The 72,089-nt window shown below is 46.4% G+C and overlaps 1 pseudogene; it reads left to right on the top strand.

Annotated features, from left to right (window-relative positions):
- Window positions 1-24,752: 24,752 nt before the first annotated feature.
- On the top strand, window positions 24,753-28,192 carry LOC147980607 (uncharacterized; annotated as a pseudogene).
- The last annotated feature ends 43,897 nt before the right edge of the window (window positions 28,193-72,089 follow it).

Below are 72,089 nucleotides of genomic sequence, written 5' to 3'. Positions count from 1 at the left end.
GGCTAAGCGAGCAGGCCTGTACGGCCCATATTCATAAACAAGGCATTCAAGACCCTCGCGAGGGGCCAAGCCTCGCGAGGCAGGCGACGCAAGACCTCCTCAAGAGCGGCCTCGCCAGGCAGGCTCACGAGGAGCGGAGATATCAAGGCGGGGCAAACATCGCGAGGCTCTCGTGACGTGAGCCATTTCGATCAGGATCAGGCGGGCACTAGGCGGGCGCCAGCGCGCGCAACGCCCTTGTTTCCTCTTTGGTGCCAAGGGGGCAAGCACAGGCGCGGAGTACCGAGGCATCAAGCAAAGGTTTCCATATCAGTGTAACGAGACCAAGACCATGAGGACAGCAAGAAGGAGGTCACCGGGGAGCCCAAGACGGCGTCACCACCAGACTCTTTTGCAGATGAAGACTACTTTTTTCAGGATAAGCTGTACTAGCTGTCCCCTTTCAAATTGGCCGTTGTTGGCTCCCTTCCCGCTCAATATTTGGGGAGAGGACCAGGGCTTGTATAAATAGAACTAGCCACTACCATAGAGGGGATAGAGTTCAGAACTGGCAAGCTAGCCTGAGCTGATCAAACCCTCACCCACAGAAGTTCGCCAAGCACAAGAACACCTCAACCTTAGGAGGTTGTTCTTCTCCTTGTACTATTCATCATCAGCCCAAGAGGCAATCCACCACCACACACTAGGGTAGGATATTACACCACAACAGTGGCCCGAGCCAGTATAAATCTTGTGTCCCTTGTGCCGTGAGTTCGCCGAGTTCGTTCGCGAGATCTTAGCGAGCTAGGCCGTGAATCGGTAGGAGGGAAAGAACTTTGCGCGCACCCAGAGTTTGAACCTTAAGGGTTTTGCCGGAACCCGAGATCCGACAGCTACTTCGATAATTTGGTATGTGGGTGGACCGGTGCTTAGGTGCTGTTCTTACTTGAGCAAACCTCCTACTTATGATTAACCCCCTCCCAAGCATCCGCAACTATGAGTAAGGTATTAAGAATAAATTCTAAACAAAGCATTAAACTTTTGGATCCAATCGGTCCCTTACGGAATAGCGCACAAACTAGGGCTTAAGCTTCTGTCATTCTCGCAACCCATCATCTAATAACTACTCCACAATGCATTCCCTTACACTAGTACAACGACATGCTATATACAAATGCTTTTTAACCCCTTTCCGCGACGACATTTGGAACCATCGCCAAGTGAGTGTGGGCCATAGGGGGGTCCTTCCCACACGACCCAGAAACCATCGGGGATAGGCCCTCCTGGGACACCAAATGAGCTCGTGTGCGATCGGGCGAGGCACCGAAACCCAATCATTTCCGTAGGTATGTACATCCCATACGGTGAATCCTAGAAAAACATTTTTGTAGGTATGTATATCATACACAGTTCTTTGTGTGGAAACATTTGTGCAAGGTGGCCTAACGCAAACAGTTCACTGCCGGAAGCCATGTGTGATTGTTAGTTGATCGAACATGCCTACTTTCTAAAACCGTGTGGGTTGTTTGAGTTCATCGCCCATGGTGCTTTCTGAGTAACCGTCTGCAATAGAAAACCCCAATAAGCAGGGTAATTAGCCTATTATTGATAATCTATGTACTAATCAAATTGATATTTCTTATAAAACACACCAGATATTTCATATCCATATAACAGCAACCAGAATTACATCAGATAGCTTCGGCACTCAGTTACGCCATTACACTACAGCACCAAGTTTCACATGCAGCGTCAAAAACCTTTGGAAAGAATCATCATACACGGTAAATAGACAGATGCATCACATTTGGGAAACTGCAAAAGCGGAAGGCAAATATTGAGCCTTCAGGGATGTTGAATGTCCTTGCAACTTTAGGCCAATGGCTATGGATAATTGCCCGCCCAACCTTCGTCCTCTTTAGCAAGACTTCAATATTGTATCGTGGGTGTTGAATGAATATCTTCCTCGCCTCTTGACCATGCAGGTGGTTTGAGAGGTAATCATCGGTGAAGTGCTTTGAAAAGTACTGAAAACAAAGCTATGCATAAATCTCTGTTATAAATTTTGAAATGGCGCAAGGGTAAAAACAAGGTAAAAGAGTTAGTACCATCCTATAGTTGACTAATGTCTTCTTTATTGTGCAAACAAAGATCTTGCTGTTATTCGTCGCAATTTTCTTCATCCTAACAATCTTTCCGAGTTTCTTAACTTCACTGATATTCATGGACATCTCATTTCCCCATATGAAAAATGGGTCGAACAGTGGGTCTAAGCCTCTGACGGCAGGACCTACATGTGCAAGACCAAATTGTAAGAAACCTAAATATTAGAATGATTCCTGCAACATCACAATAATGTGCTATTAGCCAAAGGACCCTGCTTGAACAAACCTTGATGGTAAACCGCAGTGTCTCCCATTGTTTCCCTACAACACACATAAGGAAGATCTTGACCAGGTTAACTGAGAGTTGCCATACTATCAGTAGAATATGTATTGATTACAACCAAATTTGATTGGTGTCACATGCATAACAATACAAAATTGTACCCACAAGAAATGAAAATCAAATTACAGAACTGAACCAAATAGTTAAATGGACAACAGACCAAATGAACCAAAATAGTTAACTGAGCACGACATTGCAGAATAGAAACATGTACTAGAAGATAAGACAGTTAACAAAACAAAGAATGCTTCAGAACAGTACTACGAAATGTAGCAATTGTTGGACCAAAGTGTTAACTGAACATTACATTTCAGAGGACCAAACTGTTAACTAAACATCAGATTGCATATTAACACTACAGAGGACAAATCACTAGAAGGCACTGGCGGTGGCCTCGAGAAAACAACATGAACTGTATTTTAAAGTAGACAACCGCATGGCGGTGTCGACGATGGCCTTGAAGACGAGGTGCTCCTCCAAGATCTGGCGGTCGACACGCATGGAAGCCATAGCGACCTTGTGCGCGTGTGCAGCCGCATGCTACTGAGCTCCATGTTATACTGCGTGCAAAATGGCTGTTGGTGGCGCTTAATTGGAGGAGGGGGTAGTGATTTCGATGGAAGGTGTCGCGTCGTCTGTCGGGGCATGTGGGACGAGAAAGGAGGAGGATGGTGTGGGTGGGGTGTGGATTACCTAACCATATCGACGAGGCCGCGCAGCAAGAAGAAGGGTCAGCGGCACGGAGGCCGCGCAGCAATAAGAACGGTCGCCGGCGAGGAGGCGGTGCTGCAAGAAGAAGGGTCGCCGGCGAGGAGGCGGCGCTGCAAGAAGAAGGGTAGCTAGCGAGGAGGCGGCGCTGCAAGAAGAAGGGTCGCCGGTGAGGAGGCTGAGCTACTAGTAAGCAGCAGTGAAGGTTTGAACTTGGAAAGTAAGGAAGAACAATGGAAATGTGGCTTTTTGTGGGAGGGTGGGGGCGGGTAGATAGATATTTCCGCGGTGGCAAAAAAATTTCACTCGGTGCCACGAGAAACTGGTGTGCAAGTGTGGTTCAAGCGGGGGCGATGGACTATAGACGATGAAACTTCCTGCGTAAGCCAGACAAGACGGTGCGCCAAGATATTTTATATCGCATCCAACACGATTCTTTCTAGTAAACTGTATGCGGTATACCTAATTTTTTAATTATGTTTTGAAAGAAAAAATGGTGTTACGGAGGGAAAGGATGGTGTTTGAATTGCTAGAACATTTACATACAGTGACCATGCAACTAGTACATGACTGTCGTGTTTAAATTTGGAATTATTCCGAGTTCGTTTGGCATTTTATGCATTAATTGAGTTTCTGGGCATTTAATGTGCATAATTCAAATTCGAACTACAAGCACATGCTCCAATGCACCAAAGTTTGCTGAAAAATCACATGTGTGTCTTTGGGTGAATTTATAGGTCCCATGCAAGAAATGGGAATGAAATTCAAACATGTGGGTGTCGTGGCTCGGCCGAAAAGATTGAGAAACCTGGTTTTTTAATTCCTGTAAATCCAAAACGCGTATGAAAATCATGAAACATGGCATGGTGTCATGACATGGCACCAACATGTTGCGATAATTTTTTTTGGCCGAATTGGGATAAGCTTTGGTGTAAGCTTCTTGCAAACCGGAGCTTCCCTCAAGAAGGCTCATGGTTTCGAGAGGGAACATGTCACCTCTGTGTGTGAAACTACATACATACACTTCCTTCTCCCGCCATAATTTTTTTACACAGGCAGATTAGACCAAATAGAAGTATCGTGCTAAATTTTGGAATTATTCTAGGTTCGTTTGGCCTTTTTATACATTAATTGAGTTTCTGCTCAATTAATGTGCATAATTTAAATTTGAACTACAAGCACATGGTCTAGTCACCAAAGTTGGTTGAAAAATCGCATGTGTGTCCTTGGGTGAATTTCTAGGTCCCATGCAAGAAATGAGAATGAAATTCAAACATCTGGGCGTCGTGGCTCGGCCGGAAGATTGAGAAACCTGGTTTTTTAATTCCTGTAAATCCAAAACGCGCCTGAAAATCATGAAACTTGGCATGGTGTCATGACATGGCACCAACGTGCTGCGGTAATTTTTTTGGCCGAATTGGGACAAGCTTTGGTGTAAGCTTCTTGCAAACCGGAGCTTCTCTCAAGAAGGCTCGTGGTTTCGAGAGGGAATGTGTCACCTCCGTATGCGAAACGACATACGTACACTGCCTTCTCCTGCCTTAATTTCTTTACACATGTAGATTAGACCAAATAGAAGTATCATGCTAAATTTTGGAATTATTCCGGGTTCGTTTAGCCTTTTTTCTACATTAATTGAGTTTCTGCGCATTTAATGTGCATAATTCAAATTTGAACTACAAGCACATGCTCCAGTGCACCAAAGTTGGTTGAAAAATCACATGTGTGTCCTCGGGTGAATTTCTAGGTCCTATACAAAAAATGGGAATGAAATTCAAACATCTGGGCATCGTGGCTCGGCCGGAAAGATTGAGAAACTTGGTTTTTTAATTCCTGTAAATCCAAAACACGACTAAAAATCATGAAACTTGGCATGACGTCATGACATGGCACCAACATGCTGCGGTAATTTTTTTTGGCCGAATTGGGACAACTTTGGTGTAAGTTTCTTGCAAACCGGAGCTTCCCTCAAGAAGGCTCGTGGTTGCGAGAGGGAACTTGTCACCTCCGTGTGTGAAACGACATACGTACACTGCCTTCTCCCGCCTTAATTTTTTAACACAGGTAGATTAGACCAAATAGAAGTATCGTGCTAAATTTTGGAATTATTCTGGGTTCGTTTGGCCTTTTTTATACATTAATTGAGTTTTTGCGCATTTAATGTGCATAATACAAATTTGATCTACAAGCACATGCTCCAGTGCACCAAAGTTGGTTGAAAAATCACATGTGTGTCCTTGAGTGGATTTCTACGTCCCATGCAAGAAATGGAAATGAAATTCAAACATCTGGGCGTCGTGGCTCGGCCGGAAAGATTGAGAAACTTGGTTTTTTAATTCCTGTAAATCCAAAACACGCCTGAAAATCATGAAACTTGGCATGGTGTCATGACATGGCACCAACTGCTGTGGTAATTTTCTGTCCGATTTGCGAAGGCGCACACATTAACAATCAACAAATTCATTTTGGAACAAGTGATGTAACGTTACAAATCGGAAACACAAGTATTATTGAAACCGTGGGCGTTCTACTTACCAACTACGTGTTTCCACGCGTCCCTTTTTTATTGGGTAGGAGGTGCCGTGCGGGGTAGCTATTTGAGTACGGGAGGCATGCGATCAAACCCCTGCGTGTGCTCATCGGGAGGAGAGCCCTTTGACCTCTACCCGCCATGCACCTCCCTCCCAACGTCTCCATTAATGGTGCCCGAGCCCCTGTTTTACGGTGTGCCTATATGTCTCACTGGACTGAGACTTAAGAAAGAAGAATGAAAATCTGAAAAGAAAGTTTTGCACGGTTCTTGATGTAAGATTCGACGGACCTATATAGCATCGAATGTGACTTATAGCAAGCATGATGAATATAAGAACGATGACAGTGGATAATAATTGTCTTACATATTTAGGAACATAATTAAAATCCCCGCAAAAAAGGAACATAATTAAACATGGCATTCTGTGCTCGATGCGCAACATGGCATTCTCGTCCATAAGATTCTCGATGATGATGCCAGTCATCTTCAACAAGGCAGTGGTCTCCTCCTGCTGCTCCGCACTTATGACGATCTTCGCCCTCAGCAGGTCGCGCTCGGCCCGGTGCTTCGCATTGCTCTCATTTAGTTGCCGGATGACACCGGCAAAAGAGGCTTTCATGTCGTCCTGCAACCTCACCAAGCCGGAGATCTGATCCATCTGGCTATGGATGATCACATGCATGCGCCTGTAAGAGTCCTCGCCTGCCCGCGAGACATTTTCCCAGGCTGCCGCGGCGCGGGAGGACATCTCTGCTGCATTCACGGCGCGGTGGGACATCTCTTCTGCTTCCACGGCGCGACCGGACCAGTCTGCCGCATCAATGGCGCGGTGGAACCTGCGTGCCGCTTCGGCAGCGCGGCGGGACCTTTGTGCTACTACGGCCGCACGGCAGGACATGCCGGATGCGTTTGCGATGAGGCGGGACATCTCTCGTGCTTCCGCTTCCATGCTTGCATCTCCCTGGTGGCAATCTCTCAACTCAGAACTCACGCTGGCCATGGCTGACGTAAGGGAACAATGATGAATGACTTGTTTGTTTTTGTGGATGAGGAGTTGAGGAGGAATGTGCAGTCATCTTAGAGTAGTAGTATTTATAACCGAGTACTAATACGCTCCTAAGTGGGAAACCATTTAGGTTTTGATCGGTGTGAACAGGTTTGCAATTTGTAATGTGACGGGACGCATGCTCAAAATTTACTGACGGTTATAAGTGCGGCACTATTTGCAGAAGGCGTAATGTGGGCACGTACGCTTCTTTTAATTAGAATGTGTGTGCCCGTCTAGCGCACACACATTGATCTATCTAACTGTTTTAGTTTGTTGTGGCTAATCGCAAACAGTTCATCCATGTGAAGTGTATGCCATAAATCGCACACACTTTGATCTGGCTGACCCGTTTCTGTTCTATTGCCTAATCGCAAATAGTTAATCCTTTTGAAGCGTATGCCCTCAATCGCACACACCTTTATCTAGCTGCCCATTTCTATTGTTCCTCCTCATCACAAACAGTTCATCCGAGTGAACCGTATGTTGTATATCGCACACGCCTTCATCTGGCTGCCCGTTTCTTTTGTTCTGCCTCATCGCAAATAGTTCATTGAACTGAACCGTATGCCCTCCATCGCACACGCAACTAAAATCTAAACCGTGTTTGATGGCTCCGCCATCGCAAACATTTTGCACCTTTTTTTATGGTTCTTTCACACCACAGTTTGTGATTATTGCATCGCACACAGTTTCGTCGAAGGGTCTCTGATCGTAGTGTCGCGTTAGCAGCATCCTGTACTAGTGTACATTTATTGGAAACAGAGATACACCATAAGATGGATCAAAGTGGGGTAAGAAAACTCCAAATTCTTTCAAGCCATGGCAACTGAGAGATTTAGAAGGAATACTATCTCCAGTTTAATTAATGATGATGGTTTGTCCCTATCCTCCCATAATGACATGGCTGGTCTTCTTTGGTCTTCTTATAAAGATAGAATGGGAGTTTCTTGTGGGATTGACATGTTATTTGATCTGGAGAATTTGATCCAACCTGTCCCTGGCCTTGAGTGTTTGTCTGAACCTTTCTCTGATGAGGTGATAAATGAGGTACTGAAGCATCTGCCTCTTGACAGGGCACCTGGACCAGATGGGTTTATTGATCTGTTTGTAAAGAAGTGCTGGCACATCATTAAAGATGACTTCCTAAAACTAATCATTGATTTCTATGAGGGAAGAATTTCCCTGCAGAGCATAAATGGTTGCCTAGTGACCTTAATTCCCAAAATCCTGTCTCTTGAAGGGCCAAATGATTATAGGCCAATCTCCCTCACAAATACATGCCTCAAATTCCTCGCTAAACTTCTGGCAAATAGATTGCAAAAGGTTATCCTCACATGCATCCATAAAAACCAGTATGATTTTCTAAAATCAAGGTCCATCCAGGATTGCATTGCATGGAGTTTAGAATACATTCATCAGTGTCATCAGTCCAAGAGACCAATCCTCATCCTTAAGCTTGACTATGCTAAAGCTTTTGACACTGTGGAACATGACCTGATCTTGCTTATGTTGAAATATAAGGGATTTGATGCAAAATGCATTGGTTGGATTAAAGAGCTTCTTTCTTCTGGATCTTCTTCCATCCTTCTAAATTGTGTCCCTGGTAAGCAGTTTAATTGCAGAAGAAGTGTAAGGCAAGGTGATCCTCTCTCACGACTCCTCTTTGTTATTGCTGCTGATCTCTTGCAATATGTGGTTAATCAAATGCTCCAGCAAGGTTTACTGTCACTTCCAATACCTTCTAATGATCATGACTTCCCAATAATCCAATATGCAGATGATACCTTGTTGATTGTTCAAGCTGATGAATCCCAACTGCTAACCCTCAAGAATATGATGATTGCCTTCTCCAAATCAACTCGTTTAAAAGTTAACTAGCCAGGTGACCCGCGCATTTGCGTGGCTAGACATGCATTTGTTCATTTATTCGCTGGGGGGTATTTTCTTCATATATTTAAAAAAAATTGTCACTGGATCCCAATTTACACAAAAAGGAAAAATGTGCATGTGAGAAAAACATGATTAAATTTTGGTACAAATATTTCCATCATTTCATAAACTTGTTGGTAAATATTTTGATGTGCGACAACCAAGTACCAAAAATATCAGGGTATATGGCTTTGGTACTAATCTCTTGCTTTCACTTTTCTTTATTTTCTCATCCGACGTCAATTCTCATTCCACTAAACATGTTTTTAGATTTATTTTCTATGACAAACTCCAATTATTAATGACTCGTCCTGGCATTTAGTTATCTGTTCCAACACATACCTAGCCTATTGCACTTGAGTTCTTATTTTTATAATATGATCTATATGATACCATTTATTCGCATCTTAATGCAGCTTTCTATACCTATTCATATTCTCTCAGTGGTAAATTAATATCTTATATACTAGTTAGATGACCTTTCTACTATATCCAGCGTCTGTTGAAGTTACAGGATGTTTTGATAGGTTGGCATCAAATGTCGTGAACCTTTGGCATCAGTATGACCAGCTCGTGGCAAAAACCCTACTACTCTTTTGCACATCTAAAATACTTTGCTGGACCAGAACATTGTGCAAACTATATCTCCACTCCAATGGGTGCTCCTCTTCTACATGCGCGCACAGGAGGAGACCTCATGGTCCTAATAGCAGTAGGGGTAACCTTCTAGCAAGAACTTTAAGGCATGTCGGACAAATACGAACAAAGTGCAAATTTAAAGATTTATAATATTCAAGCATACTAACTGAAGGAGCTCCTTAAAGAAAATGGAAAGAACAACTTGAAAACAGAGTTTCATTTGTGCGGAAGTTCACAGAATGAATAGGAGACAATAATTTCCAACAGAAGAAAGAGGATAGCCTAAAGGAGGATAGGTTGATAGTACTTCTTAATTTAGTTACCCAGTAAATTTATTTCCGGCCTTGACCAGCCTCTTAATCATCTGAAATTATGAGCATGCCATCATATTCCTACCTTCAGCAGCATATTAGCATCAGTTATATCTAGCATTGTCCTACTCTTACCTTCAACAACATTTTCTAAAGAAGTACAGAAGGCAAAAATTAGCAGCTATTATACACTAATTGCATATGGAGAACAGGAAACATTAAAATACCTTATCGAAATAAAGGAAAAGAGTACATTTATAATACTATACGCAAGCTATTTATGGAACGCACTATAGTCTAGAAGCGATGGAAAATTTTTACCTCGGAAATTTAATGGATTGACAAGAAATATTTTCCAAGATATAGCTCCGAACACCATCTTTTCCATGACTATAGCTAGAGGGCCTGGAATGAGAAGGTGGTAAGCAGAGTAAGCAACAATCTTATTTTGGAGAATAGCCACTACATGCAATTGAGCCAATGTCATGGAGTAATTCTCTTGCTATCAAGTGCTTGTGAGATAGCCCTTTATAAACCTGATGTATCATGAAATTTTGAAGGATTAACTGAACGCACACACAGAATACAAACCTGACGCTTTCTGAATATATTTCCTGTCCTTTGGATACAATCAAATAGGAGGAATTGAGGAGCATTTCAAACCAAAACAAAGAATTGATCCTAACTACTAAAGTGCAGCAGCTTTAAAGCCTCTGAATTATTTTGCTCCTACTCCACCAGGAAAGTGCAGGCCTTCAAGAACCAAAACATTTAAGAGTGGAACTAAAAGAACAGCAGTTCATATTATCATTAAATAAATCCATACTTAACATGTGGATCGTGGGCAATGGCGAGATGCCATATTGGTGTTCGCAACATGAATAGAAGACCACTAATTTATAGAAGGAAAAAAGGCGTGAACACCCTTAAGAAAGACCATGATGGCGTACTAAATATTTCGAAACGCGAAGTTATTTTGTCGTTGAAAGAGAAAAAAAGATGAACAATTAGAAGACATGTAATGAAGAAAACATATGGTAGAAGACGAACTACATTATTATATAAACAGAAAGAAACAAGTCTGTGGTATATAATTATTATGATAAACACAGCTCTTCATTTAAATAGAGAAGCCATGCATTACTACATGCAATCACACAGTTAGGCAAGAAAATAGGCTAGTCACACTCATGTTAAATGATCACATGGTAACAATATAGCAGTGATATGTAGAAATTGTGTCTTAATTATACAAAGTAGATTCAGATACTAATGGTGTACTCACAGCATGGCCATCTGAAGTCCACTCAATGATATCCCATTTGGTTTTGATGTTCCTAGTTGGATCAAGAGGGCTGTGCTTCTGGAAAGAGATAGGCAATTATATGTAGTACCTCACATTAATACATGATTTGGTTACATGCATGTCAACACACTTTTTCACATCAACTACCAATTTAAACGAAAATAGCCAAAAAAACTCAGTAGGAAAACTAACACAATGCAGACCAAGATTTACTTGGTATTAGAACAAATCATACAGATTCAACCTTTGCTCAATGAAAACTGAGGAAGAACTCTATAACTATTCTAATCTGCACTGATCATTGCATGATATCAATATTCCCCTTTTACGGAACTAAATTTCGACAACCATGTAAGCTCTAAACATTGTTCTTGATTAAAAGGACAAAAGGATAAACAAATGGAATAAGTCTCACTAGGTAATTTGGAACAACTGATTCAACTTCTATTATTTGACCCTGCTAATAAATGATTTATTGGATAATTTGGACTGCTATAAAAAATTTAAGAGTGGAACTAATTGCTCAGTTTCTATTTTTTTTTACTTGGAACATCCACTGAATAAGGTGAGCTCATTATCTGAAGCAAATAAAAAATGCTTGGGAAAATGCTTAGAAACAGTAGTAGCAAGTTAAAGATCAAGTTGGAAGAGTAAGGTCTAAATGGCATCTCCCTTTTTCTAAAAGGCAAAAGATCTTATTGGCCTCGTGACTGAATAAGATGTGTAGATGAAGAAACCATCACATGAAGCTGCTCAATACAACTTAAATGAATTCACTAACTTGAAGTAACAATGAAGAAAGAAGAAAGAAGAAAGGATTCATAAAATGCAGATTCTCTCTTCTTTGTTCTAAGAATTGAACAAAATATCTTGCAAAATCACAACAAAAAATTAAGTAGTTATGAACAATTAGAAATACATTATACTAAAGGTAGAGTAAAATTTGTCTTTTGGATTGAGCAAATACATAGCTGCAGAAATTTTGCAAAATCAACACATAACAAGAACCTAAGGCTCTCTAGACTCCTTTTCCTTGCTAAATATGCAGGCTTTCCATGCAAAATTTTACAATATATTTGTTCTATGAACAAATGCTTCCTTTCATTCCTTTTTTCGAAGCAGGTAGCATGCCATCAGCAGCCCAGCACCGAACAGCCAGCGCCCAGTCACAACAATCATGCACGCACCAACAAGCCGGCAAAAAACACAACAGGTGCCCGACACACACACATAACTAAGCCACTAAGCAAACACACAAGAAGAACTCGTAGCTAGCAAGCGAGCGCTACAGCCACCAGTTAACATGACGGCCACAGAAATATAACGAAGCTCACTGATTCCCCAACAACATAGCATTCACAATGCAATACGGCACAACCAGGCGAGCTTTGACACAATTACCAAATCACATAGTTCTGGACTTCTAGTAAAGAATGGTCCTAAGAATTGAACAGATGGATTTAAAAAATATACTTCCGCCTATAAGCAAAATCGTGTTAGCAGTGCCTGCATATATTTCATCTGGTATAACAATACATTACTTACACTCAGAGAATTAAAATCCTAGCTTTAGAGCGTAAAGCTAACCAAGCAGAACAGTATGTATGATGCTACCACCAAGCTAGCCACAACAATCATGCACGCAGCAGTAAGCCAGCAAAAAAATACAATGGGTGCATGGACACACACATCACTAAGCCAGCAAGCACACACACAACAAGAAATCGTAGCAATCAAGCACGGAGGCTAGGAGAACAGCTGGGACCGGAACGGAACTACCTTTCTAGAGACGGGATGCCCAGGAGGAAGCGGCTGGAGGCGGAAGCGCCGAATCCAGGCAGCAGCTGCGCAAACACGAGACATGCATTTCATCAGTTGGCAATGGAAGCATCCATCATATTCATACATACCTGTGTTTCTTTATAAGCACTCCACTTCTCCGACTCACACGGTTGACTTCCACCTCAATAACCTGGTTAATCAACAACACATGATCCATCGGGTGATGATAAACCTTGTATATATCTAAAAATTGATGGGACGCAGTGTGGAGTATAAGATCTCTGACCTCTGACGGCCTGATGAGCCAATGGAAGAAGGGGATGGTGAGGGCGGCGTTGAACACCTAGGCCCAACGCCGGAAGGGAGCATCCAAAGGAGCACCTCACGGACGGCCTCCTGCTGCTACGCGTGCAAGCACCTCGCATCCCGCCTTCTCCTCATCCTCGCCGGCCAGCTCTTCTTCCTTCCGGCGAACTTCTGCATCTTGCGCGCGAACATCCCATGAACACGTGCTCCAGCGGCTCGTCCCTATAGTCTGTCTTCTCCACCATTGGCCGAGGCCTAATTTGTGCTAGCAAAAGAAATCGCATCATGAGCAAAAGAACGAACTCGCAACTAACATTTCAAATCGAGATTTATCCATTAGCAATCCCAAAATATATAAATAAAGGGGCTTCTAATTGACCACCTAAGTATTTTGAGTTGTGCCGGAATCCATGAGTAGAGCACCAGCTGCAAGTGTCGTTGACCACCCGCTGAGGCCGCCGTGGGCCGCACGACCGCATGAGCCGCCGTCCGCCGCACCACGAGGAAGAGGTGGAGTGCAGCCTCCGGTGCAACGCGCCCGAACCCTAGCTTCGTCGCAGCTCCCGATCCAAGAGCGGATCGAGCAGCGGCCAGCCTCCAGGTCGCGCCCGTCCTCGCCGGCGCAGGCCGACGCCGGTCATTCTCTCTCCCTCCCTCTGATCTTCCTCTCTCTCTCTCTTGTAGGGTTCGCGCAGGAGGAGGGGACTGGGGTGTGCACTTGCCCTGGCGTCATAGATGGAGAAGCCGTCCGCGCCTTGGAACTGAACCCCCAGACCTGGTCCTGGGGTTCGCAACTCGATGCCGCCACCGGAGCGTCTCCACTACCGCCGCTCCTCTCGCGGTTCGGCCGACGCAGAGATCAGGAAGGAGGAGGAAGCTAGAAGAGAGAGAGAGAGAGAGAGAGAGAGAGAGAGAGAGAGAGAGAGAGAGGAGGAGGAGGAGGAGGAGACGAGTGGGTGGCTAGAGGAACAAGCTCGGCGGGGAAGGGTGGGGTGCGGGGAGTGGAGGAGGGAGGTGTGCCGGCCGCGGCGGCTGCGGGGATTAGGAGAAAGAGGGCCGGTGTTTGACTGACGCGGCGTGGGAAGGGCATGGGACGCACGTCACGCCGCGCAGTGCGGGACGATTTTTATGTCCCGCTGGATGACCCGGTCAATAGGCACGCAGAAGAAAACAAGCCCAGCAACTATTGTGTGGACCATCAGCCAACAAGGCCCACCCGTCATAGTTCGCGGGGCGGGTTCGTACGCGGCAGTCCATCCTCTATCTCCCTCTAGCCAATTGCAGACGAGCTCGCCCACTCCGCACGACGCGGAAGGCGCGTGTGGAGAGGCGCGCGTACACCCAGAAAAGTTTGACCCAGCGAATCGGATCTAGCCTGAGCCCACACGCCATACACTGTTCAGATTTCACCATGCGGTCAAAACGACAAGAGTCAATTTGCAGCGAGATCCAACGGACAGCAGGCAAAAAAAGACTCGGTCAACCCTCATCGAACGGCCAGCGAAAGAACTGATCGGCGCAGCATTCTTCAAGCGAGTTGGTTAGCCTCTGTATTGTTTTAAATTTATTGACCTTTCTCTCTTTCCTCATCTCTTTGCGTCTCCACTATCCACCTCTAATTAGCCTCCTCGAGCATCTTCTCATAAGCAAAAATCATGGACTTATTGACTATTTGTCCTGCTAGCTGACATGATTTTACTCGTCACCGTGAACTTGAAAAATTAGTTTTTGACTGCACGTCCCTTTTGCTCAATTATTAGACCCAGTCACCAATGGGGCGGAGGAATTTGAGATGTAAACTGCGATGAGGGTGAATTTGCATGCCAGTGGGGCGGGAGAGTTGCCAAGTTGGCTACGTAAGCCGTGTAGTTTCTCGTCATCTTTAGCATAATGAGGTTAGCAGATAGAACTTGCATCATTTTGATTTACTTTGCTTTATAATTATATTACTTTTATTTTTGTGTGTGTTTTGTCACAGTTATTTCTTCTGGAAGCTATTGTTTCCTAGTCCGTGAAATGTGTGATGCACTGTTAAATGTTAGACGATACGTATTTCCTCCGATATATTTATTATAATTTTTTCTATGCACAAATGATAGTTGTAAAAGTAATTTTGTTAAAAAGCTGTGTGAAAATTAATATTCATGTTGGCGACCAAACTTGATTGATTTATATAATATATGGAAGTTCATGTAATTTTGTTTACTAAAACTTTTGTAGGCATATTTAATATTTATTAAACAAAAGTATTCCTATTTTAGTAATCTCTTTACCCCACTCCTTTTGTTATGTGCGTACACATCACTTCTTTTTTTACTCCAGGTAGAGAAACATTATTGCCAACATGAAGTATGTATTTTGAATATCCCGCAAAAAATATATTTATTTTTAACAGCTCTCCTTACCCCATTCCTTTTGTTATGTGCGTACACATCGCTTTTTTTTACTCTAGTTAGAGAAACTTTGTTGCCCAACGTGAAGTGTGTATTCTGATTATCACACAAAAAAACAGTATCTATTTTTAACAGCTCTCAACGTCAAACACTAAAGTACCTCAGGATTGATTTTTTAATGTGGACCGGATTGGTTAATTTGCTGAAACCATAAACGACCTCAACACATGTATTACGCTCGGACTCTTTTTTGTGGTGTTTAGATTTTTCATAGTTGCATGCCGTCAAAGTTTATGCCCTAATGGTTGTTCTATGAGCAAATGCTTCCTTTCATTCCTTTTTTTGAAGCAGGTAGCATGCCATCAGCACCCCAGCACTAAACAGCCAGCGCCCAGTCACAACAATCATGCACGCACCAATAAGCCAGCAAAAAACACAACAGATGCCCGACACACACATAACTAAGCCACTAAGCAAACACACAAGAAGAACTCGTAGCTAGCAAGCGAGCGCTACGGCCACCAGTTAACATGATGGTCACAGAAATATAACCAAGCTCGCTGATTCCCCACAAAATAGCATTCACAATGCAATACGGCACAACCAGGCGAGCTTTGACACAATTACCAAATCACATAGTTCTGGACTTCTAGTAAAGAATGGTCCTAAGAATTGAACAGATGGATTTAAGAAATATACTTCCGCCTATAAGCAAAATCATGTTAGCAGTGCCTGCATATATTTCATCTGGTATAACAATACATTACTTACACTCAGAGAATTAAAATCCTAGCTTTAGAGCGTGAAGCTAACCAAGCAGAACAGTATGTATGATGCTACCACCAAGCTAGCCACAACAATCATGCACGCAGCAGTAAGCCAGCAAAAAAATACAATGGGTGCCTGGACACACACATCACTAAGCCAGCAAGCACACACACAACAAGAAATCGTAGCAATCAAGCATGGAGGCTAGGAGAACAGCTGGGACCGGAACGGAACTACCATGCTAGAGACAGGATGCCCAGGAGGAAGCGGCTGGAGGCGGCAGTGGCGAATCCAGGCAGCAGCTGCGCAAACACGAGACATGCATTTCATTAGTTGGCAATGGAAGCATCCATCATATTCATACATACCTGTGTTTCTTTATAAGCACTCCACTTCTCCGACTCACACCGTTGACTTCCACCTCAATAACCTGGTTAATCAACAACACATGATCCATCGGGTGATGATAAACCTTGTATATATCTGAAAATTGATGGGAGGCAGTGTGGAGTATTAGATCTCTGACCTCTGACGGGCTGATGAGCCAATAGAAGAAGGGGATGGTGAGGGCGGCGTTGAACACCTAGGCCCAACGCCGGAAGGGTGACACACACATCACTAAGCTAGCAAGCACACACACAGCAAGAAATCGTAGCAATCAAGCATGGAGGCTAGGAGAACAGCTGGGACCGGAACGGAACTACCTTGCTAGAGAAGGGATGCCTAGGAGGAAGCGGCTGGAGGCGGCAGCGGCGAATCCAGGCAGTAGCTGCGCAAACACGAGACATGCATTTCATCAGTTGGCAATGGAAGCATCCATCATATTCATACATACTTGTGTTTCTTTATAAGCACTCCACTTCTCCGACTCACACCGTTGACTTCCACCTCAATAACCTGGTTAATCAACAACACATGATCCATGGGGTGATGATAAACCTTGTATATATCTGAAAATTGATGGGAGGCAGTGTGGAGTATTAGATCTCTGACCTCTGACGGGCTGATGAGCCAATGGAAGAAGGGGATGGTGAGGGCGGCGTTGAACACCTAGGCCCAACGCCGGAAGGGTGACACACACATCACTAAGCTAGCAAGCACACACACAACAAGAAATCGTAGCAATCAAGCACGGAGGCTAGGAGAACAGCTGGGACCGGAACGGAACTACCTTGCTAGAGACGGGATGCCCAGGAGGAAGCGGCTGGAGGTGGCATCGGCGAATCCAGGCAGCAGTTGCGCAAACACGAGACATGCATTTCATCAGTTGGCAATGGAAGCATCCATCATATTCATACATACCTGTGTTTCTTTATAAGCACCCCACTTCTTCGACTCACACCGTTGACTTCCACCTTAATAACCTGGTTAATCAACAACTCATGATCCATGGGGTGATGATAAACCTTGTATATATCTGAAAATTGATGGGAGGTAGTGTGGAGTATTAGATCTCTGACCTCTGACGGGCTGATGAGCCAATGGAAGAAGGGGATGGTGAGGGCGGCGTTGAACACCTTGGCCCAATGCCGGAAGGGAGCATCCAAAGGAGCACCTCACGGATGGCCTCCTGCTGCTACGCGTGCAAGCACCTCGCATCCCACCTTCTCCTCATCCTCGTCGGCCAGCTCTTCTTCCTTCCGGCGAACTTCTGCATCTTGCGCGCGAACATCCCATGAACACATGCTCCAGCGGCTCGTCCCTGTAGTCTGTCTTCTCCACCATTGGCCGAGGCCTAATTTGTGCTAGCAAAAGAAATCGCATCATGAGCAAAAGAACGAACTAACAACTAACATTTCAAATCGAGATTTATCCATTAGCAATCACAAAATATATAAATAAAGGGGCTTCTAATTGACCACCTGAGTATTTCGAGTTGTGCCAGAATCCATGAGTAGAGCACCGGCTGCAAGTGTCATCGACCACCCGCTGAGGCCGCCATGGGCCGCACGACCGCATGAGCCGCCGTCCGCCGCACCACGAGGAAGAGGTGGAGTCCAGCCTCCGGTGCAGTGTGCCCGAACCCCAGCTTCGTCGCAGCTCCTGGTCCAAGAGCGGATCGAGCAGCGGCCAACCTCCAGGTCGCGCCTGTCCTCGCCGGCGCAGGCCGACGCCGGTCATTCTCTCTCTCTCCCTCTCATCTTCCTCTCTCTCTCGTAGGGTTCGCGCAGGAGGAGGGGACTGGGGTGTGCACTTGCCCCGGCGTCATAGACGGAGAAGCCGTCCGCGCCTTGGAACCGAACCTCCAGACCTGGTCCTGGGGTTCGCAACTCGATGCCGCCACCGGAGCGTCTCCGCCACCACTGCTCCTCTCGCGGTCCGGCCGACGCATAGATCAGGAAGGAGGAGGAAGCTAGAAGAGAGAGAGAGAGAGAGGAGACGAGTGGGTGGCTAGAGGTACAAGCTCGGCGGGGAAGGGTGGGGTGCGGGGGGGAGTGGAGGAGGGAGGTGTGCCGGCCGCGGCGGCTCTGGGGATTAGGAGAAAGAGGACCGGTGTTTGACTGACGCGGCGTGGGAAGGGCATGGGACGCACGTCGCGCCGCGCAGCACGGGACGATTTTTATCTCCCGCTGGATGACCCGGTCAATAGGCACGCGGAAGAAAACAAGGCCAGCAACTGTTGTGTGGACCATCAGCCAACAAGGCCCACCCGTCATAGTTCGCGGGGCGGGTTCATACGCGGCAGTCCATCCTCTATCTCCCTCTAGCCAATTGCAGACAAGCTCGCCCAATCCGCACGACGCGGAAGGCGCGGCGCGTGCGACGCGGCGCATGTGGAGAGGCGCGCGTACACCCAGAAAAGTTTGACCCAGCCAATCGGATCTAGCCTGAGCCCACACGCCATACACTGTTCAGATTTCACCACACGGTCAAAACGACAAGAGTCAATTTCCAACGAGATCCAACGGACGACAGGCAAAAAATGACTCGGTCAATCCTCATCGAACGGCGAGTGAAAGAACTGATGGGCGGAGCATTCTCCAAGCGAGTTGGCTAGCCTATGTATTGTTTTAAATTTATTGACCTTCCTCTCTTTGCGCCTCCACTATCCACCTCTGATTAGCCTCCTTGAGCATCTTCTCGTAAGCAAAAATCATGGACTTATTGACTATTTGTCCTGCTAGCTGACATGATTTTACTCGTCACCGTGAACTTGAAAAATTAGTTTTTGACTGCACGTCCCTTCTGCTCAATTATTAGACCCAGCCGCCAGTGGGGCGGGGGAATTTGAGATGTAAACTGCGACGAGGGTGAATTTACATGCCAGTGGGGCGGGAGAGTTGCCAAGTTGGCTACGTAAGCCGTGTAGTTTTTGGTCATCTTTAGCATAGTGAGGTTAGCAGATAGAACTTGCATCATTTTGATTTACTTTGCTTTATAATTATTTTACTTTTATTTTTGTGTGTGTTTTGTCACAGTTATTTCTTCTGGAAGCTGTTGTTTCCTGGTCCGTGAAGTGTGTGATGCACTGTTAAATGTTAGACGATACGTATTTCCTCCGATATATTTATTATAATTTTTTCTATGCACAAATGATAGTTGTAAAAATAATTTTGTTAAAAAGCTGTGTGAAAATTAATATTCATGTTGGCGACCAAACTTGATTGATTTATATAATATATGGAAGTTCACGTAATTTTGTTTACTAAAACTTTTGTAGGCATATTTAATATTTATTAAACAAAAGTATTCCTATTTTAGTAATCTCTTTACCCCACTCCTTTTGTTATGTGCATACACATCACTTCTTTTTTTACTCCAGGTAGAGAAACATTATTGCCAACATGAAGTATGTATTTTGAATATCCCGCAAAAAATATATTTATTTTTAACAGCTCTCTTTACCCCACTCCTTTTGTTATGTGCGTACACATCGCTTTTTTTTTACTCTAGTTAGAGAAATTTGTTGCCCAACGTGAAGTGCGTATTATGATTATCACACAAAAAAACAGTATATATTTTTAACAGCTCTCAACTTTAAACACTAAAGTACCTCAGGATTGATTTTTTAATGTGGATCGGATTGGTTAATTTGCTGAAACCATAAACGACCTCAACACATGTATTATGCTCGGACTCTTTTTTGTGGTGTTTAGATTTTCCATAGTTGCATGCCGTCAAAGTTTATGCCCTGATTGATTCGGACAGATTTTTAATAGAAAAGGGTTACGTGTTGGATGAAGGGCGCGTAACACAATTTGTATGTATGAAGTGACCTGATTTTGTACGTTCGCTATTTTCTAATTGCATACATGCACTTCTTTAAAGCAAATCCCAACCGTTCTTCTAAGCTACTTTTTTTACTGTTGCTTTTCTCAAAATATTCTAAATTAATGTACGTATTGTTGCCAAAACAAAATAAGAACGCCAGGATCTGTGGTCATGTCCGTCTATGGTTCTGGCTGGAAACCCGTCTATTGCTATGTTTTTCTGGCTCGTGGACTCTAGTAAACACTAGCTTAGCCCGCGCGGCGACACGCCGCGCCCGTCGATCAGTCGCGACTATGTAAACTATGGTCCAAGTAATAGAGTAATAAATAGTTATTCGCTATCAAAAAAAGGGACGTACGATACGTTATGATAAAATTTGTTGTATAACTTGAGGCTTTTTAGCAAATTGTTTTGTTCAAGACAAATTATAGACACAAATATCTATCATTATGGAAACTTTTAGTTTATTTTGTACATAGCAAGGGTCTGTCCACCAAGTTGAAACAAATACACAACATGGCCAAAAGTAAGGAACATCAGAACAGTGCTTTCAGTAGCTAAAATTTAATAAATTTCCACATTTCATAACAAAAAAACCTAGATCTGATCCAAAGTACAACCATTGAGGCAGTACAAAAATCAACTATTTTGATCATCACATAAAAATTAATGTGCATTTCATGGAAAAAAATTAGAGATAAAATAATTTAGCCAAGAGAAAAAACTATTTCAGATCACAAAAGGCGCTCCGAAGAGTAATTGTGTATATTATTCAAAAGAACACTTGGTTACCTTCAGGCTTTAATTAGCCGGTTAAATCTTGTGGAATCAGGCAATGATATAAATTCTTACCATAAACAGCAAAATTAAGCAGCTCTTAGTATAGAAACAACCATATCACTCGGAGTGAAGGGAGCATGATGCGATGAACTGATGATGATCTAGAGTAATAAATAGTTATTCGCTATCAAAAAAAGGGACGTACAATACGTTATGATGAAATTTGTTGTATAACTTGAGGCTTTTTAGCAAATTGTTTTGTTCAAGACAAATTATAGACACAAATATCTATCATTATGGAAACTTTTAGTTTATTTTGTACATAGCAAGGGTCTGTCCACCAAGTTGAAACAAATACACAACATGGCCAAAAGTAAGGAACATCAGAACAGTGCTTTCGGTAGCTAAAATTTAATAAATTTCCACATTTCATAACAAAAAAACTTAGATCTGATCCAAAGTACAACCATTGAGGCAGTACAAAAATCAACTATTTTGATCATCACATAAAAATTAATGTGCATTTCATGGAAAAAAATTAGAGATAAAATAATTTAGCCAAGAGAAAAAACTATTTCAGATCACAAAAGGCGCTCCGAAGAGTAATTGTGTATATTATTCAAAAGAACACTCTGTTACCTTCAGGCTTTAATTAGCCGGTTAAATCTTGTGGAATCAGGCAATGATATAAATTCTTACCATAAACAGCAAAATTAAGCAGCTCTTAATATAGAAACAACCATATCACTCGGAGTGAAGGGAGCATGATGCGATGAACTGATGATGATCTAGAGTAATAAATAGTTATTCGTTGTCAAAAAAAGGGACGGACAATACGTTATGATGAAATTTGTTGTATAACTTGAGGCTTTTTAGCAAATTGTTTTGTTCAAGACAAATTATAGACACAAATATCTATCATTATGGAAACTTTTAGTTTATTTTGTACATAGCAAGGGTCTGTCCGCCAAGTTGAAACAAATACACAACATGGCCAAAAGTAAGGAACATCAGAACAGTGCTTTCGGTAGCTAAAATTTAATAAATTTCCACATTTCATAACAAAAAAACTTAGATCTGATCCAAAGTACAACCATTGAGGCAGTACAAAAATCAACTATTTTGATCATCACATAAAAATTAATGTGCATTTCATGGAAAAAAATTAGAGATAAAATAATTTAGTCAAGAGAAAAAACTATTTCAGATCACAAAAGGCGCTCCGAAGAGTAATTGTGTATATTATTCAAAAGAACACTTTGTTACCTTCAGGCTTTAATTAGCCGGTTAAATCTTGTGGAATCAGGCAATGATATAAATTCTTACCATAAACAGCAAAATTAAGCAGCTTTTAATATAGAAACAACCATATCACTCGGAGTGAAGGGAGCATTATGCGATGAACTGATGATGATCTATGGTAGCATATACCCAAGGAAACAGTGTTCATGGAAACTTTGTTAAACAACCCATGATCAGCTTAAAAGTATTCCTTCGTGTGTCTCCACTAAAACAAAGCAATATTTATACACCCACAGGTCAGAACAATATGAGCCATTATTTGATATAAACCAACAAGGCTTGAACATACTTGTTTCTCTACCTCACCAAGTGGCAGCCAGAAAGAGCTTTAACAGATCAAAAACCACTTGCAACATGAAGTTGGGAGCCTCGTCTTATTTCACAAAATGGCAGGAGGAAGGGCCTTAATTTTTTCCAGTAACCTCATGAATATAATTAGCCAAATATGCGGCATTTCATCTGATTACACCAGTCATGTTGAAGGAGGGAACATCAATAAAATTAGGCATAAGCAATCAATCAAATGAAGAGAGATGTACTTAGAAATAAGACTAACAAACTTTCTCAGATACTATCCTGCCATTAAGAATCTGTTCAAGAAGGTGAAGCATTCACTTTTATGTTACAGTTCAGAGTCAAAAAAAAACTTTTATGTTACAGTTACTGACAACGGACAACTGTGAATGGAAACAAAATTCTCAGCAATACATATATGAAACTAAGTAACATGACTTAGAAAATATAATGTAAAAGATCATAATAAACTACTGCTAAGTATGTTCAATAGTAATACAACCTCAGTTTGTAACCCAGAAATTTCTATCACCAAAACATCTTAGAAGGTTCAGTGCCAGTGATGTGCCTGCCATAAAACCAAATGCCAGTTTTCAGTTAAAAAATAAGCGGAAGACCATATGTTCTGCCCCCAAGGGTATAAGACCGAGTGGGGCCAACTAAAGACAGACCCCAGGATTCCATTTTTTAATGTATGTTGTTGTATAATGAATGAGGGGCTTGTATGCTTAGATTACTATTTGGTTTTTGATGTGATGAAAATTGGAGGGAAAGATGCTGGACAGACTAATTTGATCAATCGGGTGAGTAGAAGTATTAGAGTTTTGGCCATCTCGTCCATTACATTTGGATGGAGCGAGTACATGTTAATATGATAAATATATATGCATATTGTATGGGTTATGTACATATAAAAATCAGTGCAGCAGGCCTTTTCTAAAACTAAACATCTTGGTGAAGAGAAGTATATCGCCGAGTTCCAGTGTGAAAATATTGGTTGTAGTCCCTGGTCAAATGGACCGATGCATATTATGTTTGGTTGTACCACGAAAAATAACTTGGCTGCTTGAAGATATTCAACTGAGGTAGACGATGCAATTTTGGCGGACATGATGTTTTACGATCATCAATACAGCAGAATATGCAAAAGATGGGATAAAGCAGGTTCAGCATAATATCTAGTTTGTTTATTTGTTTGAGGAACACTTATTTGCTTGGGGAATAATGAAGTGTGCTTGCACCATTAGACATGAGATGAATTTGAACAAACGATCTGCATTCATATATGCAATGTACCAGTAACCAGTGCTGCTCTGACTTGCCTCTGCGTTACCTCTGAACCAGTGCTGCTCTGTACCGGGAATCGGGAATTTACTCATCAGGTCACCGCATCTACTTTATTGCGGTTAAACCACCAAACCCAAAGAAATACCTGCAATTTATTTAATAGTCGTATCAGATTTTTATTCAGAATGTGTTGAGCTATTTCTTTTGCCAAGCTACATTCTTGTACATTGGATTCTCAAAGAGCATCACTTGCAAGACATTTCACCCCCTTAACGCACAGGACATACAGGTTCTACATTGTTAGCGCCCCTGACAAGCAGGAACCACTGGGCAGCGACCACAGCAGCACAGCTACTGCCCAGCGGCCCACACGAGCCAGACGGCCCAGCCAACGCGTCCATGGGCCGGAGTGGGTCAACTGAGCCCGCACCGCTCGCTACTTCAGGGAGGCGCACAAAGAGCACACCATCCAGTGGATCAAAGGACGAACCGGCGGCTACCTACTCACTCTCTCACGAACCCTAGTTCTTCCTCTATTCCTCCCCAAATTCGAGAGCAAGGCTCCTGTAATCGATTTGTACCAGCTACTACTTCAGAGAGCAATCCATAGATCGATCCCTATACTCTGTACCTAACATCTGGTATTAGAGATCCAGCCACCACTCCTTCCCGCTCCGATCTGGCGAATCTCATCGAGACAAGAGGGCTGCGACACGCACGAGAAGCCATGGATCCGAGCGTCTCAGCTTTCCTTGCCCGCTTCGAAAACAAGACCAAGGCCGCCATCGACGGCCTGACCAAGGCCCAGCAGTCTACCGCGACGAAGATCGACGATCTGCTCTCGTGGCGTCCCGATCTCGAGCGCCGTGTCGCGGATCTGGGCGACGCCGTCACCAGACTACAACGTGCGCAAGCGCCTCCACCAGCTCGCCCCGACGCGGATCAAGTGCCCGAGGGCGCTGACGCGGGGATCCATCCTCAAGGGCCCGATGGCCACGGTGAATTTCAGATCAAACGGGGGCCATCGGCGGCGTCCCTCACGACGCCGCCGCCGCTCCCGACTAATAGTACGACCCCAAACCCCACCTCTCCCGTTCCGCTGTCCCCGTTCTCGCATGCCAGCCAGATGCTCACCGGGCTTCGCCAAGCGCACCCCTCCATTTCCTTTCCGCAGTTCTCGGGTGAAAATCCTAATCTATGGAAAACTCTATGTGAGCAGTATTTTTCCATGTTTGGGATTGTGCCTTCATTTTGGGTTCCTATGGCATCTCTGAATTTTTCTGGGCCAGCAGCAATATAGCTGCAATCCATCCAGCGCCGTCTGGGTGAATTCGATTGGGACTCGTTCATTGCACTTCTCTGCACGCGGTTCGGCCGCGATCGCCACCAAACTCTCATTCGCCAATTCTATGCAGTTCGCCAAACCACTACAGTAGCAGATTATATTGAGAGATTCGAGTCTATCATCAACCATTTGAATTCATATTCTGAAACAATTCACCCTTACTATTTTCTCACACGTTTTGTCGAGGGCCTGAGGACGGACATCAGGGCGGTCGTCATGGTGCAGCGGCCCCCTGATCTGGACACAGCGTGCGCGCTTGCGCAGCTCTAGGAGGAGGTGGCGGTTGGGGCTCGGAGATACCCACCACGACCACCCGACGCGCCTTCAAGGATTGCAGTGCCTTTGCCGCTGCCCCCACCTCCGGTGCGCCACTCGACTCCAACAATCGTCACCGATCGACGCGGGACTGACGCTGCACGAGCGGACTCGTCCAAGATCAAAGCACTGCGGGACTATCGACGCGCCCGTGGCCTCTGCTTCAAGTGTGGCGAGAAGTGGAGACATGATCATGTATGCCACACTTCGGTGCAGTTACACGTCGTCGAAGAGCTCCTCGACATGATCGGCCTCGACAACTTCATCGACACTCAAGTGCAGCAAGACGAAGGCCAAACGACACAGTCATGGCAATTTCTCTCTCTGCCGTGACTGGCGGCGTCTCTGCCAAGGCATTCCAGTTACGAGCCTGGATACAAGGGCGCGAAGTGCTCCTTCTCATCGACTCGGGCAGCTCCAACTCCTTCATCGACGAGCAACTGGCCACGACTCTCGCCGGTGTCCGAGCAATGACCAAACCGGGCCGTGTTCGAGTCGCGAACGGCGGCGGAATGATCTGCTCCACTTACATTCCCCACTGCGTGTGGTATGCTCAAGGGCATGAATTTTTCACGGATCTGAAGGTGCTTCCTCTCTGTACCTACGACGCCATCCTAGGGATGGATTGGCTCAAAGAACACAGTCCCATGACTGTCGATTGGCGCGCTCGTTTCATCGAAACGATCACCCTGGTAGGGCCTATTCGTCTGAATGGACATGATGCAGCTTCTGTCGTTTGCGAAACCATCAATAGCATCCAACTGCAGAGCCTCTGCAGCAACGGAGCAGTCTCACATATCGTGCACTTATGCATGATTGCACCAGACAAGGAATCAATAGCACCTGTTCCCGACTGTATTCAGAAGGTGGTCGATGAATTCGCAGATGTTTTCTCTGAACCAAAAGGCCTTCCTCCTCGACGTGATTGTGATCACAGGATTCCGCTCATTCCCATAGCGCAACCAGCCAATATCAGGCCTTACAGACACAAGCCAGAACACAAGACTGAGATAGAGAAACAAGTTGAAGAGTTGTTGCGATCTGGTGTGATACAGAGAAGCACGAGCCCGTTCTCCTCACCAGTCATCTTAGTCAAGAAGAAAGATGGTACATGGCGGCTGTGCATCGATTACCGCCAACTCAACGTGCTCACAGTGGTCGCCAAGTTCCCAGTACCTGTCATTGAAGAACTTTTGGATGAACTCCACGGCGCAGCTTGGTTCTCCAAGCTGGATCTTCGCGCAGGCTACCATCAGATCCGCTTAGCCCCCGGAGAGGAATACAAGACAGCTTTTTAGACACACCAGGGGCACTTTGAATTCCGGGTGGTCTCTTTTGGTCTTGCGGGAGCACCGGCCACTTTCATCGGAGCAGTCACCACCACACTCAAGCCAGTCAACCGTGTGTGTGTACTGTCATTCTTCGACGATATTCTCGTCTTTAGTGCAACACTCCGTGAGCATGTTGAGCATCTGAGGCAAGTGCTCACTCTTCTCCGCAAAGACAGTTGGAAAGCCAAACTTAGCAAGTGTGCTTTCGGTTAGCAGCAGATTTCTTATCTCGGTCATGTCATCAGTTCGCAAGGTGTCGCTACTGAACCCTACAAAATTGCAGCAGTCAGCAACTAGACAGCACCAACAAATGTCAAAGAGGTTCGCAGTTTCCTGGGACTTGCAGGCTACTACAGGAGGTTCGTCAAAAACTTTGGAGTGATCGCGCGCCCTCTGTTTAACTTGCTCAAGAAAGGGACTCCTTTCCTCTGGACTTCTACAACTGAAACAGCCTTTCAGGTGCTCAAGCAACAACTGATTTCTGCTCCAGTGCTGGCTCTCCCTAATTTCAAACAGCCATTTACAATTGAGACAGATGCAAGCGACCATGGCATTGGCGCGATCCTTCAGCAACAGGGGCACCCAATTGCCTTCATGAGCAAAGCGCTCAGTCCATGCTACCAAGGGCTGTCCACATACGAGAAGGAATACTTGGCTATAGTAGTAGCCGTGGATCAGTGGCGCCCGTACCTGCAACACGCAGAATTTGACATACTGACGTACCAGAAAAGCTTGATTCACTTGGAGCACCAGCACCTGACAACTCCTTGGCAGAAAAAAGCTTTCACCAAGCTGCTTGGCCTACGCTATCGCATCAGGTACAAAAAAGGGGTCGAGAATGCTGGCGCAGACGCGCTGTCTCGTGCCAACCCAAGCGACACGCTTTTCTCGACCACGTCATGCAGCCCTGCGTGGCTCGAGGATGTCATCAGTAGTTACCACAGCAACGACCAAGCCTCACGTCTGCTGTCGCAACTGGCCATCCGGGAGGACCCAAAAGGCAAATTTTCTCTCCGGCAAGGGATTATCTATTTCAGAGGCAGGATTTGGCTGGGGGGAGCACCACTATACAGCAAAGGATCATATCAGCTTTCCACGACAGCCCCATCGGCGGCCATTCTGGGTTCCATGTTACCTACCGTCGCATTCGACATCTTTTTGCCTGGCCCAAGATGAAGCCCCAAATTCGGCAGTATGTTCGCTGTTGCCAGGTGTGTCAGCAAGCTAAACCAGACCGTGCAGCAGCCCCAGGTCTGCTACTGCCACTATCGGTTCCTCAGCAACCTTGGGATCTAATTTCAATGGATTTCGTCGATGGTCTTCCCCAGTCCAGCAAGTTCAACTGCTTGTTGGTGCTAGTTGACAAACGCACCAAGTTTGCTTACTTCTTCCCTCTGGCTCATCCATACACGGCGGCTTCGGTGGCACAACTATACATGAATCAGATTTATAGGACACATGGTCTACCTAAGGCGATCGTCGCTGATAGGGACCCAGTCTTTACCAGCCACTTCTGGCAGGAGTTGTTCCGTGGGGCAGGCACAGAACTTTGTTTGAGCACAGCAAATCACCCCCAGACTGACGGGCAAATTGAACGTGTCAATCAGTGCATCGAGACCTTCCTCCGTTGTTTCACTCAAGCATGTCCCAGGAGATGGAATTTTTGGATCCCACTCGCTCAATTCTGGTACAACAATGCACATCACTCTGCTATCGGCATGACTCCATTCAAGGCATTGTTCGGATACGAACCTTCACAACTGGGGATTACCGCAAACAGCATTTGCTCAGTGCTAGCACTGCAATCATGGCTGGATGAAAGAGCCACAGTTCAAGATCTGCTACAATAGCATTTGAACAGAGCACGGCCGCTCATGAAAGACCAAGCAAACAAGAAGCGATCTTATAGAGAATTCCAAGTGGGCGAGCATGTGTTCCTCAAACTGCAACCATACATTCAGTCATCTGTGGCGCCGCGAGCGAACCACAAACTTGCATACAAGTTCTACAGGCCATTCCTCATCGTCGACAAAATCAACGAAGTGGCGTATAAACTGCAACTACCACCTGAAGCCAAAGTGCACCCAGTCTTTCACGTGTCGCTGCTTCGCCGCGCTCAACTCCCTGGTATGTCAGTCGAACCACAATTGCCTCATTGTTCTGACGATCTTGCCGTGCCGGTGGCAGTTTTGCAAACGCATTGGCGCAAAAAGAACGGGGGTGTGCAGGAACAAGTGAAGGTGCAATGGTCTAACTCTGCCACTTTGGGCACCACCTAGGAGGACAAGGCCATCCTCATGGCGCGCTTTCTTCATGCAGAGACTTGGGGACAATCCTCAGCTCAAGGAGAGGGGGATGTTAGCGCCCCTGACAAGCAGGACCCACTGGGCAGTGACCACAGCAGCACAGCTACTGCCCAGCGGCCCACACGAGCCAGACAGCCCAGCCAACGCGTCCATGGGCCGGAGTGGGTCACCTGAGCCCGCACCGCTCGCTACTTCAGGGAGGCGCACGAAGAGCACACCATCCAGTCGATCAAAGGACGAACCGGCGGCTACCTACTCACTCTCTCCCGAACCCTAGTTCTTCCTCTATTCCTCCACAAATTCGAGAGCAAGGCTCCTGTAATCGATTTGTACCAGCTACTACTTCAGAGAGCAATCCATAGATCGATCCCTATACTCTGTACCTAACATACATCCACCCCTCACACTCCTAATTTCAAATCGAGTTGGCAGGCTATTGTAAGGCAGGTAATCAACCTTCTAGATGGAATGTTGGATTTTACTCTGGCAAGGTAGGTCTTAAACAGATTATCATCTGGATATCTATTGTTTGAGCTCCCCATGCTGCTAACACCATCAGATATTGGTTGCTCTGGACATCTTCACGCTCTTATAGGCAGTCACCCATCATTTGACTTAGACTGAAGAAGGTGTCTATCGAAAAAAAGGAAAAAAAATTGTAAGTGCAAAGAAACACATATAGGGTTGCACATAATTTGTAAGAGATGATCAAGGCATATAGTTGAGCAAGTAGCAAATGGCATGAATTTATTCATGATACACTCACGTATCAAGGGTGTAAATCTTCCTTAGCTAGGTCCAAATGCACATAGATACAGTACAGGAATGATGTGTGATATGTCATTGTAGGTTTCAGACCTGATGAAAAGTTTATTACAGTACAGGAATGATGAGAAATCAGAAATTTTTGTACTGGAATAATGTGTAATTAAATTCATGAAAAACATAATATTGAATTTGTATTCAGAAAAGTGTAGCAATCTAGAGAGGAATAAAGAAGATGCAGAATGTCTGAAACTTCTCAAAACATGATACAATTATACAAAAGCAACCTGACAGAGTATATGTCTAGGAATCTGCCAAATTCAGTGTCTCTTATAGCTAGCCCACCAAGGACCACGACGTAATCACCATCACTGCGGCTCAACCAGAATTCGATCGAATAATAAGGAGGCAAATGCAGCAGCTAATATGGCGCAAATGCACACCAACTTGGCAGCAAGAACAGATGGGTTGTAAGCGCCTTCAGTGATCTTACAACCTGCAAATGACAACATACAGACAGCACGCCTTTACTCTGAATAACCGAGGAGGAGCTGCCTTTATCCTCCGCTCAAGCTACTTACAAAGTTAGAACTGTATAAAGTTTTGAAGCGTATCGCTCTGAATGGATCACTCGTCCAGCAGCCTTCTGACACGTAAAATAGGCAGAGCGAGCATTACCAGGTCCCATAATTCCGGGTCAAGCTTCTCGAGCACGATGACGCGCACCACTGTGCACCACGCCGACGGCAGGTAGTAGAGCGCGGGCCTCTCGCACTGGTTGTGCGCCAGGGGCTTCGTGTTAAACGCGCGTGCCTTGTAGTCGGCGCGCCGGTATCGGTTCATGAACGTCCGCGCCGGCATCTCCATCTCCCGCGCCAACACGACGCCCTCGCCACCGTCACCAGTGACCACGAACCCCCACGCCACTGACACCGTCCACCGCTTCGCCGCGATGTAGCATATCGACTGCTGCATCACCCCCGCCGAACAGCCTCCGCAGAGATGCCGGGCGCGAATGCACGTTGGGGATCAGCGGCCGGCCGGCCGCACTACGTCGAGGTGGTGCAGCGACACCAGCGGCGCCACCTGGTGAGCGGCGAGGGGGCCAGGAGGTCACTGTACACGTCGTACTGGGTGAACCCTGAGTGTCGGCACGCCCAGCTCCACCATGCACGATGTAGATCTCATACTACTATCAGAATTTTGCATCATAAACATCCCCGAGCAAAAGATTGTTTTGGGGTATCAGAATTTCGTCTCCACAAACATTGCCTCATTATTCTTTCCAAATGCTTAATAATTGTAGATGTTAAACTCAGACTGCAAAGAAAATAAATGGGCATGAAGGAGAGGACTGACTACAAAAGTTGCAATCTTGCACCTTGGGAAAGCAGAGAGGAACTAGAAGAGAGCCTCCTTTCAACTATGTCAACAACAGGCACCAGATCTTGAATTTTTAGGCTTTGTGATACCCACAGGTAAACCCAGGTATATGAAAGGAAGGGATCCAACATGACAACCAAAAATAGCAGCCAATCTAACTGCTTCCTCCTATGTGACATTGATGGGCAAGATTTCAAGACTTATGGAAATCTATTATATTATTAAAACGATAGAAAATGAACGGTAAAGATTTAACTATACAAAGTTAAGATGTATCAATGGACGAGATTTATCAGTATTATAAATATACTAAACCTAGCCAGGATTAATTTTTCTTGTTTTTTTGACTTTTTCTTGCAGTAAAAATCGGACCAATGAGGTGCTGCCACGATAATTACCGGGGGACCTGGGAGGGTACACTTTAGGGTGGAGAGATATCATGAAGCTAAATGAGGTTTATAGATCTCATACTACTATCACCATCAATGATGGCAACAACTCTCTGTTTTGGCATGATGCTTGGAACTTGGGTGGAAGCCATTTGCCTATTAAGGAGAAATTCCCCAGACTCTTCTCCTTTGCTCTGGATGACAAGATATCTGTCAAGGACTTTATTGAAGATTTCTATATTGGTACTTATTTTCAATTACCATTATCTCATGAAGCAATGGATGAGCTGGTTTCTCTTAACTTTGCTTTAAGTGGATTACAAAGATGTCCCCAGGAACCTGACTCTTGGTCATGGACACCTGGTAAAGGATCATACACTGCCAAGAGTTAGCACTACTGTAGGATGCTGCTAACGCAACACTACGATCAGAGACCCTTCGGGAAACTATGTGCGATGCAATAATCGCAAACGATGCTGTATGAAAACCGTCAAAAATGCATAAAACGTATGCGATGACGGATGCATCGAACACGGTTCAGATTTTAGTTGCATGTGCGATGAAGGGCATACGGTTCAGTTCAATTAACTGTTTGCGATGAGGAGGAACAAAAGAAACGGGCAGCGAGATGAAGGCGTGTGCGATACACAGCATACGGTTTATTTGGATGAACTGTTTGTGATTAGGCAACACAATAGAAACGGTCAGCCAGATCAAGGTGTGTGCGATATACAACATATGGTTCACTCAGAGGAATTGTTTGTGATTAGGCAACATAAAAGAAACGGTCAGCCAGATCAATGTGTGTGCGATATACGGCATGCGGTTAACTCGGATGAATTGTTTGCGTTGACACAAGAGAACAGAAACGGTTCAACTTAACAAGACGTGTGTGTTGTGCGATGGGATTGCATGCGGTTCACTCAGCCCTTGTGGTCAGTCTGTGACCTCTGTGGCAATCGTTCGCTCCCCAGGCGCCTCTTCTTGTACCATGGCAACCGTCCACCAACTCTTCGCCTTTCCCTCTCGATTTGGAACTGCTGTCGCACGCTAGCTCTTCCTCCCTCCTCCATTTGCCTTCACCCTTCCTTCTGCCATTGTTTGATCGTCTTCTCCATGGAGGGAACAAGCCGGAAACGACCCCGTTATTTTTGCCCCGATCTAAATGATGACGCGGTGGAGGAACTCATTGATCGGTGCGATGTCATCACCTCGGCTAGCATGGCAGGTTCGTTCAAGACCATTCTCGAATCAATTAATAACATCATTACAAGGAACCCAAGGGTCCAAGAGCGGTTTGATCTCCCCTATCTTCTTCATCGTGACCCTGCTGACTGGCGCGGGGATGAGGGAAGCCTCGCCTTGTGTAAGTTGATGCTGCTTGATAATGATACGCATGATGTTAAGATGCGATCGCTTGAGGGCAAGGCTTGGGCAGACGCAAATGGAGATTGGGTTGTTTATATTGGGTATAACTGTGAGTGGGAACTTGTGAATGTGTACACTCGTCACCGGGTAGGCGAACTCGGGTCTGGCCGCCTTCTCGCCATCCATGTCCAGCTCCTCCATTTCTAACCTTCTAGCAAGAACTTTAAGGCATGTCGGACATATACAAACAAAGTGCAAATTTAAAAGATTTGTAATATTCAAGCATACTAACTGAAGGAGCTCCTTAAAGAAAATGGAAAGAACAACTTAAAAACAGAGTGTCACTTGTGCGGAAGTTCATAGAGAGACAATAATTTCCAACAGAAGAAAGAGGATAGCCTAAAGGAGGATAGGTTGATAGTACTTCTTAATTTAGTTACCCAGTAAATTTATTTCTGGCCTTGACCAGCCTCTTAATCATCCTGAAATTATGGGCATGCCATCATATTTCTACCTTCAGCAGCATATTAGCATCAGTTATATCTAGCATTGTCCTACTCTTACCTTCAACAGCATTTTCTAAAGAAGTACAGAAGGCAAAAATTAGCAGCTATTATACACTAACTGCATATGGAGAACATGAAACATTAAAATACCTTATCTAAATAAAGGAAAAGAGTACATTTATAATACTATATGCAAGCTATTTATGGAACACACTATAGTCTAGAAGCGATGGAAAATTGTTACCTCGGAAATTTAATGGATTGACAAGAAATATTTTCCAAGATATAGCTCCGAACACCATCTTTTCCATGACTATAGCTAGAGGGCCTGGAATGAGAAGGTGGTAAGCAGAGTAAGAAACAATCTTATTTTGGAGAATAGCCATTACATGCAATTGAGGCAATGTCATGGAGTAATTCTCTTGCTATCAAGTGCTTGTGAGATAGCCCTTTATAAACCCGATGTATCATGAAATTTTGAAGGATTAACTGAAAGCACACAGAATACAAAACTAACGCTTTCTGAATATATTTCCTGTCCTTTGGATACAATCAAATAGGAGGAATTGAGGAGCATTTCAAACCAAACAAAGAATTGATCCTAACTACTAAAGTGCAGCAGCTTTAAAGCCTCTGAATTATTTTGCTCCTACTCCACCAGGAATGTGCAGGCCTTCAAGAACCAAAACATTTAAGAGTGGAACTAAAAGAACAACAGTTCATATTATCATTAAATAAATCCATACTGAACATGTGGATCATGGGGAATGGCGAGATGCCATATTGGTGTTCGCAACATGAATAGAAGACCACTAATTTATAGAAGGAAAAAAAGGCCTGAACACCCTTAAGAAAGACCATGATGGCGTACTAAATATTTCGAAACACGAAGTTATTTTGTCGTCAAAAGAGAAAAAAAGATGAACAATTAGAAGACATGTAATGAAGAAAACATATGGTAGAAGACGAACGACATTATTATATAAACAGAAAGAAACAAGTCTGTGGTATATAATTATTATGAATAACACAACTCTTCATTTAAATAGAGAAGCCATGCATTACTATATGCAATCACACAGTTAGGCAAGAAAATAGGCTAGTCACACTCATGTTAAGTGATCACATGGTACCAATATAGCAGCGATATGTAGAAAGTGTGTCTTAATTATACAAAGCAGATTCAGATACTAATGGTGTACTCACAGGATTGAAGGAAATATGTCCTAGAAGCAATAATAAAGTTATTATTTATTTCCTTATATCATAATAAATTTTTATTATTCATGCTAGAATTGTATTAACCGGAAACATAATACTTGTGTGAATACATAGACAATCAGAGTGTCACTAGTATGCCTCTACTTGACTAGCTCGTTGTTCAAAGATGGTTATGTTTCCTAACCATAGACATGTGTTGTCATTTGATTAACGGGATCACATCATTAGAAGAATGATGTGATTGACATGACCCATTCCGTTAGCTTAGCACCCGATCGTTTAGTATGTTGCTATTGCTTTCGTCATGACTTATACATGTTCCTATGACTATGAGATTATGCAACTCCCGTTTGCCGGAGGAACACTTTGTGTGCTACCAAACGTCACAACGTAACTGGGTGATTATAAAGGAGCTCTACAGGTGTCTCCGAAGGTACATGTTGGGTTGGCGTATTTCGAGATTAGGATTTGTCACTCCGATTGTCGGAGAGGTATCTCTGGGCCCTCTTGGTAATGCACATCACATAAGCCTTGCAAGCATTGCAACTAATGAGTTAGTTGTGAGATGATGTATTACGGAACGAGTAAAGAGACTTGCCGGTAACGAGATTGAACTAGGTATTGAGATACCAACAATCGAATCTCAGGCAAGTAACATACCGATGACAAAGGGAACAACGTATGTTGTTATGCGGTCTGACCGATAAAGATCTTCGTAGAATATGTGGGAGCCAATATGAGCATCCAGGTTCCGCTATTGGTTATTGACCGGAGACGTGTCTCGGTCATGTCTACATTGTTCTCGAACCTGTAGGGTCCGCATGCTTAACGTTACGATGACAGTTTCATTATGAGTTTATATGTTTTGATGTACCGAAGGTTGTTCAAAGTCTCAGATGTGATCACGGACATGACGAGGAGTCTCAAAATGGTCGAGACATAAAGATTGATATATTGGAAGCCTATATTTGTATATCGGAATCGTTCCGGGTGAACACGGGATTTTACCGGAGTACTAGGGGTTACCGGAACCCCCCGGGGGTGAATGGGCCTACATGGGCCCTAAGGGAGAAGAGGAGGGCCGGCCAGGGCAGGCCGCGGGCCCCCTCCCCCCCTAGTCCGAATAGGACATGGAAGGGGGGCGGTGCCCCCCTTTCCTCTTTTCCCCTTCCCCTTTCCTTCGCCAACAAGGCAAGAGGGGGGAGTCCTACTCCCGGTAGGAGTAGGACTCCTCCAGGCGCACCCCTAGGGGCCGGTTGCACCTCCCCCTCCCTCCTTTATATATGGGGGCAAGGCGGCACCCCAAGACACACAAGTTGATCTTCGTGATCGTTCCTTAGCCGTGTGCGGTGCCCCCCTCCACCATAATCCTCGATAATATTGTAGCAGTGCTTAGGCGAAGCCCTACGACGGTAGAACATCAAGATCGTCACCACGCCGTCATGCTGACGGAACTCTTCCCCGACACTTTGCTGGATCGGAGTCCGAGGGTCGTCATCGAGCTGAACATGTGCTAGAACTCAGAGGTGCTGTAGTTTCGGTGCTTGATCGATCGGGCCGTGAAGACGTACGACTACATCAACCGCGTTGTCATAATGCTTCCGCTTTCGGTCTACGAGGGTACGTGGACAACACTCTCCCCTCTCGTTGCTATGCATCACCATGATCTTGCGTGTGCGTAGGAATTTTTTTGAAATTACTATGTTCCCCAACAGTGGCATCCGAGCCTGGTTTTATGCATAGATGTCATATGCACGAGTAGAACACAAGTGAGTTGTGGACGATATAAGTCATACTGCTTACCAGCATGTCATACTTTGGTTCGGTGGTATTGTTGGATGAAGCGGCCCGGACCGACATTACACGTACGCTTACGCGAGACTGGTTCTACCGACGTGCTTTGCACACAGGTGGCTGGCGGGTGTCAGTTTCTCCAACATTAGTTGAACCGAGTGTGGCTACGCCCGGTCCTTGTGAAGGTTAAAACAGCACCAACTTGACAAACTATCGTTGTGGTTTTGATGCGTAGGTAATAACGGTTCTTGCTAAGCCCGCAGCAGCCACGTAAAACTTGCAACAACAAAGTAGAGGACGTCTAACTTGTTTTTGCAGGGCATGTTGTGATGTGATATGGTCAAGACGTGATGCTATATTTTATTGTATGAGATGATCATGTTTTGTAACCGAGTTATCGGCAACTGGTAGGAACCATATGGTTGTCGCTTTATTGTATGCAATGCAATCGCCCTGTAATGCTTTACTTTATCACTAAGCGGTAGCGATAGTCGTAGAAGCATAAGATTGGTGAGACGACAACGATGCTATGATGGAGATCAAGGTGTCACGCCGGTGACGATGGTGATCATGATGGTGCTTCGAAGATGGAGATCACAAGCACAAGATGATGATGGCCATATCATATCACTTATATTGATTGCATGTGATGTTTATCTTTTATGCATCTTATTTTGCTTTGATTGACGGTAGCATTATAAGATGATCCCTCACTAAATTATCAAAGTATAAGTGTTCTCCCTGAGTATGCACCGTTGCGAAAGTTCTTCGTGCTGAGACACCACGTGATGATCGGGTGTGATAGGCTCTACGTTCAAATACAACGGGTGCAAAACAGTTGCCCACGCGTAATACTCAGGTTAAACTTGACGAGCCTAGCATATAACAGATATGGCCTCGGAACACGGAGACTTAAAGGTCGAGCGTGAATCATATTGTAGATATGATCAAAATATTGATGTTCACCGTTGAAACTACTCCATCTCACATGATGATCGGACATGGTGTAGTTGATATGGATCACGTAATCACTTAGAGGATTAGAGGGATGTCTATCTAAGTGGGAGTTCTTTAGTAATATGGTTAATTGAACTTAAATTTATCATGAACTTAGTCCCTGATAGTATCTTGCTTGTCTATGTTTGATTGTAGATAGATGACTTGTGCTGTTGTTCAGTTGAATTTTAATGCGTTCCTTGAGAAAGCAAAGTTGAAAGATGATGGTAGCAATTAAACGGACTGGGTCCGTAACTTGAGGATTATCCTCATTGCTGCACAGAAGAATTACGTCCTGGAAGCACCGCTGGGTGCCAGGCCTGCTGCTGGAGCAACACCAGATGTTATGAACATCTGGCAGAGCAAAGCTGATGACTACTCGATAGTTCAGTGTGCCATGCTTTATGGCTTAGAACCGGGTCTTCAACGACGTTTTGAACGTCATGGGGCATATGAGATGTTCGAGGAGTTGAAGTTAATATTTCAAGCAAATGCCCGGATTGAGAGATATGAAGTCTCCAATAAGTTATATAGCTGCAAGATGGAGGAGAATAGTTCTGTCAGTGAGCATATACTCAAAATGTCTGGGTATAATAATCACTTGATTCAACTGGGACTTAATCTTCCGGATGAGAGCTTCATTGACAGAATTCTCCAATCACTGCCACCAAGCTACAAGAGCTTTGTGATGAACTATAATATGCAAGGGATGGAAAAGACTATTCCCGAGCTCTTCGCAATGCTTAAAGATGCAGAGGTAGAAATCAAGAAGGAGCATCAAGTGTTGATGGTCAACAAGAACACTAGTTTCAAGAAAAAGGGCAAGGGGAAGAAGAAGGGGAACTTCAAGAAGAACAGCAAGCAAGTTGCTGCTCAGGAGAAGAAACCCAAGTCTGGACCTAAGCCTGAAACTGAGTGCTTCTACTGCAAGCAGACTGGTCACTGGAAGCAGCACTGCCCCAACTATTTGGCGGATAAGAAAGATGGCAAGGTGAACAAAGGTATATGTGATATACATGTTATTGATGTGTACCGTAGTAATGCTCGCAGTAGCACCTGGGTATTTGATACTGGTTCTGTTGCTAATATTTGCAACTCAAAACAGGGACTACAGATTAAGCGAAGATTGGCTAAGGACGAGGTGACGATGCGCGTGGGAAATGGTTCCAAAGTCGATGTGATCGCGGTCAGCACGCTACCTCTACATCTACCTTCGGGATTAGTTTTAGACCTAAATAATTGTTATTTGGTGCCAGCATTGAGCATGAACATTATATCTAGATCTTGTTTGATGCGAGACGGTTATTCATTTAAATCAGAGAATAATGGTTGTTCTATTTATATGAGTAATATCTTTTATGGTCATGCACCCTTGAAGAATGGTCTATTTTTGTTGAATCTCGATAGTAGTGATACACATATTCATAATGTTGAAGCCAAAAGATGCAGAGTTGATAATGATAGTGCAACTTATTTGTGGCACTGCCGTTTAGGTCATATCGGTGTAAAGCGCATGAAGAAACTCCATACTGATGGAATTTTGGAACCACTTGATTATGAATCACTTGGTACTTGCGAACCGTGCCTCATGGGCAAGATGACTAAAACACCATTCTCCGGTACTATGGAGAGAGCAACAGATTTGTTGGAAATCATACATACAGATGTATGTGGTCCGATGAATGTTGAGGCTCGTGGCAGATATCGTTATTTTCTCACCTTCATAGATGACTTAAGCAGATATGGGTATATCTACTTAATGAAACATAAGTCTGAAACATTTGAAAAGTTCAAAGAATTTCAGAGTGAAGTTGAAAATCATCGTAACAAGAAAATAAAATTTCTACGATCTAATCGTGGAGGAGAATATTTGAGTTACGAGTTTGGTGTACATTTGAAACAATGTGAAATAGTTTCGCAACTCACGCCACCCGGAACACCACAACATAATGGTGTGTCCGAACATCGTAATCGTACTTTACTAGATATGGTGCGATCTATGATGTCTCTTACTGATTTACCGCTATCGTTTTGGGGTTATGCTTTAGAGACGGCCGCATTCACGTTAAATAGGGCACCATCGAAATCCGTTGAGATGACGCCTTATGAACTGTGGTTTGGCGAGAAACCAAAGTTGTCGTTTCTGAAAGTTTGGGGCTGCGATGCTTATGTGAAAAAGCTTCAACCTAATAAGCTCGAACCCAAATCGGAGAAATGTGTCTTCATAGGATACCCAAAGGAGACTATTGGGTACACCTTCTATCACGACTTTTGTTGCTAAATTCAGAAACTTTCTAGAGAAGGAGTTTCTCTCGAAAGAAGTGAGTGGGAGGAAAGTAGAACTTGATGATTTAACTGTACTTGATCCCTTATTGGAAAGTAGCTCATCACAGAAAACTATTCCTGTGACACCTACACCAATTAGTGAGGAAATTAATGATGATGATCATGAAACTTCAGATCAAGTTGTTACTGAACCTCGTAGGTCAAACAGAGTAAGATCCGCACTAGAGTGGTACGGTAATCCTGTTCTGGAAGTCATGTTACTAGACCATGATGAACCTACGAACTATGAAGAAGCGATGGTGAGCCCAGATTCCGCAAAATGGCTTGAAGCCATGAAATCTGAGATGGGATCCATGTATGAGAACAAAGTGTGGACTTTGGTTGACTTGCCCGATGATCGGCAAGCAACTGAGAATAAATGGATCTTCAAGAAGAAGACTGACGCTGACGGTAATGTTACTATCTACAAAGCTCAACTTGTTGCGGAAGGTTTTCGACAAGTTCAAGGGATTGACTGTGATGAGACCTTCTCACCCGTAGCGCTGCTTAAGTCTGTCCGAATCATGTTAGCAATTGCCGCATTTTATGATTATGAAATACGGCAGATGGATGTCAAAACTGCATTCCTGAATGGATTTCTGGAAGAAGAGTTGTATATGATGCAACCGGAAGGTTTTGTCGATCCAAAGGGAGCTAACAAAGTGTGCAAGCTCCAGCGATCCATTTATGGACTGGCGCAAGCCTCTCGGAGTTGGAATAAATGCTTTGATAGTGTGATCAAAGCATTTGGTTTTATGCAGACTTTTGGAGAAGCATGTATTTACAAGAAAGTGAGTGGGAGCTCTGTAGCATTTCTAATATTATATGTGGATGACATATTGTTGATTGGAAATGATATAGAATTTCTGGATAGCATAAAGGGATACTTGAATAAGAGTTTTTCAATGAAAGACCTCAGTGAAGCTGCTTACATATTAGGCATTAAGATCTATAGAGATAGATCAAGACGCTTAATTGGACTTTCACAAAGCACATACTGATGAAGCTATGTACCTAGGGTAGGGTCACGGACCTGGCCTAACTGCCCTACCCAAGGACACCTCTAGAATAAATCACCTTTCAATCGACTTGGAGGTGTTCCACTCGACAGACTCGAAGACATTCGACCAAGAAGCAATTACTTGACCAAGATCCAACCACTCGACGGCCAGGAGACCTAAAGTCACTCTGCACGCTAACGGTCGGTCATTAAGTAGCTTTTATGGTCATCATAGCACTTTATTACTAGCGTTATCAGTAACGCCCTACCTTAATGTACATTGAACTGTAAGTGCATCTAGTGCCGCCCCAGTTGGTTTTGGAGTATTGATGACAAACCTAGTTGAGGGACTAATGTGTTTGTGAGAATTGCAGGATAACACAGGTAGAAGTCCCTCATTGATTCGGTTTTCCTACCAGAGATGACCCCTAAAAATGTATGAAGACATTGATGTCAAAGGTGGTATATGAAGATATTCACATTGAAGTCTATGACAAGAGAAGACACCGCATGAAGCCTATGGAGCTCGAAGACTTAGATCTTTCGTAGTTCTTTTTCTTCTGTGATGAGTCATAGGAACCACCGTACTGTTAAGTGGGGTCCAAGAGAACCAGTCAGAATGACTGAAGTGATGCTTAAACATAACCTATGTCTTCGAGTGAAGACTATGAGAGCGAATCTTGTCCAGAGTCGGACAAGTCAGCTTTGCTTGTAGCCCAAGTAAAGTTGCCGTGTGAGTTTGAAATCTGACCGTTGGAACACGTGTTAGTTCCTTAGTGACCCAGGGTCATTTCGGACAAATCAGGTCGGGTTGCCTAGTTGCTATAAATAGCCCACCCCCTACAACCATAAACGGTTGGCTGCTCAGATTCAGAGTACGGCTTTTGTCGTTTGAGAGCAACCCACCTCGAAGCCTTTGAGAGAGAATTCCTTGCGAGGATAAAGCCCTAACCACCCAGAGCCAAAGAGAATTAGGCATCACTTAGGTCTTCTTGTCTGTGTGATCTGAAGACTTATTACACTTGAGGACTGTGCATCCTCCAGCCGGTTAGGCATCGCATTCTGAGCATCCAAGAGACATTGTGGATCGCCGGTGAACAAAGTCTGTGAAGGTTTGGGAGTCTACCTTGAAGACTTACCAGAGTGATTGGGTGAGGTCTGTGTGACCTTAGCTCAAGGGGAATACGGTGAGGACTGGGTGTCCTGAGATGCGTGTTCAGGACTGGGTGTCCGGGACTGTGTGTCCTCAGGTTTAAATACCTAGCCGCCCTAACCAGACGTACAGTTGTCACAACAACTGGAACTGGTCCAACACATCATTGTCTTCAACGAGTCACTGGTTTCATCCTTCCCTTCTCTTTACGTACTGTTACTCCTTGTGATGTCATTGTATGATTGCACTATCTTTTATCTTCACTGAGTGACTGCTTGTTCTGTTTGGCTTCATAATATCCTCCTACCTGATCCTTACTATATTGCAGCTATTTGTCATTGTGCTTTCACTCTATTGAATACTTGACTATGGCTTGCCTAGTGTAGTCTACCTTCCGCTGTAGGGTAATAGGTTTATTTCTACTGTTTGTCTTCATAACTTCCACGTTTTGAAGACTTTCATAAAAATCACCTATTCACCCCCCCTCTAGTCGATATAACGCACTTTCAATTGGTATCAGAGCGAGGTGCTCCCTTGTTCTATGTGATTCGGTTTAACCACCTGGAGTTTTAGCTATGTCGACTGCAGGGATAATTAAAGTCTCCGCTGCGTGCCCCATCTTCGATGGAACTGAATATCCCTACTGGAAGAATAAGATGTGCATGCATCTTGAAGCCATTGACGTCGACCTATGGTATGTCGTCAAGAACGGCGTTTCCAAGGCTGGAGAAGGTGTCACTGCTGCTGATGTCAAGAAGTTCGTTCAACTGGACTCTACTGCCAAGAACATCATCTGTGGTCATCTGACCAAAGGACAGTATGGCCGTGTGAGTGCTTTGGAAACATCTAAGCTGGTCTGGGACTGGCTCTCCAAGGTCAACGAAGGCGTCTCAACCCAGAGAGATCAGAGAATCAGTGTCCTTCGCAACCTCTTCAACTGCTTCAAGCGAAATGACAATGAGAATGTCCAGCTCACGTTTGATCGACTCACTGACATCACAAATGAGCTTCAAGCCCTCGGCGCTACTGAGATCACCAAGCATGAAGTCGTCAAGACACTACTGAGATCACTTGACAGTTCGTTTGACACCCTAGCCCTGATGATTCAAGAACGACCTGATTTCAAGACACTCGATCCGTCTGACATACTTGAGAGGCTCAACACACATGAGTTCCAGCTTTCTGAGAAAAGAGATATCTACGGTCCAAACTATGGGCGAACTCGTGCCTTGAAGGCAAAAGCTGTCTCCTCATCTGAAGAAGAATCTGACAGCAGTTTTGATGATCTTGAAGACACTGGAAAGGAACTTGCTATGCTTGTGAAGAAGTTCCAAAAATTCACCAAGAAGAAAGGCTTCAGAAAGTCTTCACAATCAAGCTCAAGGAATGATGAAGCTTCTACTCATGACTACAAGAAGAAAAGATGCCACAAGTGCAAGAAAACTGGACACTTCATCTCTGAGTGTCCGTAGTGGGACAATGAGAACAGAAAGAAGAAGAAGAGCAAGGAATATGTCTGACGACAAGAAGAAGAAGAAATACTCAAAGTCTTCTTCCAAGTCTTCCTCAAAGTCTTCATCACACAAGAAGAGCTCATCTGGCAAGGCACGTGCGTTTGTTGGCAAGGAAATGGATTCAGAGGAGGAGTCCGCTTCTGAGGGGGCGGAGGTGGAGTCTGAGGAGGAGTCTGATTCTGGCATTGCAAGTCTGGCTACAACATACGTTGCCAAGTCCATCTTCAACACTGCAGAAAATGACTTCACCACCGACACCGATGCAAATGACAAGGACAACTCTACTCCTACCTACTGCTTCATGGCACGCGGTGCCAAGGTAAACACACGCACTACTCACTATCAAACATCTAGTGACGATGACTCTGATTGTGGTTCAAGACCCAGATATAAAACACTTGCTAAAATTGCAACTGAACAACAAAAAGCCATGGAACATATTCAAAAACTGTTAGACAAAAGCGATGATCTGTTGGGCGCTGAAATGACTCGATCTGAGTCCTTAATTGAAGAAATAAAAAATCTTCACGTTAAGTATGAGGAACTTGAAAGTCGTCATGAAACGCTCTCAACAACTCATGAAAAGCTTTCCTATGATTATCTTCAAAGGAAGCAAGATCTTGAGAAATTGAGAGTGGCTCATGAAGATCTTCAAAAGGAAAATGAGTCACTTCGCGTCGAACAGATCAGTTCCGCTCAGGAAGGATTTGAACCACCATGTCTTAAATGCATTGAGCGTGATAATGCTACTTCTGTTGCTGAATGTTCTACTGCTGCTACTGTTGCAATATCTTCAACTGTTGATGTGGTAACTAACACCTCTGCTGAGGATACCACTGCTATTGCTGATGAGAATGCTAGATTGAAGACATTGCTTGAAACAGGGATGTACAAAAGCCTTAAAGGGCATTAGACACTATGTGATGTCCTCAAAAGGCAGATTCTGAACCGAAACCCGAGGAAAGAGGGTGTTGGGTTCGTAAGGAAAATGAATGCTGATGGCTCTTACTGGAAACCTGAACAGTACCCCAAAACCACATGGGTTGCTGCAAAGGAACCTTCAGCAGATCCATCCAATCTGTCTGGCTTCACTTGTGCTAACCCCATTGTCATTGATGAATCCTTTGATGCAAACTATAAACTGTTTAAGAATCAGAATGGTGAAGTGTTTTCCAGGTACCTTGGTACTAACTGCAGGAATGGACCGCCTATGAAGAAGATCTGGGTGCCCAAAAGGTGTTTGGAAAATCTTCCTGTGAATGTCGTCATGACACCACAGATGAAGAAGACTAACCCCAGACCACAAGCTTCATACGGCCCAAAGGCTTCATACAGACAGAGGACTCACCTGAGTCGCACTAACGCAAATGTTTTGCAGGGAAACCATACTCAGGCCTACGAATATGAGCGCGGTTCATCAAACCGCCATGTTCATAAGACCAAGAACTATTCTGCTTATTCTTATGAGTACTATTGTCCGCCTGCAAGACTTTTTGCTAGATCTCCAAAGCCAAAGTTCTCAGACGCTGCACTTAGACTTATTGCTTCCAAGCCACCCTTGAAGATGTGGGTGGCTAAGAAGGCTTAACTCTCTTTTGCAGGGAAAGGTCTCCAGCAGAAAACCAAAATCGTTTGACGCTATTGCTGGGGACCTTAAACATCTTGTGGGGTGCAAGATCAAATGCCCGAATGGTCTTACTATGTACTTCGTTCCTGAATCGCTTGCTACTCTCCCTATCAGTCCTAATCTGGATCTAAGTTTTCATAACCCACTGGTTCGTCAAATGTTTTTGCCTCACAATTCTCTTCGTGAAGCCTATCCCCCTAACTGCACTGTAGGGTACGACACCAACGTCTTCAGAATGGATTATTGATAGTGGGTGTACCAACCACATGACTGGCAAAAGAAGCCTTCTTATGGACTCAACCTTACGTCCATCCGACAAGAGCCACATCACATTTGCTAACACAGGTAAAAGTAAGGTATTGGGTCTAGGTAGAGTTTCAATCTCAAAGGATCAACACATGGATAAAGTCATGCTTGTTGAATCCCTTGGCTTCAACTTAATGTCTGTCTCAATGCTTTGCGATTTGAACATGACCGTAATATTTGGAAAATATCGTTGCCTTGTTCTAATGGAATCTGACAAGTCTCTAGTGTTTGAAGGGTATCGGAAAGATGATTTATACGTGGTAGATTTCTCAGCAGGACCACAGCTTGCCGTATGTCTTCTAGCAAAAGCTTCAGAATGCTAGCTCTAGCATCGGAGGCTTGGGCATGCTGGCATGAGGAACCTCCACACCCTTGCAAAGAAGAAGCATGTCATAGGCATCGAGGGCGTCAAGTTCAAGAAAGATCACTCATGCGGTGCCTGTGAAGCAGGGAAGATGACGAGGGCCAAACATCCCTCGAAGACAATCATGACAACTACTCGACCCTTCGAACTGCTCCACATGGATCTTTTCGGTCCCACTCATTACTCAACTCTCACTACTACTGCTTGTCTCTATGGCTTTGTCATTCTTGATGATTATTCTAGATATACTTGGGTGCACATAATCCTCTACAAGACTGAAGTGCAGGAAGTCTTCAGACGCTTCGCCAATCGAGCAATGAACAACTATGGCGCCAAGATAAAGCACATCAGAAGTGACAATGGCACTGAATTCAAGAACACTGGCCTTGATACATATCTTGATACCTTGGGCATCACACATGAATTCTCAGCCCCATACACGCCACAACAGAATGGCGTCGTCGAACGCAAGAACAGAACACTCATTGAGATGGCCCGAACGATGCTAGATGAATACAAGACTCCAAGAAAATTCTGGCCTGAAGCCATTGATACTGCATGCCATACAATCAATCGTGTTTATCTTCACAAGCTTCTGAACAAGACATCATATGAGCTCCTTACTGGCAAGAAGCCAAATGTCAGTTACTTCAGAGTATTTGGCGCCAGGTGCCGGATCAAGGATCCACATCACACTTCAAAATTTGCACCAAAAGCACATGAAGGTTTTATGCTTGGATATGGAAAGGATTCGCACTCCTACAGAGTCTTCAATCTCTTTCATTATAAAGTGGTTGAAATAGTGGATGTGCGATTTGATGAGACTAAAGGTTCACAAAGAGAACACCTGCCGAATGTGCTAGATGAAGTTCCATCCAACGAATCAATCAAGCTAATGGGAACTGGAGAAATCATACCCACTGAAGCTCAACCTGAAGAGGAACTTATCATCTCCGCACCTGATCAACCTGAAGACAATGCTCAGCCTGAAGACAATCCCACTAACAAAGACAATGATCAGCAAGAGAAAAACCTTCGCCCTGTACATCCTCGTGTTTCCAATGAAGTGCAGATTGAGAGAATAATTGACAGCATCAATGCACCCGGTCCGCTCACTTGATCAAGGGCAACTCAGCTGGCAAATTTCTGTGGGCACTTCGCATTCGTCTCAATAACAGAACCCAAGAAAGTTGAAGAAGCCTTCATGGAACCTGAATGGATTCAAGCTATGAAAGAAGAGCTTCAACAGTTTGAGCTCAATAATGTATGGGAACTGGTTAAGCGTCCTGATCCTTGGAAGCACAACATAATAGGCACCAAATGGATATACCGCAACAAGCAAGATGAGCATGGTCAAGTTGTCATAAAAAAAGCTCGTCTCGTTGCTCAAGGATATACTCAAGTGGAAGGCATTGACTTCGATGAAACATTTGCTCCTATGGCTAGACTTGAAGCCATACGCATACTGCTGGCCTATGCAAATCATCATAACATACTTCTATATCAAATGGATGTGAAGAGCGCCTTTATCAATGGCAAGATTGAAGAAGAAGTGTATGTTGCACAACCGCCTGACTTTGAAGATCCAAAACATCCTGACATGGTATACAAGCTCAACAAGGCACTGTATGGCCTCAAACAAGCCCCTCGGGCCTGGTATGACACACTCAAATACTTCCTGAAGAGCAAAGGCTTCATACCTGGTTCCCTAGACCCCACTCTCTTCACGAAGACATATGATGGTGAACTGTTTGTGTGCCAAATATATGTGGATGACATTATCTTCGGCTGCACCAATCAGAAGTACAGTGAAGAGTTTGGATATATGATGCAAGAGCAATATCAGATGTCCATGATGGGAGAGCTGAAGTTCTTCCTCGGTCTTCAAATACGACAGCAACGCAACGACATCTTCATATCTCAAGAGAAGTATCTCAAAGATTGCCTGAAGAAGTTTGGTATGCAAGACTGCAAAGGCTTCACGACGCCAATGTCAGCCAAGCATCATCTGGGTCCTGACGACAATGGTAAAGAGTTCGATCAAAAGGTATACCACTCCATGATTGGTTCTTTGCTTTATCTATGTGCATCTAGGACAGATATTATGCTTAGTGTTTGCATGTGTGCTCGATTTCAAGCGGCACCAAAGGAGTCACATCACTTAGCTGTGAAGCGAATTCTTCGATATTTGGCTCACACTCCAACTCTAGGATTATGGTATCCAAAGGGCTCAGAGTTTGATCTGGTTGGATTCTCGGATGCTGATTATGCTGGTGACAAGGTGGATCGCAAGTCTACATCAGGCACATGTCACTTTCTGGGACGATCACTTGTATGTTGGTCTTCAAAGAAGAAGAACTATGTATCTCTCTCCACTGCTGAATCTGAATACATTGCTGCTGGATCTTGCTGCGCTCAGCTTCTGTGGATGAAGCAAACACTCAAGGACTATGGCATTCATCTGAAGCAAGTGCCACTCTATTGCGACAATGAAAGCGCCATCAAGATTGCCAACAACCCAGTTCAGCACTCGAAGACAAAGCACATTGAAATTCGTCATCACTTTCTCAGAGATCATGTTGTGAAGGAAGATATTGATATCATACACGTCAACACTGAAGAGCAATTGGCAGATATCTTCACCAAGCCCTTGGATGAGAAGAGATTTTGCAAGTTACGGTGTGAGCTAAATATCTTGGAATCCTCAAATGTCCTGTGATCAGGCACACATCCTAACACTTATGCATATTGATGACTTAGATGTGCAACACACGAAGTAAAGTATATCTTCAATCAATGAAGACATACATTCTAAGTGTGAATACATTAATGTGGAATTTGACTTCGGAGCGCCACGATAATTGTGCGCCGTGTCTGGGTCTAATACTTCCTATACGGTGGGTAACGCCACCACCAAATGTTCTGTTTGAAGTGTTTCACTCATGGCGTTACATTTGCTATGTCTTCACATTTGGTTTGGCTTCAATCTCAACATGTCTTCATGATTATCTTCACTATGTTGATTATATATATATACTAGTGTTCTGTCCTCTACAACATTCACTTATAGCTATGTCTTCTTGCTGAATCTTTTGAACTAAGTGAATGTGATCGGACCCTAACCTCTCTATGCTTTCTATCTCAAACTCTATCTCTCCAAATCATATGCATTCTATTGAAACTGTCGAATGTCTTCTCTGCGTCCTTGTCAGCAGAAGATACAAAGACAAACATTAAGTCCATTTTCAATGCTCATTCCTTCACCTAAAACCCGGAGAAGTGGGAACGACCACCCGACAATCCAGGCATGCGTGGGACGTGGAACAACCCCCGATATGCTGCATGACGGACACGTACCCCTCAGATGCGAATCGCCAGGGGCACCTATGTAATAACGCAGTGCCGCCCCTGTACCTATAAATACACGCCTCACCATAGTCATTATCTCTTCTTCCACTCTCGCACGAACCCTAGCGCCACCGCTAGCCCTCGACAACGCCGGCGACGAAGCGCTTCGCTGCCGCAACATCTCCGACACCGTCTTCACGCCGACCGCGGACATCGTCCTCTCCGACGTCGTCGTAGGTGTCCTCCGTCGCCAAGTTAGGGCACGGAAGATCGAACTGCTCGGCCTCCTCTTCCACTCCGTCTAGCAGTTCTTCATGTGGTAAATAAAACTTCCTTTTTACGGCCCCTTTGATCCTATAGCTTTATCACTTTCTACAACAAACAGTTTCTATTCACACAAGTTGGATCTCTTTCATACTGCATCTCATAACATGCCTAGTATATTCACTTATGCTTCACAAAGTAGTTAGATTCCTCACTTGTACTGATCCGTGGATTCATAGAATTCTGGAAACAACTCCTTATCTATGAGTGAATGTCTTCGCACGATGAGGTCAATGTATTCCAAACTGATTTACCTTCAAAATCTTTTGAGAATGCATATGACCTCTTCCCCTTCCCTCACACCTTAATGCTGTCACAGGTACATGTCCGTGGGAGAATCCCTTGGTTCTCATAGTCTGCATTCATTTACAGAATTCTTACAGTATCACATAAATCTCCCGAAGCCAGTCCCTGTCTGTCCAGCAAGCGAAAGCCTTTGAAGCCTTTGAACGTATTGAAGCCTTTCAGTTTAAAGTTCATGGCTTCAGAGAAATCAGCAAGGAAGGGTGGCAGAAAGCGTCGTGGAGAAACATCAAGAGATCTTCCCGATGACCTCTCAGAGCTGTACAAGACAGATCCTGAGGAGGATTACAATCAGCGCAAGACGCGAATCCAATGGATTCGACGCTATTGGGCAGAACAGTGGTTCAAGTACAGATTTGTGACCAAGGAATATGCTGAAAAGAATGCCATCAAGCGACCATGGGGAGACATCCTCTACAAAAATCTTCATCCCAGGACCAGAGATGAAGCCATTGAACGAGGCTTCTATCCCTGCATGGTCCGTGGACCACAGCCTGCGGATGCTGACCCGTCGTCTCTGCTATGGTGTCGTGACGACAATCTGTTTAAGCGCAACTTCCAGTTTGCCCAGAACTCAGCGAAGCAGACAAGAATACTTTGGGTTTAGATTTCAACCCTAGTCCCTCTGCTCCCCGTGCCGATGGAACTCGCGAAGCTGAACCCAATCTTCTTGGGCCCTTCTACAATCTTGAAGGCCTCATCACACACATCGTGGTTCAAGGGCAGCCGTGAATGAGCCTGAGATGACGCTGAATCAGATGAAGCGCCTGCAGCGCCGAAGCCAAAGAAGCTGAAGCAACCAAAAGCTTCAAAGCCAGCCTCTGCACCAAAAATCTCATGGGCGAAGCCACTGACAACTGCACCTCCTGAAGACAGTGTGCAGTCTGAAGATTTGTCACGCATCTCCAAGCCCCAGAAGGTCAAGATGCCTCTGCCACACACCGGCCAAGAGCTGACAGCTGCTGCCATTCTGCGCAATGATGCCATTGATCTATCAAGTGATGAAGATCTTGCAGATGACGCTCTTGAGCAACTCATCAAGAGCAAAGAAGAAGCAGAAATCTTCAATGATCTGCCTCTCTTTTATGTAACAATCATCCACAACTTCATTGATGAGTGGTTTGACACGCCCAACATCAGCTTCGACGATCTGCAACTTCCCATTGGCCTCAGTATCGCCTTCCATGGCGCCATTGCTTCAGAGTTAGCTATTGCCCAGAGCATTGTTGAACTGAAGCAGAAGATTGACTTTGAAAAATCTCAGTTCAAGAAGCATATGGCCAAGCTCAGCATGCAAGAAGTGAAGAACTTCAAGATTGTGCTGCATGAGCTCAAGGAAGCCTTTCTCAAGAAACGCGCAGAAGCTCAGGGTTCTCGTCAGCACATGAATGTTCTGGCTGATAGATGTGTGCAAGCCTACAATGAGGCTGAGAAGCACAAGGACCTTGGGTGTCCTGGCATCGACCCCAGGATGGCTGCAAAGAAGAAAAAGAAGCCCGCTACGGCTGAACCCGACGCACCAAGGCAGGAAGCAGATCCCATTGTCTTCCCAACTAGCATGACTGGCCCGAAGATAAAGGCCAGGTCAACCGCTTCAGAACTAAAGAAGACGAGGACTGCTGAGGCTGAAGCCAGGAAGAGGAAACATGCTGAAGCCTCTCCTACTGCCCCCTCCAAGAAGAAGAGGAAGACCAAGAATAAACGGGCTGCTCCCCCAGAGCCCTTGATTGTTGAACCCATCTCCATGGTTCACCCTGACGCTGAACCTCAAGAGCGCCAACTGACTGTCCATGAGCCTGCTTTCACAGGGGCTCATGAAGCTGAAGACATTCCAGCAGCTGATCCCATCGCTGCTGAAGACATTGGTCACCATGACCATGTTGAAGATGATGCAGTTCTTCCTCAGCTCGAGCACCAACAGGTATCATCGCCTGTGCTAACGCATAGCGAACTCATCAGCATTGGTCATCCACTGACGCCAATTGCGCAGGATGCTTCATGGGCTGATCGCCCACAAAAGGAACAAGACTCTGAGGCCCAGCCAACACCAACTCCACAGGCGTCGCCTGTGTTGCGCAGGCTTCGCAAAGGTCCAAGGCCTCAAGTCTCTGCGTCTGAAGCTAAAACTGCTGAAGACATTCCGGCTGCATCAGCCGATGAAGAAGTACCACAAGCTGCTACTGCCCTGTCCCACCAAGAAGCGGTTCTCGAGGAGAACGTGATTGTGACCGACCCTCCAGCTCGTCAAGTGGAGGTTGAAAATCTTGAGGCTGCCACCACCAACACCACTGAAGCCACTGACGCTGTCATGGCTGAAGCAAATGTGGAGCCCTTACCAACAAAAGCACCAGAAGTCAGCGAAGCCACTGATCCCGCTGCTTCTGTTCCTGCATCTGCTGCCGGTCCCCAGTTCGACTATCATGTTGAGCACAGGCCTCAGATACAGAAGCCAATCCCAAGATTGCCCAGGTTCCCAGGTCCTGTATCAGCACCTGGATCCTTCAATATCAATGGCTTCAGAGCAGACAACACATTCTTCAATAGCTCGAGGAACCCCTACTCAAGGGAAAGAATATCATCTGATCGGTTCTGGAGCTATCCGCAGCGAAGCTATTACTCCTGCATTCTTTACAATCAAGGTCGCATCTTCCCGCACAAGCGTCTTGACATTGAAGTAATAGCTGGTCTGCCCTGTCTGGAAGAAGCTCTGGATTGCTTCAAAAAGGTTGGATTGCTACCGTTCGTCACTGACCAAGAGCATTGGAATGAAGAGTTGCTGCTCCAATTCTATGCCACACTTCACATCCGCGGGTATAACAGAGATCCGAAGACTTGGGTCCTAGAGTGGATGACAGGAAACGTTCGTCACGAAGCCAAAGCCTTTGACATCATTGAGCTCACTGGTCTACCCACTCCAGGCGATCTCTACGAATCTGGCTGTCAATTTCACAGTGAAGCTGTAGAGAGCATCTTTCAGAAGCCTGAACCTAATATGATTCAGATGCTCAGTATGATGAAGCCATTGCCCCAAGATGCTGCATATCCCAAGGAGTTCTTCGTTGAAGACCTTGAGTATCTGCCAAGGACTATTTATCACATCATAAGGCGAACTCTCTGGCCCATCAAAGGGCACTCTCCACATGCCAAGTTGGAAGGTGCAATGAAGACTTTGGTCTTCTATATTCTTCATGGAAAATGCTTCAATGCACAGGAATTCTTCATTCGCCAACTTGCTGCATCAGGCTCTGATCTTTTTGGCTTGAAGTTCTACGCCCCATGGGTAATGCGGCTGATCAAACTTCACTCAGTTATCTCATATCAGCCATCTGCTCGCAATCATCGGATCTTTCTGCCTGATGTGGATATGTCTATTGAAGCCATCTATCCTGAGCCTGCCATGGAACCTCTAAGTCTTCAGAATGCAGAGCATCAAAGTTTTTCTGAGAACGTTGAAGGCGTTGAAGCAGTAACTCATGTGTATCCTTTGGCTGGCACTACACGTGCACCGCATCCTGCTCTCACTGAAGCCACTGATAGCACCATTGCCCAACGACCCAAGAAGCGCACTCGTGTTCTGAATGACCGAGAGCTTCTAGTGGCTCTTCATCAGAAACAGGATAGACATCATGACTGGCTGAAGCGTCAAATGCAAAGCCTCTTGGTGGATGTTAATCGCATTCGCAATCTTGCCACTAAGAATGCCTTTGTTGCTCATGAAACCTCTCGACGCACATGGAAAGGGCTGGCGCTGATGTGTTCTGAAGATGATCTTCAAGAGGATGGCTTCTCTGAGCGCTTCATGTTTGACTCCACACCTCCTCGAAGGGCAGTGCTGTGACGAACTCCATCTCTTGAAGACTCTGAGTTCTCTTCCTCTGCTGCAACTGTAAATGCCAGAGTCATCGAGGATGAAGACGATGCTACTTCACCGCCACCTCCTTCAGCACGCGTCGACACTGCTCCAAGTTCTTCTGCACCGCCGAACACCACTGACGACCCTGCGGCTTCACCTATTCTTCATGGGAACGAGTAGATGCTCTATGTCTTCGAACCTTTTTGGTCCTTACTGACAAAAGGGGGAGAAGCATATGAGTTTGATAGTCTTCAAGCGGGTCCATATGGGCGGGTACTTTATATTTTGCTTCGTGTTTACAACTCTCGTTTTGATACGTTTGGTTCTTTGAGTTGTAACACTTAAACTCGATGGTCGTCTGCTACTTATTTGCCACCTTGTGATGCGATGATAAATTCCGCATGTGCGACGATTTATTCCGCACTTAGATCATTTTGCAGACGTCCATTTTCCATTATGCATGTCATTATCTTCACATACCTTCACATGCATAGTGGATTGTCATCATAAGTTGAAGTGGATCTCCACAAGCACAACCTGCCATGTGCATTTGCATTCCAAAAGCAAATTGCTTATATGCACATCTTCAGGGGGAGCCCTTGCAACTTATGAAGACAATTCCTTATCCTTTACAAGTTCACATATTGTATTCCCCGTTGAAAACTTCAACTAATTTGTCATCAATCACCAAAAAGGGGGAGCTTGTAAGTGCATCTAGTGCCGCCCCAGTTGGTTTTGGAGTATTGACGACAAACCTAGTTGAGGTACTAATGTGTTTGTGAGAATTGGAGGATAACACAGGAAGAAGTCCCTCATTGATTCGGTTTTCCTACCAGAGATGACCCCTAAAAATGTATGAAGACATTGATGTCAAAGGTGGTATATGAAGATATTCACATTGAAGTCTATGACAAGAGAAGACACCGCATGAAGCCTATGGAGCTCGAAGACTTAGATCTTTCGTAGTTCTTTTTCTTCTGTGTTGAGTCATAGGAACCACCGTACTGTTAAGTGGGGTCCAAGAGAACTAGTTAGAATGACTGAAGTGATGCTTAAACATAACCTATGTCTTCGAGTGAAGACTATGAGAGTGAATCTTGTCCAGAGTCGGACAAGTCAGCTTTGCTTGTAGCCCAAGTAAAGTTGCCGTGTGAGTTTGAAATCTGACCGTTGGAACACGTGTCAGTTCCTTAGTGACCCAGGGTCATTTCGGACAAATCAGGTCGGGTTGCCTAGTGGCTATAAATAGCCCACCCCGTACAACCATAAACGGTTGGCTGTTCAGATTTAGAGTACGGCTTTTGTCGTTTGAGAGCAACCCACCTCGAAGCCTTTGAGAGAGAATTCCTTGCGAGGATAAAGCCCTAACCACCCAGAGCCAAAGAGAATTAGGCATCACTTAGGTCTTCTTGTCTGTGTAATCTGAAGACTTATTACACTTGAGGACTGTGCATCCTCCAGCCGGTTAGGCGTCGCGTTCTGAGCATCCAAGAGACATTGTGGATCGCCGGTGAACGAAGTCTGTGAAGGTTTGGGAGTCTACCCTGAAGACTTACCAGAGTGATTGGGCGAGGTCTGTGTGACCTTAGCTCAAGGGGAATACGGTGAGGACTGGGTGTCCTGAGCTGCATGTTCAGGACTGGGTGTCCGGGACTGTGTGTCCTCAGGTTTAAATACCTAGCCGCCCTAACCAGACGTACAGTTGTCACAGCAACTGGAACTGGTCCAACACATCATTGTCTTCAACGAGTCACTGGTTTCATCCTTCCCTTCTCTTTATGTACTGTTACTCCTTGTGAAGTCATTGTATGATTACACTATCTTTTATCTTCACTGAGTGACTGCTTGTTCTGTTTGGCTTCATAATATCTTCCTACCTGATCCTTACTACATTGCAGCTATTTGTCATTGTGCTTTCACTCTATTGAATACTTGACTATGGCTTGCCTAGTGTAGTCTACCTTCCGCTGCAGGGTAATAGGTTTGTTTCTACTGTTTTTCTTCATAACTTCCACGTTTTGAAGACTTTCATAAAAATCGCCTATTCACCCCCCTCTAGTCAATATAACGCACTTTCATGAACCCTTCGTAACATGGGCTGGCCGGGGTCCTGGCGCACTCTATATAAGCCACCCCCCTCCTCCGAGACAGGGGTTCGCACCTCTGTAACTCATACACACATAATCCAGTCGACCGCCTCCGGGCTCCGAGACGTAGGGCTTTTACTTCTTCCGAGAAGGGCCTGAACTCGTAAACCTTGCGTCCTTACAACCTCTCCATAGCTAAGACCTCACCTCTCCATACTTACCCCCCTACATTACTGTCAGACTTAGAACCACGACAGTTGGCGCCCACCGTGGGGCGGGTGTTTTAGCGTTTTGTTGGAGGAGTTGCGATCTTTTCCGACCCGAATCATCATGGTTTTCGACGGAGTTTTGGTGGAGGGCCGCGAGATCCGTCTTGGCGCGCTCACGTTCATCGCCGACGACTCCGCCTGGCTTCAGGAGGCTCCGCTCGACGTGGACGCACTCCCCATCCGCGGGGTAACGCACTTTAGCGCGTGCGTCCGCGGCGTTCTCCTGCGGCAAGCGTCGACCCCCTACCGGTCAGCTCCTGTGTTGTCCTCCCTCCCCATTTCCCGCCGGCGCAAGCGCTCCGGTCGTTCGAGACTTCAGCGGTGGGTGAGACACGCGGTGGCCCGTCAGTCGGCCACCCCTCAAGTCGCGGCGATCGAGCCTAACGAATCCCTCTACGGCCTGTTTAACCTGTCAACTAGCTCCGAAGAGACTGCATCCGAGTGCGACAAGAGCGATCCGGCGGCAGAGGTTCTGATGGTCGACGGACTGCCCAGTCCCCCCGGTTTTACCCGCACCGATGGAGGCGCAGGAGGAGGCGACCCGTCGCGTCCCCATGAGGAGTATCTTCCCGAGCCTCTCACGTCGCTGCAGAGAGAAGAACTTCGCCGCCGGAACATGGATGCGCTGCACACTCCTATTGTTGGAGAAACCCCCGAGGCTCGCGCCTTGGAGGACGCTCGCTTGGCAAACTTGGCCGAGCGCACTCGACTGGAGAACCTCCAGCGAGCACTCGACGAGCGTGCACGACAACGGGTTCCCAAATCCAGTCGACGTCAGCTCTTCCCGCCCCCGCAGGTATATCGGACTCCGATTCAGAATTTAGCAGTTGCGTCTCATATAGCGGAGTCGATTCAGCCTTCCCAGTCGGAGGCTGGCAGAGGCTTGCTGCAGATCAGAGCGTTACTCCGGGCAGCAGGAGATCAGAATTCCGCTGTTTCTCAGTCGCGGAACAGAATTCACAGCAGATCCGTTGCCGCGGACACAGTCCAGTCGGCTCATAGCCCGAGATCGCCCTCGAGGCGTGAGGGACGTGGAGACCGGCGTGACCAGTATGATCACCGAGTCGATCGTGACAGTCAACGTCGAGTGCCCACGCCTCCCCCGAGGAGCGGGTCGTATGTGCCTCGCCAGCAGGATGACAGGCGCCCTCATAGTGGTGGGCGAAGGATTCCAGTCGACCCCAGAGGGCCAGGCTTTGACGCGAGATCCATCCTCGTCTAGGGTCTGGTCGACAGGAACAGGGCTCACCAAGAAGGCCACGACAGAGATGCGCCTGCCAGCAGCAGAGTACATGTTTCGGGGCCAGAGTGCTTTAGTAGAGCCATCAGGGCTGTTGTGATTCCTCCCAATTTCAGGTTGGCGACTGGAGTCAGTAAGTTCACTGGCGAGTCCAAGCCCGATACTTGGCTTGAGGACTACCGAGTGGCCGTCCAGATTGGCGGCGACAATGATGAAGTGGCCATGAAGCACCTGCCTCTCATGTTGGAGGGCTCGGTCAGAGCGTGGCTAAACCAGTTAGCGCCTAGCAGCATTTACACTTGGAAAGATCTCTCCCGAGTGTTCGTCACCACATTTGAGGGCACATGCAAGCGACCAGCGGGACTGACGGAATTGCGGTCTTGTGTGCAAAAGCTGAATGAAACTTTGAGGGATTACATCCAGAGATGGATCACGTTACATCACTCGGTGGAGAATGTGCCTGACCACCAAGCAGTTTGTGCCTTCAAGGAAGGCATCAAGTACAGAGAACTGAATTTGAAATTCGGTCGAACCGGAGATATGTCCCTGAATCGGATGATGGAGATTGCCACCAAGTATGCTAATGCTGAAGATGAGGATCGACTCAGGAGTGGCAAGCTCAAGTCAGTCGCCCAAGAAACCGGAGGCAATTCCAATCGGAAACAGAAGCGGAAAGCCGAGCTAGCATCTCCCGGGGAAGCCTTAGCTTTGGCCCAAGGAAAGTCTAAAGGGAAACCTAAAGGGCCTTGGAACCCCAAAAAGGTTAAAGACCAGGAGGGAAATGATGTGTTGGACTTACCGTGTCTCGTCCACACGAAGAAAGATGAAGAGGGTAATTTTATTTACCCGAAACATACCACTCGGCAGTGTCGACTCTTGATCCAGTAGTTCCAGTGCAAGCAGCCCAAGGGTAAGGAAAAGGAGTCAGACAAGGTCGAGGACAAAGAGGACAGTGATGACGGATACCCTCAAGTCAATTCCACCCTGATGATTTTTGCTGATGTTGAGAGCAAAAGTCGACTGAAAGTTATTAACCGAGAGGTGAATATGGTCGCTCCGGCGACACCTAGTTACCTGAAATGGTCTCAGACTGCCATAACATTCGACCAGTCCGACCACCCAATGCACATCGCCACCCCTGGGAGGGAAGCTTTGGTGGTCGACCCAGTTGTTGAAGGCACTCGACTGACCAAAGTCCTGATGGATGGTGGCAGTGGTTTGAACATATTATACGCTGAGACGTTGAAGGGGATGGGCATTCCGATGTCCAGACTTAGTGCCAGCAACATGAGTTTCCATGTAGTCATTCCTGGGAAGAAGGCTAAATCACTCGGCCAGATTGCTCTTGACGTGGTTTTCGGTGATTCCAAGAATTACCGCAAAGAAAAGTTGACATTTGAAGTTGTAGACTTCCAGAGTGCCTATCACACTATTTTGGGTAGGCCGGCTTATGCACGCTTCATGGCCCGACCATGTTATGTGTATCTCAAATTGAAGATGCCTGGCCCCAAAGGTGTGATCACCATTACGGGCAATCGAAAGAAAGCGGAAGAATGTTTTCAGAAGGGTTCGAAGATCGCCAACGCACAGATGGCAGTGGTGGAGTTGCAGGAATACCAAAAGACTGCAGACCCGAGTGATCTGTTGCGAGCCAAGAAGCCCGCTACAGAGTCAGCTTTCCAGTCGACTGGCGACACGAAGACAGCTCACATCCACCCGACCGACCCCAGCGCCGCCCCGACTCATATCTCGACAACACTCGACTCCAAATAGGAAGAAGCGCTCATCCAGTTCCTCTGTGAGAACTGGGACATCTTCGCATGGAAGCCTTCTGACATGCCAGGTGTTCCCAGGGAGCTGGCGGAGCATCGCCTGAGAGTCGACTCAAAAGTAAAACCTGTCAAGGAACATCTTCGACAGTCCGCCGTCCAAAAGAGAAAAGCTATTGGCGAAGATGTGGCTCGGCTCTTAGCAGCGGAGTTCATCCGAGAAATCTACCACTCCGAGTGGCTCACCAACATTGTCATGGTCCCCAAGAAGGACAAGTCACTTCACATGTGCATTGACTTTAAACATATCAATCGGGCCTGCCCGAAAGATCATTTTCCTCTCCCCCGCATCGACCAGATAGTCGACTCGGCTGCGGGATGTGAGCTACTGTCTTTCTTAGACGCCTATTCCGGGTACCATCAGATCCGTCTGTATGGACCTGACGAGATCAAGACAACTTTCATCACTCCATTCGGGTGCTTCTGTTATGTTACCATGCCGTTCGGCCTCAAGAATGCCGGAGCCACATTCATGAGGATGATTCAGAAGTGTTTACTCACTCAAATCAGTTGGAACGTGGAAGCATACATGGATGATATTGTGGTCAAGTCACGGAAGGGTTCCGACCTGCTGACTGACCTTGCTGAAACCTTTGCCAACCTCAGGAGGTATGATATGAAGCTTAATCCATCAAAGTGTACATTCGGAGTCCCTGGCGGAAAGTTACTCGGCTTTCTCGTTTTCGAACGGGGAATCGACGCCAATCCAGAAAAAGTTGGCACTATACTCTGAATGAAAAGCCCTATGCGAGTGCACTACGTCCAGAAGCTTACTGGTTGTTTGGCCTCCCTAAGTCGATTCATATCTCATCTCGGTGAAAAGGCATTACCGCTTTACCGATTGATGAAGAAGTTCGACAAGTTCGAGTGGACTCCTGAAGCTGATGCAGCGTTTGCAGAGCTCAAAGCTCTGCTCTCCACCCAGCCGGTGGTTGCTGCCCCAATCAGCAAAGAGCCTTTGCTGCTTTACACTGCAGCCACAGGACAAGTCGTCAGTACGGTACTTACGGTCGAGCGGGAAGAAGAAGGGAAAACCTTCAAAGTTCAGTGCCCAGTATATTATATTTCTGAAGTCTTGACCCCATCGAAGCAAAGATATCCTCACTATGAGAAGCTTGTATATGGGATTTATATGACCACCAAGAAAGTTGCTCACTACTTCTCTGATCATTCCATTACAGTCGTCAGCGACGCTCCATTATCAGAGATCCTGCATAACAGGGATGCAACTGGTCGAGTGGCAAAATGGGCGATTGAACTCCTTCCCCTTGATATCAAGTTTGAGGCAAAGAAAGCTATCAAGTCCCAAGCAATAGCAGATTTCGTCGCCGAGTGGATTGAACAGCAGCTGCCGACTCAGATTCACTCGGAGCATTGGACTATGTTTTTCGACGGCTCCAAGATGCTGGGTGGTTCCGGCGCCGGAGTGGTGTTGGTCTCCCCCAGAGGAGATAAACTCAGATATGTTCTTCAAATCCATTTTGATTCCTCCAATAACGAGGCAGAATATGAAGCACTTTTATATGGGTTGCGCATGGCCATCTCACTCGGCGTCCGTCGCCTCATGGTCTATGGCGACTCAGATTTGGTGGTTAATCAGGTGATGAAGGAATGGGATGTCAGAAGTCCAGCCATGACTGGTTATTGCAATGCAGTGAGAAAGCTGGAGAAGAAATTCGAGGCGTTAGAGCTTCATCACATACCCCGACTGAAAAATCAAGCAGCTGATGATTTGGCAAAAATAGGTTCCAAAAGAGAAGCCATTCCTAGCAATGTGTTTTTGGAACACATCCACACACCATCAGTCCAGGAGGATCCCTTCACGGAAGAGGCCCCGCAGCCAAAAAGCGCCACGGATCCGACTGAAGTTGAAGTTCCAGCTGTGGTCGATCTGATAATGGAAGTGCTGGTTATCACTCCCGTCTGGACAGAACCGTACATTGCGTACATCCTAAGGAAAGAACTCCCAGAAGACAAGGAAGAGGCTCGACAGATCGTCCGTCGATCCAAGGCCTTTACAGTCATAAAGGGACAGTTATATAGGGAAAGCGCGACTGGGGTCGGCCAGAAGTGTATCACACCAGAAGAAGGTCAGACGATCCTTAACGATATCCACTCAGGGACCTGTGGTCATCATGCGTCCTCTCGGACCATTGTGGCTAAAGCATACCGAGCGGGGTTCTACTGGCCAAGGGCCAATGAGATGGCTAAAGAGATAGTCGACAAATGTGAAGGGTGTCAGTATTACTCCAATATGCCGCACAAGCCCGCGTCAGCCCTGAAAACTATTCCACTCGTCTGGCCCTTCACTGTTTGGGGGCTGGACATGGTTAGACCACTGAGAACAGGCAGGAGCGGCTTCACTCATGTGCTGGTAGCAGTCGACAAGTTCACCAAATGGATTGAAGCCAAGCCTATCAAGAATCTTGATGCTTGCACCGCTATCAGTTTCATCAGAGAGTTGATATTCAGATATGGAGTTCCACACAGCATCATCACTGACAACGGGTCAAACTTCGATTCCGACAAATTTAGGGCCTTCTGCGCCTCTCAGGGCACTTGGGTCGACTATGCTTCAGTCGCTCACCCCCAGTCAAATGGGCAAGCAGAAAGGGCAAACGGCCTAATTCTCAAAGGACTGAAACCCCGATTGATGCGCGATCTCAAGCACGCAGCAGGTGCATGGGTCGACGAGCTTCCATCAGTCCTTTGGGGATTGAGGACAACCCCGAATCAATCGACCGGAAGAACCCCATTCTTTCTGGTCTACGGAGCCGAGGCAGTCTTACCAAGTGACCTGCTTCACAACGCTCCCAGAGTCGAGCTCTACTCAGAAGATGAGGCAGAACAAGCCCGGCAGGAAGCAGTCGACCTCCTAGAAGAAGAAAGAGAAATGGCCTTGATTCGATCGACCATCTATCAGCAAGACTTGCATCGATTCCATGCCAGAAACGTGAAGAGCCGAGCCTTCCAAGAAGGAGACTTAGTCCTCCGAGTGGATCAGCAGAAACCACACAAGCTCGCTCCTACTTGGGAAGGCCCCTTAATAGACACCAGAGTCCTCCACAATGGAGCAAAACACCTCTACAATGTCGATCGCGAGATTGATGAGCCACGAGCCTGGAATGCGGAGCTACTCCGCCCCTTTTATACTTGAAGTCTCACTCGGATGAGATGTAATAAGAAAATCTCCTGTAGTTTATTTATCAAAGACAAGAGCGTTATAATTTTCCCAACGATTATTATTGTTTTTGTTTGCGTAAGAAATCCCCCAGTGGGTGGCTTAGCTGCGAATCCGCTTCGCCTAAGTTTGTAAAAACAGTTTCCTACCGAGTGGCGAGCCAGCCTCCCGCTCGGGGGCTTAGCTGCGAATCCGTTTCGCCTAAGTTTGAAAAATCCTACTGAGTGGCGAGCCAGCCTCCCACTCGGGGGCTTAGCTGCGAATCCGTTTCGCCTAAGTTTGAAAAATCCTACCGAGTGGAGAGCAATCCTCCAACTCGGGGGCTTAGCTGCGAATCCGATTCGCCTAAGTTTGAAAAATCCTGCCGAGTGGAGAGCAATCCTCCCACTCGGGGGCTTAGCTGCAGTCCAGTACTCACCTAAGTTCTCCCACTTAGAGACTTAGCTCCAGTCAGGCACTCACCTAAGTTTGAAAAATCCTACCAAGTGGAGAGCAATCCTCCCACTCGGGGGCTTAGCTGCAGTTGAGTTCTCGCCTAAGTTCTCCCACTTAGAGACTTAGCTGCAGTCAGGCACTCGCCTTAGTTTGAAAAATCCTACCGAGTGGAGAGCATTCCTCCCACTCGGGGGCTTAGCTGCAGTCCAGTACTCGCCTAAGTTCTCCCACCTAGAGACTTAGCTGCAGTCAGGCACTCGCCTAAGTTTGAAAAATCCTACCGAGTGGAGAGCAATCCTCCCACTCGGGGGCTTAGCTGCAGTCCAGTACTCGCCTAAGTTCTCCCACTTAGAGACTTAGCTGCAGTCAGGCACTTGCCTAAGTTTGAAAAATCCTACCAAGTGGAGAGCAATCCTCCCACTCGGGGGCTTAGCTGCAGTCCAGTACTCGCCTAAGTTCTCTCACTTAAAGACTTAGCTGCAGTCAGGCACTCGCCTAAGTTTGAAAAAATCCTACCGAGTGGAGAGCAATCCTCCCACTCGGGGGCTTAGCTGCAGTCCAGTACTCGCCTAAGTCCTCCCACTTGGAGACTTAGCTGCAGTCAAGCACTCGCCTAAGTTTGAAAAAATCCTACCGAGTGGAGAGCAATCCTCCCACTCGGGGGCTTAGCTGCAGTCCAATACTCGCCTAAGTCCTCCCACTTGGAGACTTAGCTGCAGTCAGGCACTCGCCTAAGTTTGAAAAAATCCTACCGAGTGGATAGCAATCCTCCCACTCGGGGGCTTAGCTGCAGTCCAGTACTTGCCTAGGTTCTCTCACTAGGAGACTTAGCTGCAGTTCGGCACTCGCCTAAGTCTGAAAAAAAATCCTACCGAGTGGAGAGCGATTCTCCCACTCGGGGGCTTAGCTACAGTCCAGTACTCGCCTAAGTACGAAACACATCTCAATCCTCAAGGATGACGAGGGGCGGGTCGACTGCCACCTTCTCCTGGAGAGCTTCGCCACAAATACAAGACATGGGTCGACTGCTTCCCTCTCCTTCGAAACTGCGCTGCGAGTGCAAAAGTTCTCTCGAATGAAGAATGGGTTCACTCGGTAGGAGATTCATCAAGTTATTCAACGGTAAACAAAGTTCAGATAAATTCTAAAGGTTCTAGACCACAGATCGAAGTACTCGGGCATGCAGCCCAAAAAAGTTTAACGGTTACAAAAACCACTCGGCATTCCGAGGCAAATTTAAGGTGGGACATAAGAGTTTGTTCACTCCGCGGGAGGAGGGCTGGCAGGCTCGACGAACTCATCCAGGTCGACACCGTCGGCTATCCGAGTGGCTACAGCGATGAAAGTCTCCATAAAGGTTCGGAAGTCATGCTTCTGGGTGTTGGCGACCTTGATTGCTGCCAGCTTGTCTTGTCGCACCTCCTTGCAGTGGACACGAACCAAGGACAGGGCGACATCAGCGCCACACCGAGCAGAAGACTTCTTCCACTCCTGCACTCGGTCAGGGATTCCATTAAGTCGAGTCATCAGAGACTCGAGATCGTTTTGGAGCGTAGCCTCTGGCCAAAGTGCCGGGTCGATCCGTGACATGGCGAACTTCAGTCGAGCCAAGTAGTCCACGGCACCGTCGATGCGAGATTCCAGTCGGAGTAGATTCATGGCAGTTTCATCTTTCATGGGAGAGTTGATTGGATCCAAACCTGGTTCGATCCGCCCAGTCTCCTCTTCAAAGTTCTGGCAAAACTCTGCATTCACGATCCAAGGATAAGTCAATTTTCATACACTGAGTCGACACAAAAAAACACCAGTCGGAACTAAATGTGCACCTTCAAGCTTGATGTACAACTTCTTGGCGAGGCTCCTCAAGTAGCTCTCCAGATCGTCCCTCCTACGAGCGATGCCTTCCATCTTTTCGTTCAGGTTGAGGTTATCCTTCTTCCAACGTGTACACTCCCTGTTGGCTTCATTCAGAGCGGTCTTCAGCCTGGTATTCTCTTCTTCTAACTGGTCGACCGAAGCCAGCTTCTGTTCGGTCAGAGCGGTCTTGTCGTCAGCCTCCTTATGGGCAGTAGCCAAGTCCTGATCCTTCTTTGCCAGAGCTTCTCTCAGTTTTTCTGCAAAGAAATGATGATTGATTCGGAAATAGCAGAAGGGTACTCAAGCCTAAAACTAACCAGTCGACAAAATCGTCTTACCTACGGCGCTGTCTCTGACCTTTTGCAGCTCTGTCCTGGCCAGCTCCAAATCAAGGTTCAGTTGAATCAAAGGGGAGCGAGCTCCAAGATCGCAAGATTTCTGATATCAAAGGGGAGAAGTTATTGTTACAGCAAAAAAACAACAAAGGCAATAAATACTAAGACTACGGTCGACTGCAGCAGTCCACCATAGTCTCGGGGACTACACCCAGTGGGTGCACTTAGCGTGCCCCCACCGGTTCTGATCCCACTCGACCAGCCCGCCGAAGTCGAGTCCAAAAAAAGAGAGAAAGAAAGTAGAACTCAGACTACAGTCGACTGCCAGCAGTCCACCATAGTCTCGGGGACTACACCCAGTGGGTGCACTTAGCGTGCCCCCACCGGTTCTGATCCCACTCGAGTGGAAGAGACAAACTACCAGTTTGGTTTATACATTCGGCAAAATACAAAGACTACAGTCGACTGCCAGCAGTCCACCGTAGTCTCCACTAGTCCAAAACTTCAATCGACGCACCTAGTGGGTGTACAGACGCAAAGATTTTCGGAAAGAATCTTCAGATAGCCGACTAACCTGAATGTTGCTCTGAAGAGCCGAGCTGGCATCATAGGCGGCTTGGCTGGCGTCCCGCACCATCTTCATCTTCTCCATCATAATGCCCGCCTGGCGTATGGCTTCCCTAGAAGCATTCACCTTGTCCTCTGGGACATGATGGGTCGCAAAAACTGAAGGCGGGTCGACAGGGGCCCGAGTAGTCGAAGAAGAAGGCAAGGCACTCGACAGGGGCTCCGCGAAGGTAACAGAACCCCGATTGACGTCACTAGTGTCCTGAACGACTGGTTCCGCCGTCGGCGTGGACTGTAGCGCCTCACTTACAGGAGCTCTCCTACTCTTCCTCTTCAAAGATCTCTCGGGCTCTTCATCATCATCAGGGAGGTCAATAATGTTGGGAGCTGTGCAAAGTTCAAATTGCAAAATCACGTCACCCAATGATGCACGATGCAGTTGAATCGACCAAAGGAAGATAGTATGGCAGAAATCATACCCGGATTAGAAGTGATCGCATCCTCCATCACCTCATCATCATCCTTGTAAGCTGAGGTCCCGGAAGTGGCAGTGCTAACAATTCCAAAGTTCGTCCAGTTAAAACAAGAAAAACAAACAGCGCGGAGCGTCGAGTGAATACAAGGAGAGACACTCACGCGGAGGCGACAGGGATATCGATCTTGATCTTTGGCAGCGCCTTCTGAGTCTTCGGCTCTACAACTTTGGGGTGCTTTGGCGCCTTCTCAGTCGGGGTTGGTGAAGAGACCCGAGGACGCTCCGAAGACTGACCAGCCTGAGCAGTTGCCTTGTCGCGGGCACTCGGCCATTCTTGGTCAAGCTTGGATCGTCTCTCTATGCGAGGAGGCGACTTGACTTCTTCCCCATCACTTGAGTCGTCACTTCCACCATCCCCTTCACCATCGGAAGTCCACTCGCCACTTCCGCCACCACTCGCCTCGCCTTCCAGAGCTTGCTCTTGCTCCCCGTTGGGCATCGAATAAATTTCAATAATGGCCTGAAAGAAAGCAGGGAGAACAAAGTCAGTCGACACAATACAGACAGCTGCACGAGTGAATTCAGATTACAAGCAAAAAACTCAGAATCAGACCTGCTCTGGTGCACGCGACTGGTCGAATGGGGGAACTCTCCTGGCTCCTCTGGGATTGTCCTTGTTCCTGGTAATGCTCGACAGCCACTTCTCCAGCGTGTCGTCATCGACCTCCTCCGGGTGGATCCGAGTCGAGTCTTCCAGACCCGAATACATCCACATCGGGTGGTCTCGGGCTTGGAGAGGCTGGATGCGCCGCTAAAGGAACTTGGGTGGAAGCCATTTGCCTATTAAGGAGAGATTCCCCAGACTCTTCTCCTTTGCTCTGGATGACAAGATATCTGTCAAGGACTTTATTGAAGATTTCGATATTGGTACTTATTTTCAATTACCATTATCTCATGAAGCAATGGATGAGCTGGTTTCTCTTAACTTTGCTTTAAGTGGATTATAAAGATGTCCCCAGGAACCTGACTCTTGGTCATGGACACCTGGTAAAGGATCATACTCTGCCAAGAGTTAGCACTACTGCAGGATGCTGCTAACGCAACACTACGATCAGAGACCCTTCGGGAAACTGTGTGCGATGCAATAATCGCAACCATTGCTGTATGAAAACCGTCAGAAATGCATAAAACACTTGCGATGACGGATGCGTCAAACACGGTTCATGTTTTAGTTGCGTGTGCGATGAAGGGCATACGGTTCTGTTCAATTAACTGTTTGCGATGAGGAGGAACAAAAGAAACGGGCAGCGAGATGAAGGCGTGTCATCACCTCGGCTAGCATGGCATCACCTCGGCTAGCATGGCAAGTTCGTTCAAGACCATTCTCGAATCAACTAATAACATCATTACAAGGAACCCAAGGGTCCAAGAGCGGTTTGATCTCCCCTATCTTCTTCGTCGTGACCCTGCTGACTGGCGCGGGGACGAGGGAAGCCTCGCCTTGTGTAAGTTGATGCTGCTTGATAATGATACGTATGATGTTAAGATGCCATCGCTTGAGGGCAAGGCTTGGGCAGGCGCAAATGGAGATTGGGTTGTTTATATTGGGTATAACTACGAGTGGGAACTTGTGAATGTGTACACTCATCACCGGGTTCCACTTCGAATGATGGTGGAAGGCGATCCAGCTGCTGTTGACACAACGTTACTACCATCTATGAGAAGCAACTGATCTATACCTGGACATTACTATGCTTCCCTACCGTCCCAATATGGGTCCTGACATAGGCCGCTTCAGCCACGATGATCAGTCCTGCGTTGGTCTCGAGATTGACAGTAGCTGGCCCTTCCCAGAGAATCACTTCTGGTTCAAAGCAAGCGTTTCCAACGCTGACGAGTGGTTGAGCTTAAATTCATTTCATCGCTTTGTTATTTGTTGTGTGAGAAAAAATTTACTAGAATGTTTTGTTGGAAATGATCTATAATCCAACGTGTATCCCCATTGTCGTTGTGGGTTGATGACTTGTTGTATGTAATCAATGGTACATTTGCATATGCATCCATGAACTCACGCTTGCTAGTGGTGTCCATATGAACAGTGCTAGTGATTTTAGTTGCAAAAATTAGATAGTGCTAGTGATTTGTAGCTGCATATTTTGACAAATCGCAGTGTTACAAGGTTGACAAATGGCAATGTTACTAGATAAACAAATGTCAACCTTTCCAGTTTGAGAAATGGCTACATACCCAAAATGATAGATATGCAAATCTTACCCAATTGTTTGTACGTGCTTGCACACGCGTCATGCAAAACAACCATTTGCGTTGAAGGGATGCAAAAATCCTGCTCGGCACATTTTCCCTTTCCTTCATGGGGAAGTTGTCGGTTTGCATACGGGTGTTCTAAATAAAACGTTTGCGATGAGTGTTCTATATTTAAAAACCATTGACGTTTTTAAAGAAAATCGTTTGATAAGTCTGTACATTAAGAGAGAAAAACGCAAGTTCGTTCAAACCATATCTTTCATTCAGTCACACTGCGAATTTTATTCATATGATCGTGAATTTGAGATACAGTATTAAACCCTAAAAAAACTATTTCCGGCGGCGACGGAGGCGGCGTGCCGCGCCGTCGTTGTCGTTGTCGTCCTCCGGGACACCGTTGTTGAAGTCTTCAACGCAACACAAAATGTTCTTCACTTGTAAATCAAACATCATGTCATCGCGTGATTGATGGGCGGGGCGCGGGAGGACGGCAACTGGCGCCGCTCAGAGGTAGCAGTCGATAGCAGCGTCCCATGCCGCTGAGGGGGGGGGGGAGAGTGCACGGGCACGTGCACGGGCGCGGCGGGTGCAGCCAAACGCACGGGGACCAGTGCCGCGGTGGGTGGAGGGGCACGCACGGGCGCGGCTGGTGTAGCCAAACGCATGGGGGCCGGCGCCACAGTGGGTGGAGGGGCGCTCACGCGCACGGGCACGGCCGCTGGCGCTGGCATGTACACGAGCTCGCGCGGTTCCACGGAGACCTCCCTGATGCCCGTTGCTTCCAGCTAGGGGGATGGTCGCTGGCGCGGGCGCGGGGATGGGAGCTGGGACGGGAGCGGGGGCAGCAACCTCCGCGGCTAGCTCGTTCTGGGCCATGTCCGCGAGGCCCCATTCCTCCTTATTTTCTATCTCCTCCGGCTCCGAGTCGACTTCACCAAACTTGAAGACTAGTGGCAGATGATCATTCTGCGCCATGGCGGTGGAGGTCTGCGGGGGGGGGGGGGGGGAGGGGAATGGGAGGCGAACAGTAAGGCTGCCCGTATTGAACAGCGGCTCGGGCGCCATTAATGGAGAAGAAGGCAGGCGGCCATGGAAGTCAAAGGGCTCGCTTCCCAGTGAGCCTGCGCAGCGTACAACTCACACGCTTCCAGTAGAAAAAAGACACATCCGTGACATTTTGGGTCGAACAAAAAAAAATTATGTCATACTTATGACACTTCTATGACGATTATTGTGACAAAACCCGGTATCATCATAGATGTGGTGGGCTCCTACTTCTATGACAAAAAATCATGACAGAAAATGGGCTTTTCGTCCTGGGCGAGCCGGAGACGCAGCTGCATGACATTCTTTGGGCCGTCCATGATGGAAAAAAAACGTGGTAGAAGCGAGGGCGAGGAATATATCGTGGTGTTCCCGGTTACGGTGGGTTGTCGGGGCCGAGCGATGCATGGAGGTTTGTGCATTTCTCTCGTACACGCACACGCGTGGGTGCAAGGCGTTGGGCTCTAACAAAACCCGAGGGAGGCCTTCGCCTACTGAACCCGAGCGATTGCACTGCAGACAGCGCGTTACTGAACCCGAGCGATCGATCGATGGCTGTTAACTGAACCTGATCGAGTGATTCCTTCGCTACTGCTCCTAACTGAAGCCGATTGATGATACCTCTGGATGAACAGTGAGCGTTGCTGGGGGGGTTTGGATGAACAGTTCCCGGTGGGGGATGGATAAACAGGACCCCATGGTGTTGCCACTAGATGAACAGGACCCTGATCGATCGAGCCGGTTGGGGCTGGATGAAGAGGACCCCGTGGAGGGCTGGATGAACAGGACGACCCCGTGGAGGGCTGGATGAACAGTGGCCCATGGAGGGGTGGTTGAACAGGAGCCCATGGAGAGGGCTAGTTGAAGAGTAGCCGGTGGAGTAGCACGCGGTGGAGGCTGGATGAACAGGAGCCCGTGGATGAACAGTCGCAGGTGGAGGCTAGAGGAGGTCGACGGTGGATGAACAGTAGCTCATGGAGGCTGGAGGGGGTCGATGGTGGAGATGAACAGTATCCCGTGGAGTCCCGTTTTGCGGTACACCACACCCCTCACGATGAACACGACCCCCGTTTCGACCGTAGCGCTCCAACACAAGTCCATTTCCTCCATTTTGCGGTATGTCACACCCCTCCCGATCAACAGGACCCCGTTTCGACCGTAGGAGGTCTGTTTCCTCCATTTTGCGGTACGCCAGACCCCTCCCGATCAACAGGATCCCGTTTCGACCGTGGCCGGTCGAACACAAGGCCGTTTCCTCCGTTCTATGGTATGCCAGGCCTCGTTTCCATCGGCTGTTCCGTCGAAGCCCTTCCGATGAACATGACGACGCATTCCGTTCCGACCCAGCCGGTTGGTTCCCCATGAACACGACGACGACGTTGTTTCTCTGTTCCGACCCAGCCATGTACATGAGCCCTAGCCGTACGTCTGCACGAGTACGCGTTCGAGACCCCACCCGCATGTACGTACGTGGCCGTATTTTCTTTCTTGCACACTCGGCGTTGTACGTACGTGTACATGGTACATGCGCGCCTCTACTACGACACGTGCGCGCTCTACATCGACCAGTATGTACGTACACGTTCGCGACCAGAATGACAATGCTATGTATGCTTCGACCAGGTGGGTCCCGACTGTCAGGCACTTCCTTGCGTGCGAAGATATAGCTGGTGGGTCCCAGCAGTCAGGGGGCAAATCATTTTTTTGCCCGGACGCACTTCCTTGCGTGCGAAGATGTAGCTAGTGGGTCCCAGCAGTCAGGGGGGAAATGATTTTTTTTGCGAAATACGGTGGCCCGTCCGGTGGGTCCCCGCTGTCAAGTGCAGGAATAATTATTTTGCGCATAATAAGGAGGCACTTCCTTGCGGCTGCCGTGGACCCAGCTGTCAGCCTCTCCATGTACAGTACTCTTTCGATGGAAGTCGGTAGTTGACCACATTGACCACGCCGTGCAAGGAGCACCAAGGCAGTGGACGACGGCGAGGCCTAGGAAGGGGACGACGGGGAGCCGGGAAGACACGGCAGTGGATGCCCACGCGGAGAGGAGTAAGAGGGTTCACTGGTTTGGCTGTGGTGTGAGGCAGAATAACAAGGGGTGTGGGTGAGTAGAGGGATGGCCTGGCCAGCGGTGGGAGTAGTAGGGGGCGGTGAGGCGTCCGCGGCACCACAGCTGGCCACGGGAGGCAGGAGCACGAGGCACGACCAGCACTGGTTTGGGTGGCTGGAGCAAGAAGACCAGAGGTTGAAGAAGCACTACGACCGTTGGATGGACAATGTACGGTCACTGGAGCTAGAATCGTTCATATTGACTAAGTAAACAAAGCCCTCCGTCCCCGTCAACTTAGTTGGCCCATAAGTCAGCCTCCCACTATTGTGGGTCCCAGCTAGTAGGGGGGTATTCATTTTTGTGTAATAAGGAGGCACTTCCTTGCGTGCGAAGGTATAGCTGGTGGGTCCGACCTGTCAGTGGTGGGAACATTTTTTCGTGAAATACAGAGGCCCTTCCGGTGGGTCCCAGCTGTCAGGTGGAGGAATCATTATTTTGCACGTAATAAGGAGGCATTTCCTTGCGTGCGGCCATGGACCCAGCAGTCAGCCTCTCCATGCACAATCTACTTCCGATGGTGTCGTTCATTGACCACGT

Source organism: Triticum urartu, chromosome 3A, assembly GCF_056163025.1.
Source record: "Triticum urartu cultivar PI428250 chromosome 3A, HENAU_Tu73, whole genome shotgun sequence".
In the NCBI taxonomy this organism is placed as follows: Eukaryota; Viridiplantae; Streptophyta; class Magnoliopsida; order Poales; family Poaceae; genus Triticum; species Triticum urartu.
Note: the sequence above shows the minus strand (reverse complement) of the source record. Positions and strands in the feature narration are given on the sequence as shown.